The sequence below is a fragment of the Arachis hypogaea genome, chromosome 13 (assembly GCF_003086295.3).
Source record: "Arachis hypogaea cultivar Tifrunner chromosome 13, arahy.Tifrunner.gnm2.J5K5, whole genome shotgun sequence".
Lineage (NCBI taxonomy): Eukaryota > Viridiplantae > Streptophyta > Magnoliopsida > Fabales > Fabaceae > Arachis > Arachis hypogaea.
In genome coordinates, this window is record NC_092048.1 from 14,333,153 (window position 1) to 14,403,293 (window position 70,141).

Sequence of the window (70,141 nt, forward strand, 5' to 3'; positions counted from 1 at the left end):
AGTATATCTAAATACCTAAACTTCCAAGTTACCATTTGGTAGATCATGTCTTCAGGGCTAAATTCAGTTTAATTTGAAATGATTCAACTTCAGAGTAGTAGTAGTACTACTTAGCATAATCAAGCAATAAAACTCAACACTTCTAAAGAGCATAAAAGTTTTTCAAAAAACCAAAAGTACAATAAATAAACACTTCCATGATGAAGCAAAATGAGCAAAAAAAATATTTATCTAAGACACGTCAATAAAATGAGGAATAAAAAATAATGCTGTTAGATAATTTTGAGTATTTTATTTAAGAAAACCATAAAGCATTTTATCTGTGATCCTAAGTGTTAATTGTAAAGTTATCTTTATTTTAACTATTAGATCAAATAAATATTTAGTGTTAATTGTACAGAGTTATCTTTATTTTAACCATAAAGCAACAATGTTAAGGATGATTTATTTAACTATTTAGTGTTAATTGTATAGTGTTATCTTTGTTTTAACCATACGAACAACCAAATCTGACTTCAAGCGCCTCATCCTCAACCTCACAGTTCTATTCTCATTCATTCTAGGTTTCTCGTTCCAATGAAAATCCATCGAAATCTACTGTGCTCCACTCCCCTTCGACCGAATTGAATTCTTCTCCTTGCAACTGGAGTTCAATCCCTTACTTTCCCTGCTGATTTCGAGCCATACACGTCAAGACTTGGTCGGATCCTGGCGGTGAACATGGGAGTAAACAGCAAAGCGGCAGAGAGAACCCCGGCGCGGCAGAGAGGGCAGTTTGTGTGGGAACGAAGCCAAGCATCGATGCAATCAACATAGAAGGTTTGTGAGCAAAGAGGCAAGGTTCGAACGTAATCATCGTCTTCGAATTCGAAGCGGCAAATGGCACAGTCGCGACGTGAAGATGAACGGCGAGAAGTGTCGTTGAGTTCACTAGTGTATCGGGCAACATAAAGGGAAAAAGGGATGGTTTTGATGGTGATGATGTTAGTGGTGGTGGTGGTTGGGGATGAGAGTGGCGGTGATGAAGGATTTGGGTGAGAATAGTAGTGTGGAGTAAAAAGAGAAGTTAGAATTAGATTATATTAGAGGGTATTTTGGAGATTTTAAATAATTTTTTAGGGTTCGGATAGTTTTGTTAGCAAAATTCCATCTTTCATGGGTAGAAATGGTAGTTTTGCTTATTCGTGGGTAGATTTATCAGCGTTCTGAACTTTCATGAGTAGAAATGGTAGTTTACTCATCTTAATTATATTGAGATAATTATATTGGTAAATATTGATACTAAAGTTATCTATTTATGCATCTTTATTTTATATCTATTTTCTCTTCCTTATTTATTTATTTTGCAACACGTTATCAGTACGAGGCTCTGATCAAATTTTAGGAAGACTCAGGTAACAAATTTTCATTATGTTGAAGCTCTCTCATCTTGAATTTAATGCTCTTGATATATCTGGAAACAATTACTTATCATGGATACTAGATGCTGAAATCCATCTTGATTTAATGGATCTTGGAGATACCATTAAGGCTGAAAATAATGCATTCCAGAAGGATAAAGACAAAGCCATGATCTTCCTTCGTTGTCATCTTGACGAAGGACTGAAAAATGAATATCTCACATTAAAAGATCCTGCAGATCTGTGGAAAAACCTTGAAGAAATGAATAATCATCAAAAGACAATGATACTTTCTCAAGCCTGATATGAATGGACGCACTTGCGTCTACAAGATTTTAAATCCATAAGTGAATATAATTCAGCAATATTTCGAATCACCTCACGAATGAAATTATGTGGGGAAAAGATAACTGATAATGATATGTTAGAGAAAACTTTCTCAACCTTCCATGCCTCGAATGTGCTCTACAGCAGCAGTATCGAGAAAAAGGATTTGAAAAATATTTTGAATTAATTTCTTGCCTTCATGTTACTGAACGCAACAATGAGTTGCTTTTAAAAAAATCATGAAACGCACCCACCTGGCGCCGCCCCATTTTCTGAAGCAAATGCGACAAATCATATACCCAGAAAAGGTAAATGGCAAGGTTTTGACAACAAAAAAACTTATGGAAGGAAGAGAAATTATGTTCACAAGAAAGGATCTCACCAGAAGTGGGATAAAGAAAAGAACAATGGAAAAATAAATCAACAGAGGATAAATATTTCCGTTGTGGTGGAAAGAGCCATTGGTCGCGTACCTGTCATACCCCAAGGCACCTAGTCGATCTTTATCAAGTATCTTTGAAAAAAGACGACAAAGGAAAGGAGACGAATTTTGTTTCAAATGATGCTGAAAATTTCACCACTCATTATGATGTATCTGCTTTCTTTGAGGATCCTGAAGGGAATATTGGCCATTTGATCAATGATGAAAAAGTTTAATATGTGGGTTTGTTAAGTATTCATATAAATAAATAATACAAGAAACTTCTTGTTAAGTTTTATTTTCTATGCCTTTGAATTTCAAGTATGATGTATATAAATAATGTTTAATAAAATATTTATGAATTTCAAAATTACTGAATGTGTCAAGATAATAATAAAATTTTTGGTATATACTATACTTCTTAGAAAAATATTTTCAATCAAGAAAATAATTTTACTGCGCAAATATTTCTACTCATTTTATTATTATTTGTCTTTGAAGAAAATAGTAAGGACATATAGTGAAGATGTTTGCCTTGTGGATAGCGCAAGTTCGCACACCATTCTCAAAAGTAATATATATTTTACCCATCTTGTGCCAAAAGAAGAATATATTAATACTATTATTGGCTCAGACAATGTGATAGAAGACTCCGAAAGAGCTATAATTTTGTTTCCTGGAGGAACAAAATTCATAATAAATAATGCACTATTGTCTACTAAGTCTCTAAGGAATTTATTGAGTTTTAAATATATTTGCCGAAATTGATATCATATTGAAACAATGAATGAGGAAAATCATGAGTACTTATATATCACAACTCATGATTCAAATAAAAGGGTTATATTAGAAAAGTTACCCTCACTTTCATCTGGGTTATATTATATTAAAATTAGTGCAATTGAATCACGTGCCATTGTAAACCAGAAGTTTACTAGCCCAAATAAATTCATAACTTGGCATGAACGATTGGGTCATCCGAAAACAACCATGATGCAGAGAATTATTGAAAACTTCTATGGACATTCACTAAAGAACCAAAAGATTTTTAAATATAGTGAATTTTATTGTACTGCATGTTCTCAAGGAAAGCTAATTTTATGGCTAAAGATTAGATTTGAGCCCCCTGAATTCCAAGAAAGGATTCAAGGCGATATATATAGACCTATTCATCCACCATGTAGATCTTTTAGATATTTTACGGTCCTAATAGACGCATCTTCAAGATGGTCACATGTGTGCTTATTGTCTTCTCGCAAGCGTCAGGTTATTCGATCAAAGTAATTCGTCTTGATAATGCTGGTGAATTTACTTCACAAGTCTTCGATACTTATTGTATGGCTAATGGAATAAACGTTGAACATCCAGTAGCTCATGTTCACATAGAAAATGGGTTAGCAGAATCACTTATTAAACGCTTCTAGCTAATTGCTAGACCTTTACTTATGAGAACAAATCTCCCAACCTCGGCTTAGGGACATGCTATTTTACATGCTGTAACACTTATTCATTTGAGGCCAACAAGTTACTATCAGTTCTCTCCTATGCAATTAGCTTTTGGCCAGCAGCCAAATGTTTCCCATTTAAGAATATTCGATTGTGCGATATATGTTCTTATTGCACCACCTTCTCGCACCAAAATGGGACCCCAAAGAAAATTGGGGATATATGTTGGATATGATTCTCCATCTATAGTGAGGTATCTTGAGATACAAATTGGAGATGTATTTAAATCCCGATTTATAGATTGTCATTTTGATGAATCAAAATTTTCAACATTAGAGGGAGAGAATAAGCTTCCTGAGAAGGAACTTAATTGGAATGCATCATCCTTGATACATTTAGATCCTCGATCAAGGCAATGTGAATTAGAAGTTCAAAAGATCATACATTTGTAAAGAATAGCAAATGAATTACCTGATGCATTTTCTTATACAAAGAGGATAACCAAATCCTATATACCAGATGAAAATGCCCCAATTCGAATAGATGTTCCAGTTGGACAAGTGGCTACTGAAACAAATTCACGCCAGAAGTGTGGTAGACCTATCGATTTCAAAGACAAAAATTCTCGAAAAAGAAAAGAGGTAAATACTATTCCTGTTGAAAAAGACATAGTAAAAATATCTGTAATTGTCCAAAATTCTGATATAGTTTTAACACTAGAAGATGTTTAGGTACCTGAAAATTGTGAAAATCACGAGATCTCGATAAATTATGTCTTTACAGGAGAAAAATGAAACCGAAATAAGATAATTATCAATGAAATATTTGCATATAATGTGGTATTAAATGTCATGCATGAAAGTAAGGATCTTGAGCCAAGAACAGTCAAAGAATATCGACAAAGGAATGATTGGCCAAAATGGGAAGAAGCTATGAAGGTTGAGTTAGACTCACTTGTAAAACGTGAAGTCTTTGGACCTGTAGTCCGTACACCAGAAGATGTAAAACCTGTTGGATACAGATGGGTATTTGTGAGAAAACGAAATGAGAAAAATGAAGTTGTACGCTACAAAGCTCGACTTGTGGCACAAGATTTTTCACAAAGGCCCGGTATAGATTATGAAGAAACATATTCCCCTGTAGTGGATGTAATAACATTGCATTATTTGGTCGATTTATTCGCATACCATAAACTACATATGCATGGATGTGGTAACAACCTATTTATACAGATCATTAGATCGTGATATTTATATAGAAGTCCCTGAAGGACTAAAGATGTCTAAACCATCCAATGAATATTCACAGGGGTTATACTTAGTTAAATTATAAAGATCTTTATATGGTCGAAAGCAATCTGGACAAATATGGTATAATCGTCTTATTGAGTATCTGACCAAAAACGGATTCAAGAATGATAATATCTGTCCATGTGTTTTCATAACAAAATCTGCATTTGGATTTATTATAATTACTGTGTACGATGATGATTTAAATATCATTAGAACCCCTGAAGAGATTTCAACAATTATAAAAGCTCTAAAAGAAGAGTTTGAGATGAAAGATTTTGAAAAGACTAAATTTTGTCTCAGCCTGCAGATTGAGCATACAAAAAATGGGATCTTTATTTATCAAACAACATACACAGAAAAGATTTTCAAGATATTTTATATGAATAAGTCACATCCATTAAGTACCCCAGTGAACGTAAGGTCTTTGGATGTGGAAAATGATCAATTACGTTCTAAAGAAGAAAATGAAGATATCCTTGGTCCTGAAGTACCATATCTTAGTGCCATTGGAGTGCTAATGTATCTTGCTAATAACACACGACCCGATATATCATTTGCTGTGAACTTACTAGCAAGGTATAGTTCTTCTCTAACTAGAAGACATTGGAGTTGAATCAAACAAATCTTTCGATATCTTCATGGAACAGTTGACATAGGATTGTTTTATCTATATAGATCCAGGTCACAACTAGTTGGCTTTGCAGATGCAGGATACTTGTCTGATCCACACAAAGGGAGATCTCAAACAGGATACCTGTTCACATATGGTGGTACAGCTATATCATGGAGGTCCACGAAATAGACGATTGCAGCAACATCCTCTAATCATGCTGAAATACTAGCGATACATGAAGCTAATCGCGAGTGTTTTTTGCTCAGGAGTTTGATCCAATATATTCTGTCATCATGTGGACTGATTGATCATAAGATAGCTCCAACTGTCCTGTTTGAAGATAATACAGCATGCATTGCTCAATTTAAGGGTGGATACATCAAAAGTGACAGAACAAAGCATATTTCTCCTAAATTCTTCTTCACTCATGATCTTCGAAATCAAGGGACAATTGATGTCCAACAGATTTTCTCAAGTGATAATCTGGTAGATTTATTTACAAAGTCACTTCCAAAATCCTCCTTTGAAATATTGGTACATCAGAGTAGGATGCGCAGATTTCGAGATGTTAAATGATGTCGATAAGAGGGAGAGACTGTACTCTTTTTCTCTTGGTCAGGTTTTTTTCCATTGGATTTTTCTTAACAAGGTTTTTAATGAGGCAGTCCCCATCACAAAGGATATTGTATCCTTCACTAATTTTTTTCCCATTAGATTTTCCTTTAATAAGGTTTTAACGAGGCATATTCCTAAATGGTCATCTAAGGGAGAGTATTGAAATAAGTATGATGATGTGGATGCCCATTTAATGGGCCGTTCACTCTTTCCAGGATGAGAATTCATTTTCTCAAAACAGATTGAAATTCATGAAACAAAAAGGCAATACTATTGTACGTATATAAATAGGCATGAACTGATGCCAAAGCTACATACAACCAAAACAATAAAATCACTCTCTCCTTCTTCATATACTATTCTCCTCTTTCTCTTTTTACAAATAAATTGCTACATATATTAGTAGATGTGTATATAAATCATCTCTATTATATTGAGATAATTATATTGGTGAATATTAATATTAAAGTTATCTATTTACGCTTCTTTATTTTATATCTATTTTCTCTTCCTTATTTATTTATTTTACAATAGATACAGATGTAATGAAAAAAGAAATGCAGAATAGTTCTGAAAAAAAAAAGGAAGAAGTTGAACTGCAACTTATGCTAGACAACACTACTGTCACAGATCCTACTACAAATCAACAAGCCAAAGACTATTACAAAAATAGGCTGATAGGTGATAGATTGGAGAAGCTCAATCCAAAGGAAATTATTAAAATGGTGGCAGAGGATTACGTTTTGGATAATGATGCGTGAGCATCTTTCCTATCTTTTCCTGGTGAATTTGCATTTGAATTGTTAAGTTTAATCAAGATTTAAATATTTTTTAGTCACTATGAATGATACTTTGAGTTGTGTGCAATTCTGTTTATTTCAGGTAGCATTTGGATGGATTTGATGGAGTTTTGTAGAAGAAGAGAAGAAAGTTAACGATGCTGTCAACCCTGACCTCCTTGCACTCCAACGGGAATAACTTGAGATACAGAGGTCCAATTGACGTGATTTAAGGTGGAAAGCTAACTTCCAGAGCTTTCCAACGATGTATAATAGTATACACTTCTTCTCCAACCTGTACGGCCATAGTGGCGCCTAACTTGGCTTTTTCCAAGTTAGGCCCGGAAAAAGAACCTGCGCTTGTAATGCTTGCTGCCAAGGCAGCGCCTAACTTGGGATTTTTCAAGTTAGGCGCCAAGAAGAAACAAAGCCACAAATACACACGATCATAGTGGCGCCTAACTTGGAATTTTCCAAGTTAGGCGCCAACCTTGATGAATGAAGTGGTCTCATTCGTCCTCCAAGCAGTCATTCGAAGATTTTTTATTAATTTGGATTAAAACTCTATTTTATTTACAAATAGGAAAAGATATTATTTAGTTTTAGAAAGTATATTTTACATTAATTAAGATTAGACATAAAAGGAAAAAGATTCAGCCCTTCGGGCTCGTCTCTTCTCTCTTACCTCATTCCGCACTTTACAATTTTTCAGAATCCTTTTTTTTTTCTCTCTGAGCCATGAGCAACTAAACATCCACTGTTAAGGTTAGGAGCTCTATTTATTGTATGGATTGATACTATTACTCTTCTATTTTAATTAATATTTTGATTTCAATTTCAATAATTGTTTTCGTTCTTCATCTTATGAATTTGGGTGGAACGGAAGTATGACCCTTATTCTAATTGAGTTCTTGTAAACCTTGGAAAAGTAATTTACTTGAACAACATCTTGAAAATAATTTCTCCTAAATTTCTAGTTATCTGGACTTAACGGGATACGTGACATATAATCCTCTTATATTTGGGTAATTAGGATTTCTGTGATATATAAACTAGAATTGAACTTAACCCTCTAATCGGAATTAAGTGACCAAGGAATTGGTGGTTGATGAAGGTTAGAGGAGACTAAAAAGGTCTAAGGAATTAGGGTTTAGTCACATATAGTTTGCCATGAATTGAATCTTGCATGATTAAAATAGTTGGTAAGAAAAGTAAATCCAAAAAATAAACATCTCCGAAACCTTAACTGTTTTTTCATATATATTTCACAAACCATTTACTGCTTGCTTTCTAATTCTCTGAATTTACTGTTTAATGTTATTGAACTCTCAAACACCATTTTCTGTTTGTCTGACTAAGAAAATCACTCAACCATTGTTGCTTGATCCATCAATTCTCGTGGGATCGACCCTCACTCACCTGAGATATTACTTGGTACGACCTGGTGCACTTGCCAGTTAGATAGACTTCGAATTTCGCACCAAGTTTTTGACGCCGTTGCCGGAGATTGACTGTGATTGACAACTACTCGTTGTATGATTGCTTAGATTAGATATTTTTTTTTAATTAATTTTTTTTAATATTATTAATTTTTATTGTCCATTTATTTTTCCTTTTTTTCCTCGTATGCGTACCTCCTTTCCTCGTTTTCCTTTTACCTTCCTTTTAATTTTCATTTGCTTTTATTCGTTTCTTAAAATTAATTGGTTTATCTTGTTTATTTTATTATTCTTTTATTTCTGTTGTCTTCTTTTTATTTTATTTTGCTTCATTCTACCTTCGTTGTCCCTTGCATTAATTTTATTTTTATTTTTTTCTTTTATTAGTTTTAATTGTTTTTTTTTGTTTTAATATTAGAATTTTGCATAAATTTTTTTTTTCTTATTTTTTGAAATTAAGTTTGGTGTCACCTAGTTATTTTTATTTTTATTTTTCTGTTTATTTTTTTTTATAAATTTCAAAATTTCCATTCCAATTTTGCTTATAATTTTTGAAAATTTACTACTTTAATTATTTAGTTTATTTATTTTATTTCTTTTACACAGGTTACCTCACTAGAAATTTTCTGCACTCTGACGTAGAGAATTTCACTTTTTCTTATTTTCTATTTGTTTATGAGTAGGAACAGAAACAAAGAACCTCTTCTAGATTTTGATCCTGAACCTGAGAGGACTTTGAGAAGGCGTTTGCAACAAGCTAGACTCTATAAATCTGGTGAAACTCTCAGTGATACCCTTGCAAAAGAAACTGAGGAGCTCACAATGGATCCTAACCACAACAATGCTGTTAATGTCAATGTGATAAATTCGAATGAGAATGAACAACCTAGAAGAGTGCTTGGCTCATACACTGCTCCTAACAGGAATCTTGTGAAGTCTGGGACTCCTCAGAAGAAAGGCATTTTGGAAGTGGAGACCTTGGATGCTATTCTTGCTCAGAACACGGTTATGTCTCAACAGATTAATATACATACTCAACACTTGAGTGGGATGCATGTTTCAGCTGTTAATGCTCAGAATGCCCCTCAAGAGGCTCCTTATGACATGAATGGTAGCTTTATGCAAGGTGAGAATTATGACTATGCTCAATTTCCTTCTGAACAGGTCAACTATATAGGGAATGCTCCTAGAAACCCCAATAATGATCCATATGCCAAGACCTATAATCAGGGTGGAAAAATCACCCAAATTTAGGGCGGAGAGAGCAACCTCAGAAGCCGCAGAATTTTAATAATAATTCTCAGGGCAGTTTTCAACAGAATAATTTTAATAACCACCAGTTTCAGTCATCTCAACAACAACCACCTCAGCAAGCAACCTCTCAACCACAGAAAAACACTGATCTGGAATCACTAATGGCAAGTTTTATGCAGGAAACCAGAGCATCAATCAAGAACTTGGAGATTCAGATGGGTCAATTAGTCACAAGTGTTGATGAAATTGATCAGAGGGTCACTAATAGCCTTCCTAGTAACACAATTCCAAATCCAAGAGAGGAGTGCAAGGCTATCATCTTGATAAGTGGACAAGTGGCAAGTATGGAAGCACAAGTTACTGAGGAGCCGGTTGAAAAAGAAGCTCCAGAGCAGACTGAAGACACAGTAGTACACGCCTCTCCTAGGCGTGCAGACAACCATTTTCCAGTCACTCTTGACACACATCCAATATTACCTAAAGCTCCTGAATACAAGCCTAAAATGCTATATCCTCAGAGACTTCAAAAGAAGACCAAGGACAAGCAGTTTTCAAAGTTCTTAGAAGTCTTTAGAAAGTTACAAATTAATATTCTTTTTGCTGGTATTTTGGAGCAAATGCCTCTCTATGTCAAGTTCATGAAGGAGTTGTTGTCAAAGAAGAAGCCTTTAAAGGGAGATGAGATAGTGGTCCTGACTAAGGAATGTAGTGCCATAATTCAGAATGACTTGCCAAGGAAGATTTCAGACCCAGGGAGCTTTCAAATTCCATGTACCATTGGGAGCACCACCTTTGAGAAAGCCCTATGTGATCTGGATGCAAGCATAAATCTAATGCCCTTGTCTGTGATGAAGAAATTGCAAATCCAAGAGGCACAACCCACAAGGGTAGCATTATAAATAGCAGACATATCTCTAAAGCCTGCATATGGATTAGTGAAGAATTCTTGGTCAAAGTGGATAAGTTCTTCCTCCTAGCAGATTTTGTGATTCTTGACACGGGGGAGGATGAGAATGCCTCTATAATCCAAGGAAGACCATTCCTAGCCACTGGGAGAGCTCTAATTGATGTGGAAGAAGGTGAATTAGTGCTTAGAGTGCATAATGAGCAACTGGTCTTTCATGTCTTCAAAAATATGCACTCATCAGGTGAAGAAGAGAAGTGCATGCAGACTGAGCTTACTAATCCAAACCTTCAAGAACCCCCTGATGATGCACAACAGAATCTGCAGCTCAAACCTCCTTTGGTGACAATCAACGAAATTTCCCCTGACATCAAACCTAAGTTTGGTGTCGGGAATGCATCATCCACCAAGGAGGAGGTTCTCAAAAAGAAGAAAGTACCCAGGGGATGGAGAAATAAAAGGAGTCCCACTGAAGACTTCTCCCCAGGAATGAAGGTGGTATTCACTGCATGCCCAATCCTGCCTCATACAATGAATAAGATCCTGTCTCTTGAGCATATAGAGTTGATCCATGAGAACACAGAAAAGAAGTTCACAGTGAGGGGTGAAGAGCTGAGCCCCTATAATCCTCCTTCTTAGAGGAGCTGACCGTCAAGCTAGTGACGGTAAAGAAACACTTGTCGGGAGGCAACCCGATATTTTCGTATCCTTAAGTTTGATTTTTACTTTGATTTTTTTTATTTATTTATTTAGTTTTGTTTGAGTTTCTACTGTTTTTCCTTTGTTTTATGCATATTTTGATCATGCTGAGTGATTAGAACAGAAATAGGTGCATTAAGACAAAGTTTCGGACACCCTGGAAGAGTTAGCTTCGGACTGGGTGGCGCCTAACTTGGCCAGCCCAAGTTAGGCACCACATCTCACGCCAATTTGGTGAAACATTCGAGAGGCTAGGCGCCTAACTTCACTTTCTTAAAGTTAGGCACCACATTGGTGTACAATTGAGGAATGGCTACTGGGTGGGTGGCGCCTAACTTGGGAATTCCAAAGTTAAGCGCCACTCATATATATTTCACAAACCATTTACTGCTTGCTTTCTAATTCTCTGAATTTACTCTTTAATGTTATTGTGAAGACCATGGAAACATCATTATGGAAACATCTAATCTGTGGGATTTGGCGGGTTTCAGCAGGGCGGGGCGGGCTTTCCCAGTGGGCCAGGCATTTTTTTGTCAAAGCTTTTTTTTTTTACAAATTTATTTAGTGTTATTGATTTACAAGAGGATAAAGATGATAATTGAAGATGTTCTAAGTTATATTTTGGATTCTATTTTATGTTTGATTGATTATAAACTTGAAGATGTTTAATTATATATTTTAGACAGTGTTTGTTTTGCGTTGGACAGTGTTGGTTTTATTATTTTATTTCAAAAAACTTAGTTTATAATTATGTTTATTACATATTTATGATTATAAAGAATTTAGTGTTTGTGAATTAGAAATTATAACTTTTTTATGTCTTTAAAAATTATAAATTTATTGAAATAATTGTGAAATTATATATATTATTTAATATTTAATGGTTTATAAAAAATTGGTGAGCTGTTAGGCAGGGTGAGGCAGGATGGGCTTCCCCATTTGCCACCCATAGTGTAGACCATGGAAACAAACGCTAATTGTGAAGTCTATGGAAAAAAGAATCTCCTTATAGATAATGGAAAGGTGAATCAATAGAAGGTGGAAGAAAAAAGAGAGCATTCGGGTTATGGATTTGGAAGAAGAATTTTTCTTTGTCCGTTTTTTCAGTTATGAAGAATATGCTTATGTCCTATTTGAAGGTTCTTAGATGATTTCAGACCATTATCTCCTTATCCAACGATGGAGGCCTTTGTTTATACCTCAAGAGCTACAAGTCAAGAAAGTTGCTGTGTGGATTAGAATTTCCAACCTGCTAGCAGAGCTCTATAATAAATATTTCTTATGGAAGGTTGGTGGAACTCTTAGTACTATGCTAAGGGTAGATAAGTTAACATCAATCTAAAGAGGTAAGTTTGCACGCATATGCATTGAGATTGATTTGAGGAACCAACTTATTCTGTTCTTCACAACCTTGGGAAAGGAATTTAGGTGGGAGTATGAGGACTTGCATCAAATTTGTTTCAGATGTAGTAGGTATGGCCATAAGTTTGATGTGTGCTCGGAGATTTTTAGAGAAGGAGTTGAAGGAAGTAAGAAGATGTCTCCAACTAAAGATAACCAATGCTGGGAAGGGAATAGTAGCTCCTCCACCCACGGCCAGCAATAACCAAAAGAAGGGGGAAGGTCGAAAAAGGAAGATACGATGATGGCAAAAAATTAGGAAATCATCATTAATGATCAACAATTGTCTCATAATTTGGAAAATCAACATCACATTAATGCACCTACCAACAAAGAAGCCGTTACTACAAAAGAGGAAAGCCCATTTGAGCTTTGGATACTGGTTAAAAAACCCCCAAAGAAGAAACAAGCAGAAATTTGTTGGGGAATAATCAACCTAAAAAAATATGCTAACTACCAGATATAAGATTATGAATTAACAGGAATTAATTGAGGAGGAGCAAATCATTAATACAGATAAGACCAAATCGGGCAGGAGAATGGAAAGGGAAACTAGCTAGAATGGTTACTTTTAGCAAAACAAAAATGCAAACCAAGGACGAAATCAGAAAGTGGGGCCAACCAAGAATTCCACCAGCAATACCACAATAAGGGAAAGCTATAAAATAACAGAAAAAGGAATACAAAAAACCTCATACAAATAATGCAAAACAGAATAATGTTGAACACATATTAACTCTGAATGAGAATATGAAGATTACGGCATCTACTAAGAAAAAAAAGTTGCTCATCAGAAATATTAGGATCAATTTAAAAGGGTTGGTAATCAGGTTTACCATAGCCATCAAAATGAATATCTCATCTCTACTAATAGCGCCCTTAACCCCCCCTCTCCCCCATCTAGTTCTCTAGTTTCTAAAATCATGGGAGGTAGAACTAGAGGTCAAAGTTTAGAACATGTCAAAAGATAAACCTCTTGAATCAAGCACTAATAGTCAAGTTGTCATGATGGAAAAAGTCAATTGTTTATCAGGAGAAACTCTTCCTAATGGGAGTGAGGGAGCTGCTACTCCAAAAAATAACCCTATGAAAGCTTGAGGACTTTTCTTTCGAGTTTAGGGAGTTATTCTTACTCTTGCTAGTTACTTTATTTTTAAAAATCATTTTTATGATGAATATTATCATTTGGAACTATAGAGGAGCTTCTTTAAAGGGGTTCAATTCTATTATTTATGATTTAAGATACAAATATAATCTCAAGTTTTGTATCTTGTTTGAAACTCACATCTCAGGAGCTAAGGTCGAAGGCATTGTTAAGCGTTTGGGCTTTGACTCGTGGTGCTTCAGTGAAGTGGAAGGATTTTGTGGTGGTATTTGGTGTCTGTGGATAAAAGAGTCTTGGAACATTAAACTTATCAATTGTCACAAACAATTTAATCATATGAAATGTCAATTGAGAGAACACTCGCTGGTGGAATCTTCCTACAATTTATGGCAGCCCTCATGTAAGAAGTAGGAGTGAGTTATGGACAAATTTGAAAAATATTTCTTCTTCTATTACTGGTCCCTGGTGCTTAGGAAATGATTTTAACTCAATCCTCTCCCTCAATAATACAGAGAATTTTTATAATCTCTCTAATGATACTAATAGATTCATTACTTGTATGAATAATTGTGGATTTCATGACCTAGGCTTTAAAGGGTCCCCTTTTACCTGGCAATGAAATAATACTAAAAGACGTCTTAATCGGTTTATTAGTAGTTATGCATTTGTCAATACTTTTTCAGATGTAGGAGTTAAGCATTTACTTAAACTTAAATATAATCATTTGCCCATTCTTCTTGATTATCATATTCATGCCAGAGAGGATAGGGAAAGGCCTTTCAGATTTTTAGCACCTTAGATTCTACATAAAAAAGATGATAATATGGTGAAAAGGTGTTGGAGCAATGATGTCAGTCTGGCTAGCAACATTAAAAGCTTTACTAACATTGTCAAACTTTGGAATAATGAGGTTTTTAGTCATATTTTCAGGAAAAAATAGTGCCTTATATCTAGACCTGAAGGAATCAGCAACATGTCCTTTGCCAATAACCCTTTTCTAAATAAGCTTCAAAAAGACCTTTGGAAAAATTATAAAGAAATAGCGATTCAAAAAGAGAGCTATTGGCAACAAATGTCAAGGTGCAACAGATTTGGTGACAAAAATACCAAGTATTTCATCAAAGGGCTAATGGCAAAAGGTGCAGAAATAAGGTTGCTGCTCTCAAGAATGATGTGGGAATTGGATAGATGATGTGGAACAACTTAAAAAATGGGGTGTTAATTTTTTCAAAAGTCTTTATTCTTTGGAAGGTAATTCGACTCCTTTTCCTATCACTAGGAACTTTCCTAGACTTCCTGACCAACAATATGCAAATATGGGTAGAGATATTTCTCCCAAAAAAAAATATGCAGTTTTTTATATGGAAAGTTGGAAGGCGGTAGAGAGTGATGGTCTCCCAGCAAAATTTCTCCAACATTCTTGGATGTCATTGCTTATTCCCTTATTGATTGGTTTGCTTTATCAACCTCAATCCCCTTACTTGATATTCGGTGTCCAAGAACAATACCTTCTGTAACCATAAAATGACATTTTTTCCAATTTAAAACAAGGTTTGATTCTTGACACTGTTTCAAGACAAGAGATAAATGCTTAAGGCAGGATTCAAAAGAATTTCCAAAAATAGAAAAATCATCCATAAATGCCTCAATGAACTTTTCAACCATGTCAGAAAAAATTGAAAGCATACACCTCTGAAAAATTGCTAGAGCATTACAAAGTCCAAATGGCATTCTCCTGTAGGCAAATACTCCAAAGGGGCATGTGAATGCTGTCTTCTCTTGATTTTGAGGGTCCACTGCAATTTGGTTATATCCAGAATATCCATCTAGAAAACAATAAAAAGCATAACCAGCTAACCTCTCAAGCATCTGATCAATGAAAGGCAGGGAGAAATGATCCTTCCTTGTAGCAGTGTTGAGCCTCCTGTAGTCTATACACATTCTCCAACCTGTGACTGTTCTTGTAGGAATAAGCTCATTCTTTTCATTCTTGATCACTGTCATCCCTCCTTTCTTGGGAACTACCTGCACAGGACTTACCCAAGGACTGTCAGAAATAGGGCAAATAATACCTGCTTCCCATAATTTCATTACCTCTTTTTGGACCACCTCTTTCATAGTTGGATTGAGTCTCCTTTGTGGTTGCACAACTGGTTTAGCATCATCTTCAAGGAGGATCTTGTGCATACACTTGGTTGGACTAATCCCCTTCAAATCACTAATGGTCCACCCAATAGCTGTTTTATGGCTCCTGAGCACTAAAATAAGCGCCTCTTCCTCTTCAGGCTTCAGGGAAGAGCTAATAATCACTGGATAGGAATTATTTTCACCCAAGAATACATATTTCGAGAAGGGGGCAAAGGTTTGAGCTCAAGCTTGGGGACTTCCTCCTCCTTTATTGGCGTGTTCATCAGCTTCTTTTGGGGTGGAGAATCATCAACTTCCACTAATTCATACTCCGAAATAGGATCCAGAATGTCATCAAGTACCTCAGTTTCCAGTACCTCTTGAACAAGTGGTTCAACAACATCAATTCTCATACACCTTTCAGAATCATTAGGGTGCTTGAGAGCTTTAAAAACATTAAGGACCACCTGTTCTTCATTGACCCTCAGGGTTAATTCACCCTTTTTCACATCAATCATATTTCTACCTGTAGCTAAAAAGGGTCTACCAAGAATAATAGAGAATTTTGCATCCTCTTCCATGTCTAAAATAACAAAATCAGCAGGAAAAATAAATGGTCTTACTTTTACAAGTAAATCCTCAACAACACCCACAGGTAATTTAATAGAAAGACCAGCAAGTTGAAGAGAAATACAAGTGGGTTTTACCTCCTCAATTTGAAGCTTTTTCATCACTGAAAGTGGCATGAGATTGATGCTAGCTCCAAGATCACATAAAGCTCTCTGAATGATGACATCTCCAATGGTGCAAGGAATCACAAAGCTCCCTGGATCTTGCATCTTCTCAGGAATGTTGTGTTGAATAATAGCACTGCATTCCTTGGTTAACACCACTGTTTCTTGTTCCTTCCAATTCCTCTTGTTAGTCAACAATTCTTTCATAAATTTAGCATAGAGAGGCATTTGCTCAAGAGCCTTTGCAAAAAGAATGTTGATCTGTAGCTTCTTGAAGACTTCTAAAAATTTAGAAAATTGCTTGTCTTTGGAAGCCTTCTGAAGCCTATGGGGATATGGCATTTTCGGCTTGTATTCAGGAGCCTTTGGCAATGTAGGATAAGTGTCAAGAGAGTCAGGAAACGGGTTGTCTGCACGCTTTGGAGGGGCGTGCTCCACTTCTTCCTTCTTCTCCTTTGGAGCTTTCTTTTCAACTAGCTATTCATTGGCCTTTGTCTCAGAGCCAGCTGTTTTACCACTTCTCAATTGAATAATCTTGCAATCTTCTCTTGGATTCACCACTGTATTACCTGGAAATGTACTTGCAGACCTCTCAGGTATTTGCTTGCTCAGTTGGCCCATTTGCACCTCTAAGTTTCTAATGGAGGCTCTGGTTTCCTGCATAAAACTCCTCATCATCTCCCAATTAGAATCTTCTTGGGATTTAGAGTTTGCCTGCTGAGGTGGTTGTTGTTGATGAGACTAAAATTGGCGGTTATTGTGATTGTTCTGTTGGAAGCCGCCCTGAAAATTATTGTTGAAATTCCGAGGTCTATGAGGTTGGTCCCTCCACCTAAAATTTGGGTGATTTCTCCACCCCTGATTGTATGTCTTAAAATATGGGTCATTGTTGGGATTTCTAGGACCACTCCCCATGTAATTTACCTGCTCAGAAGAAGATTGAGCATAATCATAATTATCATTTTGTACAAAATTACCTGTCATGTCATAAGAGACCTCTTGAGGTGGATTTTGGTTGTTGATAGCTGAGACTTGCATGCCACCCATCTGCTGAGTAAGTAAATTTATTTGCTGAGATATAAGCTTGTTCTGAGCAAGAATAGCATTAAGAGCTTCTACTTCCATAACACCCTTCTTCTGAGGAGCCTCAGAGTTCACATGATTCCTGTTAGATGAGTATAAATATTGGTTGCTAGTAACCAACTCAATAAGCTCAATAGTCTCCTCAGGTGTCTTCTTCTTGTGCAGTGAACCACCTGCAGAATTATCTAAGCACATTTTGGACATTTCACTCAAGCCTTCATAAAAGATATCTAGTTGGGTCCATTTGGAGAACATGTCCAGAGGGCATTGCCTAGTCAGTAGCTTGTACCTTTCCCAAACTTCATAAAGAGTTTCACCATCCTTCTTCCTGAAGGTCTGAACCTCCACCCTAGGCTTAGTCAGCTTCTTTGGTGGGAAAAATTTAGTAAGAAACTCAGTAACTACCTTGTCCCAAGTATCCAAACTCTCATTGGATTGGGAATCTAGCCATAGCTTTGCTCCATCCCTCAGAGAAAACGGGAAGAGCATGAGTTTGTACACCTCAGAGTTCACTCTATTTGTCTTCACAATATCACAAATCTGCAGAAAATTAGAGATAAATTGATTTGGATCTTCGTGGGGAAGACCATGATACTGGCAGTTTTGTTGCACCAGGGTGACCAATTGTGGCTTCAACTCAAAGTTGTTCGCAGCTATAAGAGGCACCACAATGCTTTTTCCATAAAGATATGCAATAGGAGCAGAGTAAGAGCCAAGCATTCTCCTTTGTTACTCATTCCCATTCGGATTTTCTACATTGGCATTAACAGCATTATTAGGATCCATAGTGGATTCTGCAGCCTTGCAAAGTATTGCTTGTTGCAAACGTCGCCTGAAAGTCCTTTCAGGTTCAGGATCAAAGTCTAAGAGGGGTTCTTTGTCTCTATTCCTGCGCATACACAGACAGAAGACAAGAAAAGATGGAACTATCTACATCAGAGTGCAGAGAATTTCCAGTGAGGTAACCTGTGTAAATAATTAAAATAAAAAATACTAAATAGAATAAATAAATAAATTTCGAACTTTGTAGGAAAAATTAGGACAGAAAAATTTGAAATTAACAAGAAAAATAAACAGGAAAATTTGAAATAAAAATAACTAGGGGACACCAAACTTAATTTCAGAAATTAAGGAAACATATTAGTGCTATTATTTTATTTTTTTTCGAAAATACTAACCCAAAATTTAAATAAAAATTAAAATTAAAACACCTAATCTAAGAAATCAAACAACTAATAGTTGTTAATCACTATCAATCCCCGGCAACGACGCCAAAAACTTGGTGCGGAATTTATAACCACAAACTAACCGGCAAGTGCACCGGGTCGTACCAAGTAATACCTCAGGTGAGTGAGGGTCGATCCCACGAGGATTGGTGGCCTAAGCAACAATGGTTGATTAATTTACTTAGTTAGACAAACAGAAAATAGTATTTTGGTATTCAAAAGTATTAAACAATAATTCAGAAATTTAATAAAGCAAGCAGTAAACAGGTTGTGAAATATGTATGGAGAAACAGTTAAGGTTTCAGAGTTATCTATTTTTCGGATTGACTTTTCTTATTAATTTATTTTAATCATGCAAGATTTAATTCATGGCAAACTATATGTGACTAGACCCTAATTTCTTAGACTTTTCTAGTCTCCTCTAACTTTCATCAACTGCCAATTCCTTGGTCAATTAATTCCAATTAGGGGGTGAAGTTTAATTTTAGTTATTATGCCACAAAAATCCTAATTATCTAAATATAAGAGGATTATATGTCACGTATCCTGTTAAGTCCAGATAATTAGAATTTAGGAGAAATTATTTTCAAACTATTGTTCAAGTAAAGAGCTTTTCCAAGTTATACAGGAACTCAATTAGAAAGAGGGTCATACTTCTGTTCCACCCAAATTCATAAGATAAAGAACAAAAACAATTCTTAAATTATAAATCAGTGCATGAATTAAAATAGAAAAACAATAGAATCAATCCATACAATAGACAGAGCTCCTAACCTTAACAGTGGAAGTTTAGTTGCTCATGGTTCAGAGAGAAAATAAGAATTCTGGTAAACTGTAAATTGGGCTGAGGTGGAATGAAAAGTGGAATAATGTTGGAAATCCCCAAAAGAGAAGTTTCTTTTCCTTTTTATATCTAATCCCAATTAATTTAAAATCTATTTTCTAAAACTAAAATAATATCTTTTCCTATTTTAAAATAAAAATAAAGTTTAAATTAGAATTAATTAAATAATCAGTGTTTTTTGCATTTTCTGCACGTGGCGCATGTCACGCGTACGCGTCGATGGTCTTCTTCGCGTGTCACGCGTACGCGTCAGGTACGCACACGCGTCGCTGAGCAAATCTCCAAATCACGCGCACGCGTCAGGTATGTGCACGTGTCGCTCCTCGCTGGTCATCTCCTTTAATTCTTGTGCTGATTCCATTTGTGCAAGCTTCCTCTCCATCCTCTAAGCCATTCCTGCCCTATATAGCCTTCTTCTCTTTTTCTGCGGAAGCTCCATCAAATCCAACCGAATGCTACCTAAAATAAACAAAATTACACAAGACTCAAAGTAGCATCCATAGTGGCTAAAAGATAATTAATTCTTAATTAAACTTAACAACTTAAATGTAAATTCACTAGGAAAAGATAGGAAAGATGCTCACGCATCATTGGGTGAAATCTATTTTTAGGGATCCTAGTAACATTGCTATGGTAAACTAGACTCTAATAGCTATAATTCCTAAAGTTCACTCCCTAGAAAATTTTGAAAATTCTAGACCTATTAGTTTATGTAATATTTGCGATGAAATTGTCACTAAGATTATTACTACTAGATTAAAAATTTATATGCCTAATCTTATTTCTAACACACAATCAAGCTTTGTTCTTGGTAGAATTAGTGCAGACAATATTTTAATAGCTCAAGAAGTGGTCTATGCAATGCGCAATAAGTCCATAGAAAGGGCTTATGACTATCAAAATAAATTTTGAAAAGGCTTATGACATATTAAATTGGGTCTTTGTTATGGATACGCTAAAAGACATCGGAGTCCCTGAGAATATTATTGAAGTGATAGGATGTTGTATCTCTACTCCTATGATGAATCTTTAAGATGCATTTTCTATGATGATTTTGAGATTCCTCCTCTAGCAAATCTTCCGTTAATCATGTGTATGTGTCGTTCAGGAATTTGAGGTGGATGTTCTTGCCGTTCTCCTTCTTCATCTCTTTTTCTTTTTTCTTTGGTCGTCCGACCTCTCTACTAAGTACCTGTCTAACCGACCTTCTCTGCCTAGCTTTTTTATGATATTCTTTAAATCATAACAATCATTGATAGAATGTCAATAAATCTTGTGATATCCGCAGTATTCTGTCCGACTTCCTGCCCTTTTTGTGTTTGATTGGGCGATGAGGTGGAAGTTTCTTAGTGTGGCATATCTCCCTTAAAACATCTACAATAGAGACTCGAAGTGGAGTATAATTATGATACCTTCGAGATTTTTTCGAGTTGTATTCTTCTTTTTTCTTGGCTTCTTTCTCCTTTTTCCGAGATAGATAGGACAGGTTGGGCCTTGAAAGAGGCTCTCTTAGTTGGGAATTTTCTTTCATATTGATGAATTTTTTCGTCCGTTCTTGTACTTCGTACAAGGAAGCTGGGTGTCGCTTCGATATGGATTGAGAGAATGACCCCTTTTTAAAGTCGTTAACTAACCCCATTATTACTGCTTCAGTAGGTAAGTTTTGTATTTCTAAGCATGCTGTGTTGAATCTTTCCATGTAACCCCTGAGTGGCTCTCTGACTTCTTGTTTAACCCCTAGCAAGCTTAGAGCATGCTTCACTTTATCCTTCTGAACTGAGAATCTAGTAAGAAACTTCCTTGTCAGGTCATCAAAACAAGTTACTGACTTGGGAGATAAGTTATCGAACCACTTCATCACGGCTTTGGTCAAAGTTGTCGAGAATGCTTTGCAATGAGTTGCGTTGGAGGCATCAGCTAGGTACATCCAACTTTTGAAGTTACTGAGATGGTGTCTTGAGTTGGTCGTTTTGTCATAAAGATTCATGTCGGGTGTTTTAAAATTTCTTAGTACTCTGGTCCACATGATCTCCTCAACAAACGGATCTTCACCTCCTAGAGAAATTTTCTCCCGATCTGCTCGATTGCTCCATCTTCGGAGGTCAGCCTCCAATCTTAAGAGCTTTCCTTCCAACTCTTTTCGTCGTCGTACCTCCTTTGGCAGTTCTCGTTTTGCTTCCCATTGTCGTTCTGCTTCCAGCTCGAGTTGCTCGAATCGTCCACGATGGCCATGGACTAAGCCTAATATCTCTCATGGATAAGGAGGTTCTTCATCTTCAGGTGAATGGACCTTTGATTGGATCCGTCGTGGCTGGGGGTTCCCCGATATTCCTTCTTCGTGGGGAACATGCAATCTTTCCCGAGGTGGAGGTATTGTGAGCGTGAGGTCATCATCACGGTGGAGTTCCAGTTCTAACTCAGATGCTTAATTATGACCATCATCGTATTGATTGTCTGCCATTATCAAAGGTTGAGCTCTAGTTCCCTGGCAACGGTGCCAATGTTCCAAGAGTTACCTGAAATGGTTATTTGGGCCCGAACGTGAGGTCCAAACTCCTTGTGAGGTAGCATCCAATTTGTTCTTGTGCCGAGGTGCTGCCGTCCGAGTTCCTCATGATGAGGTAGGGATGGTACCTGCAAGAGACTCTGATACTTAAGTTAGCAAGGGTTTTAGGCAATTTTTTAGTAAATTAGAACATTAATATGCTTGAGGGGTGTCAATGTATTTATAGTAGGGTCGATAACCACCTTTTGGAGTAGTTCCACCTTTGTTGGTGGATAACTGTTCCTTTTATATTGGAAGTTTGTTAAAATCTATCTTTTAGCGGATATAGATATAGTTGTTGAGATTCGAGGAGGCAGTTACTTATTTGGATAAATAAATTGAACCTTTTGTCGTGTCCGACGTCTTAAGAGGTTGGGTAAGTTGGGAGAGGCTATATTTTTTTATGGACCTTTTATCCTTATTGGATCTGGCTTTATTTCTAGAATAGGGTATGAACAACACTTGACATATTTAATTAAACGCTGAATAAATATATTTATGAAAATCTATTAATTTAATCCATTTTCTCAATTATATAAACCATCAAAGTAATATAACCTAATGATACTAAATTGATAAATTTTCATAAATGTATTTGTTCAGTGTCTAAGTAAATATACTAGCTAAGTGTCATGTATGATGTGAATTAACGTTCCATATCACCAATCGTTTACGAAAACTACTAATTAAGTAACTGATGAACGAAAATGATTAATTTATAATCTTTTAAGGACTAATTTGATTGAAAAAATCTTTTAAAGATGAATTTAAAGAATGAGTCATCTTTTAAAAACTAATTTGACTATTAATCTTTAGAGGAAGACTCACATGCAGTTATTTTTATATGAAGTTGATAACTAAAAACTGTTAGATAATAATTTAGTCAAAGTTGTCAAATCATCTAACAGTTCTTAAATATCAATTTCACAGGCACGTGAGTTTCCACCTAATCTTTTAACATATTTCACTAAAAAGTGGTTCAATGAATCAATGAAGCTCGATCTTCGTATCAAAAATAAATAAGCATATATTTCAATTTAGATTTTATAATTATTTTTATAAAAAAATATTTTATTTTAACTATTGAATAATAGATTATAAAATTTAATTTTTATATATTATAAAAATATTATTTTTATTTAAAGTGTGATTATTTAAATAAAGATCATCACAAACATTTTCGTTAGAGTAGTTGGCAAATAAATAATGATAAAAATTCAGGGGCAAATTTACGTGAAATTAAGGATTTTCACCATAAATAATTCCTCATTACAACGCCAATAACCAAGAAGAATATCCTTTCAATTAACAATTTTCACCATGCATATGCATAAAGCATCATCACATACCACTTCTCTACAGCATGCACGAAATTGAAAACAACTAAAAGAGATCAAACATCAACTACCACAAAAGAAAATAAATCAAAAGAAAGAACGATGAATCAATGAATTGAATCATGCATCTCATCAAGCCGACGATAACTTGGCATTATTCCCGACACTGAACCTGCTGCCACGACGGGCGTATTGTGCACGGTGGCATCCGTCGAGGACGGCGGTGAGATTGTAGGGGCTGACATCATCAGCGAGCCACTGGTCAACGTAGAAGAAGGTCTGAGAGCATGATTTATGGGGGCCAGTGGTAGTAACCTCAACATAGTCGCAATACCAACCATGGTGGGAGCCAGAGCCGTCAGAGGTGAGGTTGAGGCGGCAGACCGGGGTGTCTATGCATGGGCCTCGGCCGGTGAAGGCGTCAAGATTGCCGCGCTCCAGGTAGTTATAGCCTTGGCCCATGATCCCCCAGGCCCGGAGGTTCGGGACCCGAACCTCGCGGGCCTTTACGTCACTGAGGGTGACAGTTATGTTTGCGTCTGTTCCTCCCTTTATGATGGATCCGGTTTTCACGTACATCGTGTACACACACTCCTGCTTATACGTACATACATACATACATGCATGTTGATTAGATGGATCGGAACATCAATAAGATTGTTCGTGAAGAGAGTAAAATTAAATTAAAGTATATGAATAGATAAATTTAGAAGAGAGGTGTATATGTGTGAAATTGAATACTTACATTGGAATCGCCACGGGCATCTGCAGAAAGGAAGAGAGATAGAAGAAGAAAAGAGAGGTATTGTTTCCTCATGGTCTTGTGTTAATTAGCTGTATTCAGCGACTGATCACTCTGCTTTTATGTTATTTTCTTTTTGATAGATTCAGATCGGAAAAGATGGACCATTTATAGCAATTATATACAGGGGAGACACGTTTACCATTCTACACAATAAGCACTATATTAAATTATCAATCATATATTCTCCTTTTCTTTCTTTTAAATATTAATATTATATATTTTTTAGAGGCTAATTTTTTTTATATAAAAGAAATATTTGTATTTTTGTTGAAAATAGGATTATATATGGAAAAGTATAGGGGCTAGCAACTTTATTAAATTCTGGTCAGCATGTAACCAGTAAAAAAAAGTAAATAATTCCACATTATTGGATGAAATCTCACACCATTAAAAACATAATTGATGGATATTTGATGGCTACAAATTACAAAAGTTGCTGGCCTCTAACACTCCTCTTTGGTGTAATTAGAGATGGGTGAATTTCGCAGGTGGAGAGTCAATACGGTTGGACACATTTTCTACACATTCACAATTCTGTAACTTCAAATATCAATATACAACCATAGCACCATCTTTATCTCATATTAAAAATAAGAGGAATGCTAGGAGGCCAGCAATTTTTGTAAATTGTAGCCATCAAATAGCCATCAATGATGGTTTTAATGGTGTGAGATTGGTGTGAGATTTCATTCAATGGCTCACTTTTTTTTGCTGGTTACATGCTGACCAAAATTTAATAAAGTTGCTGGCCCCTAGACTTTTCCTAAAAATAATCTGCATTTTTTAGAAGCTACCATTTATATTTTTTTAAAAAAATATTTTTCACATGATAAATAAAGGGGATTTCTATGGTGACTAAGGCATTAGTGGTTAAAGGTGACCAAAGATTAACCCACAAATAAGAGATTGACACGTGGAATGATTGATTATAATGAGAATCATTTTAAAAATATGTTTTTGTGAATTACATTAAACCAAGGAGCCATAGTTTTCACAAATTTTCAAAAAAAAATTTGTGAGCCTTCGATAATGTAGACCAAAAATGGGAAAAGCTAAATGATAAGAAAAAAAACAAGAAAAATATATATACACCGAAAAAAAAGGATAAATAAAAAACTGTGCAGTTGATAAAAATGAGAAACCAAGTAAAAAAATTAAAAAATAAGAAACTATGACATTAATTTAAAGTTTATAAAAAAATCTTATTATTTTTTGTTATTTTTAAATTTACGTAATTGAATTCTAAACCAACAAATTGAATAAAACCTCATTTAATTGTATTATATTTTGATTTTTTTAATTTTTTATTATATATTTATTAATAATTATTAATTATTTCTTTAAATAGATAATATAAGAAGGAACTAAGTTGAAAAATTAAAATCAAAATTTGTCATATTATGAAGTTTTAAGTTTATTTTTTTCTATTCAAATATTTATATTGATAATTTGGTTTCTATTATATATTAGTTATATCTCTTAATTATTTTTTTATAATTAAAATTTGTAATTGAGTATATTTTATTTTTTTAATTTAATTTTTTGATTGATTATTTTTTAAATAGATGTATACGACAAAAATAAGAGATAAGAGAGGGATATTTATTTCGATAAATATTTTTAAAATTATTTATTTTGGTAATTATTACATTTATTTAATTTATAAAAATAAGAAATCCCACAAAAATGTGGCCATTATCATTCTTTTCACTCATCATTTTTACCTAGGTTTAATTATTCTATTGGTCCCTATAATTTTATCAAATTTATAATTAAATTTTCATATATATTTTTTTCAATTAGATTTTTACATTGCTTTTAGTTTTGCAATTAGGTCATTGTCAATGTAAAAAATGTTAGAATTAACAGAATATTTTTTCACAAACTAAGATACCCATAGTATATCTTTGACCACATTTTTTCCAAAAAAATATTTCATTAATTTTAATATTTTAACGCGAAAATGACCTAATTACAAAATTAAAATTAGTATAAGAATTTAATTAAAAAATAATATAAAAATTTAATTACAAATTTAATAAAACTAAAAAAATTCAACAGACTATATAATTAAATATTTTATATATTTAAATTTTTATATTCATAACTAAATAATTAATTAATTTTTACTATATTTAGATTATATTGGTTGATTTTTTTATAAATAAAATATATAATTTATTAAGAATTTTACTATTATTGACCATGTTAACTACTCTGGTCTTTTCTTTCCAAATCTACCACGCATAACCTTTCAATTGGATATTCATCCTTGGCCACCTTAGTCACTGTTTCATTATGGCTACCACAGACGTCCCCATAAATAAATTGTTTTTACTTTTTTAAATAATTTTTTAAAAAAAGATAACTCAAAAAAAATATTTTATAAGTTCATCTAAACAATCCTTTAATAATAATAGTTATTTATGGCATATTTTTTTGTAAGGGATATTAGCAATTTCTAAAGAAGAATTTAATTTTTATATAATATGAGTATAAGGTAGTTTTATTTTTACTTTTTACATATACATGTAATACATCCAATTATTTAACGTTAGATTAATAAATATAACAACTTTTTACATTATCCGCATAAATGATTCATACATTAGAAGACAGTATAAACATTTTATACTATAAATACATCAAAATTAAATTATAAAATCCGCTAGTCCTATATTTGGTGGTGATCTTTCGTATTACTCAACTTGAATGTCATATAACTATCAAGCTATAAGTCCAAATCTAATCAGCATTTCACTACAAAAACGTACATAATAGCTTAACAAGCTCAACATTAAAGAAGTAATTCGCGTTTAAAAACCATATAACATGACACATTTTGATCTGTCATTTAACACTTTCAATTTCCAATGCATAAAGAGCACAAGCGACTAAGCAAAATCATCTACAAGTTTCGCCGCACATTTTAAGTGTGATTTACAAACAAGTGAGTAGTGACTTCTATTTGACTATCATTCTCTCTAGGTTAATTTTTGTTGGAAAATCTCATTTCTTCTATTACTGCTGACTCGAGTGGCCCTAATTGTAACTCTTGTTATCTTAATGAAATCTATGATTTTTTTTTTAAATAGAAGTTGGGGGGAACGTAACGATAAGCATTGGCTGCCATATATTTCATTATAGAGTGACGTAGAGTTAGCTATATATGTACAAAGACAGTAACCAAACCACACAAACGTGGCTGTAATTTACATGACATGTACACTTGGCAACAACAACAAGGTATAATTTACATGACATGTACACTTGGCAACAACAGCAAGGTTTATACGCAATCTGAATACATGCGCAACAAACCAACAAAACAAGATAAAAGGACCGAGTGTTTCTGCATTGGATCCAATGGGAAATCAACAATGGAGTATATTCCCCAGTTATACTTGAATGTGCTGCTACCATCTGGAAAAAAAAAAGAATATAAGAATGAAAGAAAAAAGCCATGTTATGATACTAAGGAAAACAAATAAAAATCAGTTACCTTAGTCAATTGTTGCTGGAGCTACCAAGATCAAAGTCCATTGTGTAATCATACTCAATAGTTGGAATTACAGAGGCCATAAACTTCAAGAATAAGAACAGGTACCTACACAAATACATTACTTATATTTAGTTATGCACTCCAAGGAAAAAAAAATGTGATTATACTAAGTCAGGCATTGCTAAGAGGGACCAGATCCAGAAGCGCCGTACCAAGTTCCAGTTGAAAGCTTACACAACTCACGAATTTGAATAAAAACAAGTCATTATTTATGGGAATTCAAGTCGTGTGGAGTGGTTGAAGTAAAATTAACAGGCATAAGCATACATGTTGGAATTCAATATGGCATCTCAAGCATAAAGTTGCCCCTATCTCGAGGAACATAATATAATTAACCACGGAAACTAGGAAAGGGGTAAATGATTATTGAACAACAAACAGATGCATGCTTGAGTATATGCTACAAACAATCTTTAGGCAGATTCCATAATCAAATATTCCATCACCTGAAAGCCACTAATTACATATCCGATAAATAAAAAATTGTGAAGCTAATGAGGAAACAATATTTGTATGGATGTTGTAAACAATTACAGACAATGTTGCTTTAGATTTATTAAAAGAAAAATCCAGTTTATATCACCATGTGGAAGATTTTAATTACGTTTCTATGAAAGCAATAATATCTTGGACAGAAAGGATTTACTTGTCAACTTCTGGCTCAACCCCACGTGACATCAACACATCAATGATTTTCTTCATCACTGCTCCATGTCGACATGGATGAATAGATGCATGCTTACCAGGCAAGTGAGGGTGGTCCTCAATTGTTACCTGTATATATTTCATGTTAGAACAATAACGTATTAACATAAGTTTGGCAAACTATAAATTGATAAATAGAGGGGTAAAAAACATAGGACGTATTAAGCTTAATAGTTTTACCCGTTTTGCTTCATCCAACAATAAACATCGTATTGAATTCTGATAAAATATCATTCACATAAACAATTCATGTCATATCTCACCGTTTTGCGAGCATGGTCCTGACTAACATCTTCAAGGACAAGTTCTTGTTGCAAAAGCATCCTTGACTGCAAGATGGAAAGATGGGATCATAAACCAGTGAACTAAGTTTCCAAGGTATAAAAAAGAAAAAAGATTAAGGAACTGTTATCAACCCACCCCCTGAGCCCCCAGTTCGGGATATTCAGTTATTCACATCATTTATATCCACTACTTAAAATAAGCAAACATTAGTTGTCCTGGTAGGTTCACCGTAGGCTTATAGACCAGACAAAACTAAATGAATATATATAGTTAAAAAGAGATCTTGTGGAAAACAAACCTCATCATACCCGGTAAGCCATACTCGAGGTGTTTGATAATATTTATCATACCTGCAAACAAGTCAAATAGAACTTTTCAAATTATTGTCTAAAGACTGTTTGTTTCAAATACAAAATAGGTAGTCCTTTCTATGACAGAAAGAACAAGATACAACAAAGAAAATAGGAGGAGTACAAATATGTCAGGAATAAATATCTTCCAATAGTTTGTTTTGTGTGATATGTCAGGAAAAGATACACAGTCTTCTCTGATATCACGAGTAGCAGTTTGTTCAGGAACAAAATGGCAATCAAAAAAAGTTATACTGAAAGTTTGAAACTCATCTTACGTGATACTGACGTCATAAGTTCGGGTTCGTAGAATATTATCATCATCAGGTTCATGAGCCACTAGATATGTAGACTGAAGTGTAAACAATGACAAATCACATTTCTTAAATTAGTACTAAACAAGTAAACAATGAAAGTATATAGTTCATAAAAAATAAGTAAACTAGTGGAAAATTATTTGAAATATTATATTACTATTACAAATTATGCAAATAAAAAATAAAAAGTATTAAAATGAAAAATTGAGTTAGAGCTCACATTCAGGTTGTTATTGCCTACAGCCTACCTAACATTTTAATTCCAACAAATATTGCAAGGACAGACCAGCCTAAAAAGACTCGCAACAAGCATAATATGAGAATACATCTACATATGACAGACGATACATATTTCTGTTCTCTTTCATGAGATTCAATAAACCTTCACTTTTCACTCCAAATACAGATGTATAACAGTTAGGAAACAACAATCTAGCTTCCTAGAAAGTGATACCCAACTTACAGGATCTGTAACAATGTTATCAGTTTCTTCAAACTCAGCCATATCCGGAATATCGTCTTCCTCATCACCTCCCATGTAGGATGAAATTTGCTTAATAGGTCCCTTTTTGCTGATTTCTAGGCTTTCCATGGAAGGTAAATCCTCTTCCTCGTCGGATTTGGTTTCTTGAAAGAAAGAAATAAAAAGTAATAATAAAGGTGTAAGGTATGAGCATCAGCGAATGGGATTAGAACCAAATCACAATATACTCATATAGAATAGAAGCTCTTGTTTTGCTACTCCCACAAGTTTGGGAGTTATGCTAGTCCTGTATAAAAAAGTATTATAAACAGATACATTATTCATGCTCACAACCATAGGACGGATCTTATTTCAATTTCAGTTGTAATTATTTCAATTCTGGTTAGTAGCTTGAAATTTTATTTGAAATTTTGGAGATTTCAATATGTTGCAAATAAATCCTTAGGTCTTTCTTGGGTGGAGGTGAGCTAGCCACACTGGACTCAAGGGAAAAACAGTTGCTGAGACCTTAATACCTGTCTACCTGGACATTTGCTGGTATCCCACTCACAAGTGAGAAGAACTTAATTCAAATATGGAAATCCCGTCAAGGTTTTTTTTTTTTTTTTTGTTGTGGTGGGTTGGGGGGGAGGGGAGCAGTTTCAAGGTGGAAAACAGATTATTAAAGGATTTGATTGGCCAACTCAATATATGTTTATGTCAGTATGTCAATGGAGCAACTTGATCATTCACTCTCTTTTTCGTCAAAAGGAGGAGCAGAATTGGGGAATTCAACAAAACACAGAAACAACATCTGGTCACAACAATGAGCACAGATCGAAGCATAGATAATGAGGGAGGAAAAAATTTGTAAGAGTCTGTTTTAGGGAAAGAAAGGTGGAAGTTTATGATTAAATGGGGGTTGTGGCACACCCAGAAGCTCGAGATGAGAGTCTGACATTGACACCGATCTGCGATGCTGTTGCCTCACCACTTGCATTTAATGAACATAATACTAACTTACTTTGGGAAAAGCCTATATTTGTAAAAAGCAAATACTACGAAACCATTATTGCACTAAGATTGTGGGGGTTATTTTAGGTAGTGGACTAACCTAACCCCAAGCTTGTACGGCAATGTAACACAACCCTAGAATAATGCCCCCAACAACATACATACCTTTAGGTTTTCCATGAGTTGCTAGCCATCCATCATTTTCTTCATCATCAAGTAGAACTTCTCCTCCAGCCGCTTCGTATTCTTCTTCAACAGATGCAGCTCTCCGCAAACAAGGCACTGTCAAGTGTTAAGCAACCTCATAAACCAGCATTAATGAGGACAGCCATAGTTACTTGTTTAAGACCACAATAACAAATTCAGGAGAACCTCAGGGAAATACAGGTATCATAATTTTCTAGCTTTAAGGACAGAAAGAACAACATAACACAGTTCAAACTAGACTGAAGATAACAAGAACAAAGAAGATGTATGACATACAAATACATCCCAAGCTCGACTCTTACCATTCCTAGTAATTAAGAATTGTTTATCCGCTGGCAAATATGACTTCCTTTTGCTTGGCTCACCTGATTCCCTATTATGCAATGGGAAAACAGAACATTAACAATTAATGAGGGCACAAAAAGAAGGACATCTTAATTTTGAGCTTTAGCAATTGCCATAACACAAATGAATGAAAATTTTCAATGCTTGCTAGTACTTAATATATGTACATGATTCAAATCATCCCCGAAAGTCCCATATGACCCCAAACCCTTTGTTACAAGGACCGAAGCTATATAACTTGATCGAAATCCTTCTGAGAGGTAAAATTTTGAGGCTTGAAAGCAGATTTAAAAAAATATATATTTTGGAAATAACAAATAGCTATTAGAGGAACGAAAACATCGTGTAACAGGGACCCTAACTAAGAAAGATGAAATCTTTGGGATGAAAAAAAAAAAAGAAAGGGGGAAAATTTACCAGGACCAAGTGGGGCATTTGGCAACGAGATTGTCGCCGGCAATGACGAACTCGGAGACACTGAGAACTCCTTTCTCTTTGAAGGCTGAGACGGTTCGAGCGCTCGTGATCCTCTCTACTGTGCCCTTGAAAGCTTCGTGAATCTTCTGAGACAAAACCATCCTCTTCTCTTATGAAGAAGTTGAATGCAGAAATGCAGACTTAGATTGCAGACTGCAGAGGAGGAAGAGGAATTGGATTATACGAATGAGAGAAAAAGTTTTGGACTTCCTCTCTCAGTTTTTTTCCCTTTTTTTTTTTCCTTTTTCGTTTTTTGCTTGTAAACACGGTCACCTTGTCAATAAAAACAATAACTATTGGGGTTTGTGGATTTGCATTTTAAGGTTGAGAGAACCGGACCAATCAACGAACCGGTATAGCAACTGGTTCAATGATTCAGAAGTTCAACCGAAATTCAACCAGAATTCAACCGATTTAATTAAATATGAAATAAAATTATTAAAAATTTAATATATACTTTTAAATATTTAAATTTAATATTTTTTAAATTGATAAAATTTAAAATTTTATAATTTTATATAATAAATTATCCATTAAAAATTCAGAAACAATTTTAAAAATCAACATTTATAACTAACAAAAATCAAAATGCATATAATACCACTAATAGTTATTCCAATTTCATAAAAATAGTAATAAAAATATAACAACAGCATAAACAATGCATTGAAACACTGCACCATAACACTATCAACTTAAAATCAGAAAAATCAATATAATAAATTATCCATTAAAAATTCAGAAACAATTTTAAAAATCAACATTTATAACTAACAAAAATCAAAATGCATATAATACCACTAATAGTTATTCCAATTTCATAAAAATAGTAATAAAAATATAACAACAGCATAAACAATGCATTGAAACACTGCACCATAACACTATCAACTTAAAATCAGAAAAATCAATAACCCAGTATCAACAACATAGAAAAAAAAAATCAATCTTACAATTTCAAGAAATCACTGAAAAAGATTAAATAAACAAAGACCAATCAAAATATTCAAAACTCAAAACGGGCTAAGAAATCCAATTAACCAACTTGAAACAACAAAAACCTGAAAAGAGAATCTGAAATTCCAATATCCATAAAATTAATTCAGAATCCGATGTCCATACAATTAACTCAGAATCCATACAATTAACGCAAGTGAGATCATTCATCTCTCGTGATTGAAGGAATGCAACTTGAACTCCTTGCAATGGCTCATTTCTTTAGTCCATTTTATTCTTCTTCAGCATAGCTTTCATGACTTCAGCTTGGAACAAAACAGGAAAAGCAATAGCATACTTGATGAACCTAAGCGTTCATGTAATAGAAAAGAACAAAAGCAATACCATACTTCCAATCAAGTATTCAACAAAAGCCTTCCAATCAAATATTCAACAACACAAACCCAGAATCCAAAAATAGAAAACTCAGCATCAAAAGTCAGGAAATCCAAAAACAGACAAACTAAGCATATAAGCAAGATTCAGAATCATATAAGCAACAACCCAACTCAAAACAGAAAAATCCAAACTCAGCATCCAAACTAAATTCAGGTTCTGAACTCAAATCTGCCCTAAATTATTATTATTGAACTTATATAGCAAAATTCAAAATTCAAAATTCAGAATTCTAACATTGAATTTACATTAAATTTATTCAAAATTACAGAACCTTTAATCCATATCCATATAATTAACAAAATAAAAAAAAAATTGAAAAGCAGAACAAGAACTCAGAAGAAAAACTGAAAAAACTCTGCATCTGAAGCTCTAAACTGAAATCTGCCCTAAATTCCTCACTGAATAAAAAATCAATGGAAAACAAAAACCAAAAACCCATGAACTCAATAACATCAGCAAGTCAGCAACCCAGTTCATACCGTTTTGTCACCAAACGTCCAAACCAAATAAACAAAATTCATTGAAAAACAAAGATGTTATGTTAGAGTACTCACCGCGGAAGAGCACAGAAGGCCAGACGACGACGACCAGATGCCCGACGACGACCAGACAACGCCGACGACCAGGATGACAAGCCGACGACCAGACAACGCCGACGACCAGACGCTTCGGAGTTCAGAGATCAAGACAACGACGCCGTTGATAACTGCCTCGCCGCGACGGTGACGCTTCGATCCGGCGTTTGTTGGAGGTGACGGTGGCGTTTGTTGGAGCCTTGGAGGTGACTGTCTTCGAAGAGGAAATTAGGGTTGGGACTTGGGACTCTTCGAAGAGGAGAAGGGGGCTCACTCAGCAGCGTTCAATTTCATTCAGGAACAGCCCCTTTTTCTTTTTCTTTTTTTTTTGTTAAAAGGCGTCAAAACGACGCCGTTTGGTGGCTGGGTGGGAAAACCAACGCTTAATAAAATCCGGCCAATTCGGCCGGTTTGACAGTTAACCACCGGTTCGACCGGTTTTTCACTGGTTTTATTTCCTTATTTGTATATAATAATAATAATAATAATAATAATAATAATGGTTCAACAATTTGAGAATTAACCAAAATTAAAGCTATATTCTTTTATCTATTTCAATTCATAACAAAATTTAATTTTTATTTATATAAGTGTTCTAACAAAATCCTTTAAATAAAGCATGTAACTCAATTTAATTTTCGTTCTTTGTTTTGGTTTTTTTTTTTTTTTTTTGAAATTTTGTTAGCACATGCCTGTCAATAATATAATAAAATTTTTTTATAAATATATTATATATACATTAAAACTTTATTAAGTATTTCAGAATATCTGTTAATGATATTTTTTTAGAAGTATAAATAGTATAAATAATATTTAAAATTAGACAAAATTATACTTATTTTAAGTCAGTATTGCATCCAACTCTATTTATGGTTTAACCTTGATTAAATAGTCAAATAAAATATTTTAACATTAACTAAAATTGACCCAAAATATTATGAATTAAAAAGATTGAAAGAACTTATTTAATACATTAATTCACATTCTCATTTTTCATTGTCATTGTCATTTATCACTACTTATAAAAGTATGGTAATTATTATTAAAGTTATTGAGCCTATTTTTCCTACAACGACAATTTATGATTGTAATATTTTTTTTCAAAAGTTGTTAAACTATAAATTAACTTTTCTTTACTATATCAATAATTTCTCACGAAAACTTTTATTAATTTTTTATAATTTTAAAATGATAAATACAAATTTATTTAACTTCCTATTTTTATAACATTAGAGAAACATTAAAAAATTCATTAGTTATAATATAATTACTAAAAGTTTCTTTGTTCCACCGGATATTATTGAAGAAAATTATTTTCTACCTAGTGATAACAATTTGATAAGCAAATTAAAAGGGAGTGACCTTATTTATTTAAAAACGGCATTATATTTTTTCTAAATATATAATAATATTATTATTAAATAATATTTATCATTTAATGCTGAAAGTCAAAGTCCTCAGTATTGAACGCAATAAATATATAGCAATAATAAGAAACAAAATAAAATAAAATAAAATAGCAAAAACCATAATTGGCGCGATATATAGTAGTAACCATGACGTTAATGCATGATGCATTCCATTCAATTTGTTCTCTCTTCATTCACCGCGCAACAATGGAGGCCACCCCAACAAACCTCATCCTCTTCCTTCTACCATCCATTCTTTTCATCTCACGTGCTCCTCATGTGACACCAGCCACCCCATGCCCCCCATGCGGCAACACCACCGTCCCATTCCCGCTAAGCACCACCCCAACCTGTGGTGATTCCGCCTACAAAATCCGTTGCACCACCAACACCCTCGTCTTCGACACGCTCAACAACTCCTACCCGATCGAGTCCATAAACCCTAAGTCCCAGCGTCTCGTGATTCGTCCCGCACCGCTCGTGCCGAACACGTGCATCACCACCGACAAGATTCACCAAGGGATCCAACTCAACAACACTCTCCCTTTCAACATCACAAGCTCCAACACCATTGTTTACCTCAATTGCACCCAAGCGCTTCTTATGTCGCCGCTTAACTGCTCCTCCTCCAGCCTCTGCCATACCTACATCAACGCCACCGCCTCCGCCTCCGTTTGTAATAACGGACTGCTTTGTTGCACGTTCCGTACCGGCGGGTCCACTACCTCCTACCAGATTCGGGTTAGGGATGTTGGTTGCAGTGCCTATTCGAGTTTTGTGAACTTAAACCCGGATCTTCCGGTGAACCGGTGGCCCCAACCCGGTTTGGAGATCCAGTGGTTGTTGCCCAGGGAAACGGTTTGCACATCGCAGAAGGATTGTGATTCTGCCACGTCGGCGTGTGGACTAGATCCTAGCTCTGGGAGTGGGATCAAGAGGTGCTTTTGCATCAATGATCTTGTGTGGGATCCCATTGATGGGGTCTGCACGAAAAGTAAGTTGAACTGGTATAGAATTGTTGTTTTTTGTTTTTGATTTGTTCTTCTTTTTTCGAATTATTTCTCATGTGGAAAAAATATTTTCGTTGGTGTTGACTTGTGCAGAGACTACTTCTCACGATCCGAATGGCAATGGCAGAAATAGATCAGAACAAGTAGCAGCACATATTGTATAACTAAACGGGAAATTCTTCACGTGATATGTTAATAATTAAAAATCGTTATATGAATAATTAAAGATTATGTAATAATATTTTTATTTTTAATTTTATATTAAAATAATTATATGTGACTCTTTCCTGTTATTAAAAGTAGAGAATCAGTTCCACACTCTAATGTGAGAACAGATCAGAGTCTATTTTCCATTCTTTTTTAAAAGGGGAGTGTTAGGAAACAATGAAAATTTTGAACAATATGAATAACTACCAATCAAATAAAAATACACTATACTCTAATTTAATGTTATTAATTAAATTTATTCTTTTAACCCTATTAATTCCTATTGTTTACACATTATTCAAAAATTTTGTTAGTTACATGAACTTTTCCTTTTTAAAATGTGATAGGGCTCAAAGTGTTTGAGCTAATAGCTATCTTGAGAATAATAAGATTAGATAATGATGTTTTACTAGTGGATTAATAATCATCTTTAACTATCTTCCGTCAAAATTAGTGAAAGAAAACTTCATTTTCTTTTATTGAGCTTTGGTGAATTTGGCGTCACGGTAACTAACAAATTTTTAACATTCAAAATGTTCGATCAGATTATAAGGTTGCTTTTAATTTTAGAAAACTTGTGCATGATTTTTACAAGTTTAGACATCTTCATCGTACTCAAAACGTGATCTTGTTTAGGTTATATTAAATTATTCTTTCACTTTAGTCCATAACAACAATAAAAAAGTTTCGTTATATTAAATTATTTTTTCACTTTAGTCCATAACAATAATAAAAAAGTCTCGTGACCTATAAATTCAGCTCAATAGAATATATAAATTCAATTACAATTTTAGTCTTTATTATTTTATTTTGTGCTTGTTTGAGCGTCATTATTTTGATAAAAAAAATATCTTTTTTTAATAAAAAAATCTTTTTTTTATTTTTTAGTGTGTTTGACAAATTTCTAGTAGTAAAAGTAAAAACACTAAAAAAATAAAAAAATAAAAACATCTTTTTTGAGAAGCTGTAATTTACATTTTTTTAAAAGATCTTTTTTATTTAAAAAAGATGTTTTTCATGTAATAAATAAACAAAAAAGTATTTTTATATTATTATACTCAAACATAATTGATAGATAAAAAAATGTTTTTGCATGAAATACCCAAACATAAAATTACTTCTACATCTTTTAAAAAAAGATAACTCAAAAAAAGATTTTTTTTCTAAAAACTCACCCAAACAAGCCTTTTATATTTATGTTATCTTCTTATTTTATCTTATCTTTATCTTTTATCTTTTTTTTGAACAATGCTCTATATATATTTAGTTTTACCTTCATAATACAATTCAATTCAATCAATCAACAATCAATAGCACTCATTTTTTATTGTATCTGACTATCTGTGCTCTCAACTAGGATCATATAGCACACCAAGCTAGGTTAAAAGTAAGTATCTGAGGCAGCCATGGTTACCGCAGATCCTCCAACGAGACTTGAGGGAAAGTATACAGCAATAGCAGTGTGTTGGCTTCTTGGAAATGGATGTCTTTTCGCATGGAACAGTATGCTCACAATAACAGATTACTACTCTATCTTGTTTCCGAGATACCACCCCTCAAGAGTTCTTACTCTTGTATACCAGCCATTTGCAGTTGGAACGATTGCAACACTTGCCTACAACGAAGAAAGAATAAACACAAGATTTCGGAACCTATTTGGATACATTCTTTTCTTCGTAGCCACTCTTTTGGTGTTAGTTATAGATTTAGCAACATCTGGTAAAGGAGGAATTGGAACTTTCATTGGTATATGTGCAGTAAGTGGTGCATTTGGAATAGCAGATGCTCATGTCCAAGGTGGAATGGTGGGAGACCTTTCATATATGCATCCTGAATTGCTTCAGTCTTTCCTTGCTGGTGGAGCAGCATCAGGTGCATTAACTTCTGCTTTGAGGTTAGTTACAAAAGCTGCATTTGAGAACTCCAAAGATGGTCTTCGCAAAGGAGCACTTCTGTTCTTTGCCATAACAACATTCTTTGAGCTTCTTTGTGTCCTTCTCTATGCATTTGTGTTTCCCAAAGTACCAATTGTGAAGTATTATCGATCAAAAGCAGCATCAGAAGGAGCAAAAACTGTTTCAGCTGATCTTGCAGCCGCTGGCATCCAGACCTCATCTGACAATGAAGATGTAAAGAAACAAGAGCGCAAAGGAAAGAAGCAATTGTTAATGGAGAACATTGATTATGCAATTGATTTGTTCCTCATATATTCTCTAACACTCTCTATCTTCCCTGGATTCTTGTCAGAAGACACTGGAAAACATAGTTTGGGCGATTGGTATGCTCTTGTTTTGATTGCCATGTACAATGCGTGTGACTTAATCGGAAGATACATTCCCCTAGTGAAATGCATTAAAATGGAGTCTCGAAAGTTGCTCACGACAACAATAGTTAGTCGTATCTTACTTATACCGGCATTTTATTTCACTGCAAAGTATGGTGACCAAGGTTGGATGATGTTGTTGACATCTTTCTTGGGATTATCCAATGGTTATCTCACTGTCTGTGTTCTTACTAGTGCACCCAAAGGTTACAAGGGACCAGAGCAAAATGCCTTGGGAAACATATTGGTGTCGTTTCTTCTTGCAGGCATTTTTGCTGGCGTAACACTTGATTGGTTGTGGTTAATAGGTAAAGGCTGGTGAGATTTTCACTAAGCCAACTAGGGGAATTGTCAAGCCATTATTAATTTATTAAATAGGACTCATTTTTTATATTTTTTTAGCATTAGACATGATTAAGATTGTTTTTTTTTTATTATTTTAGAGTTAGATAGAGTAAATATTTATGTATAGTTATCTAGTAATTTTTAATTGAATTTATGTATTCTATTGAATTGAATTTGTGAATCACAAAATTTCTTTATTGTTGTCATGGATTAAGGTGGAAGAGTAGTTTAATAGACTACTCTTTATACAGACATGGTAAAAGTTAATTGCGACGCTATCATCTTCTAGAACCTTAATTTTACCGGTTTTGGTGGTGTGTTTCGAACAAAAATGATTCTTGGATAAAGAATTGTTGTGACTCTCTTTTAATTTGAAATATTTTTTAGAATGAATTCTTTACTATTTGAAGGGGATTTGTTCTTGTTTGAGAGAGTATATGCAAGTCGGTCATTATTAAAATCGACTCCATAGATATTTCTTTATTGTTTTAATTTGATTCTCAGCAGCCATTTTGTTAGGACGGTGATTTGGCAATGAAGATCAGAGAACTGTTAAGTCTTAATTGGGCGGTTCAATTTTCTGTTAGCGAAGAGAGAAATGTGAGATGGAGCAGAATTCATCGAGTGGTTGGAGCCTTGATTGGAGTTGCGCGATGTTCTTTGCATTGCTGTGACCTTGTTTTGCTCTTTTGTTACTAAATTTTTTGTTGTTGTTTCTGAGTCTGCGTTTCTTGTTTTTCAGTATGGTAAAAATTTTACTTTTAAAAATAATTTATAAAAGCTAATTTTTAAAAGATAATTTTTTAAAAATGAAAACATATGTGTTTAATAAATTAAATTAAAAATAATTTTTAATAAGCATAAATAATAACAAGAACTAATTTTTAAAATTTAAAAATATTATAATAAATATTAATATAAGAATTGAATTTTAAATATTAATTAATATATAAAATTATATTAAATATTTTAATTTTGATAAATACAAGTCAATTTTTAAAAAAGTTTCTCATAAATACTTTAAAAAAAAGACAAATATATTTTCAAAAAATTTTACCAAATCAAACTTTACAAAGTTGATAATGTCCAATGTGATTGAAGTCACAATTCGTATTGAGATTTCCATGCAACAATTGACACATTCTGTCTAAGAATAACAAAAAAGCCCATTAACAAGAAAAATGTGGCATCACTCATTTGAATATTTGAGATTGCTTATTACGTGCTAATAAGTAATTTTGTTGAATCTTTTACTGCAGTTTTTTTTTACTATTTTGAATAATAAAAATTAATTTCAAAAATAGGTTTATTAATTATTTATTTATTTCAAACACTGTATCAAACAAATTCAGTCCAGCAAAAGATCCAGAATTAGCCCACATCACCGTAATAATTCATCTCCACAAAACATCAAACAAAAACAAATGTTGCATTGGAATGATTTGGAATGATGCAGCATTCTTTAATGAAGAGTTCCTTACCATTCAGGTTAATTAGCATAAATGTTGCTCTTTTATGAAATGTTGTAACTTCTTGTTAATTAGCATAAGATTGGGCCTTCCTTGTTTTTACTATTCAGGTTTGAGGGGTCCAATTACAAATGCCACCTACCTCCTTTCTAATCCCACAGTTTCCATTTCTCAAGAGTTAGTAACTGCAACCTCAAAACACCCACTACTTTCAACTGCATACATTAGAGAAAAAAGAGAGAAAAAATGACAAAGAAAAGCTCAGTGCTGCATTCAAAACTCCAAGAACTCTCATCCATACTGGATGATCTGTTGCTGCATGCCCCTGATCAGACACAGTCCCATGAATCTCTCTCCAAAGACATAAAGAACAAGATTGCTTTCATTCGGAAATTGTTATCTGCTGAAGTTGCTTCCAATTCTCAATCACCATTGTCATCAAGTCCCCACCATCTGCACCACATTTCCGAGAGACTTGCCTCCTTGGAGAAAGCCTTTCATGCATGGAACACTCATCAGACACTGTCCCCTGAAGACATCAACATCGACAATGATTCTACCTGCTCTTGCTCCAATGACGACGGAGAAGAAGAAGAAGAAGAAGAAGAAGAAGAAGAAGAGGTTTTTCATGATGATGTTGGCGACACTGACAAGGATATGGTGGAATTTCATGATGAGAGGGAGATAACAAAGGTTGGATTTGATAGGATCGCATCTTTTGCTAATTATGAAGATGCTAAGGAATTTTTTGAAGGTTTTTCTGGGTTGAGGGTTGAGAGAAAAGAATTGGGAAGTAAGGAAGAAACAAGAAGAGGAGGCAATAGTGCATGTTATGCAAAAGCTTATGGGTTTGTGTTAGGGATGTTCTTGATGGGATTCATCATTCTTATTTTCTGTGGCTGTTTTGATCCTTCTGTGGAGCAACATGGTTTTGCAGCCCTTCCAACTTAGCCAACTTCAATGGTATTCACATGAATTCTGTTGCATATAACTTACTTTTAGGATCTACTAGACTTGTCTTCTAATCAATGATTTTGTAATTTGGATTATCTTTTAAACTTTGCTAGCACGGAACATGTCACAGAACTCAGAAGCACAACTGGCATCAGTTTAATAAACTTATTAAATTGAAACAACTAATCAACCATATAATAGCCCTTGGATTGTGACTAAAATTTAAACTTAACTGTATTAACATCATGTTAAAGTCATTTTGAAATTCTTTTATGCTGCATTGCAATTTATATTATAGTTATTTCATTTTGATGCCTATTTTTGATGTAACGTGCTGCATTTTGTTTAATCATAGTGTACGAGGTTGTTTCTACCCTGGACTAAAAGGGTGTTGGCTATAAAATTTTATTTGTTTTTTCAATTTGACTCTGTCAAAAGTAGGAAGGAGCAATAGTTAATTTATTTGGGTTGAAAATTTTCTACACCATCAAAATATCTTTTGATAGCTTTTTTTTCTCCCACCATAATTTTTGTTGTGTCTTAAGATTTATAAATAGGTAGTTTCTATTATGCTTAAGAATTAAGATCATGGTATTTATGATAATTATAATTGAGTTATAATTTAAAAGTGTCATTAAAATTTTATAACTCAGAAATAACAAAATATATATACTTTTTTTCTATTTCGTTCAAGGAGATGCGATGAATAAAAAACATTGAACTTATTCAGGTTTTCACGTCATGAAAACTTATCTAATTCTACCTACTTTGACATGTATGTGCCATGTCTGTAGTAGAAATGGCAAAACTCCTCGGAAAATCCTCGCGGTTATTGGTTCAAATGGAAATTTGAAGACGAAAACTTTTTCTTGCAGGAATGGAAATGGGAGAAGAAATTTTTCCGGTACAATTGTGGGGCTCCTGGTGGATCCTCACACCATCTTTTAAGAAAGATCTTTTTTCAAAGACATGTTAATTTACTTTTTAAATGCTTGATGGATATATGCGCACACTAATGAGAAGGGGGAATATTACCATCATAATCTTTTTAAGTTATTTACATCTCTTTCAAATTTAGTTGAACTCAGATTTAAAATGAGAAGAATATAATAACAAAATAAAACCTGAATCTTGCTTTGAAGATATAAAAAATAGTATCACTAATAAAGTAATAATGCATAATATAGGGGTGCACCATAATTCAGATCACATTAAAATGATTCCCTTTATTTGCAATATCAATTTATTTCCAATTAGTACTAATTTAAAATATTAAAAAGATATTGATTAACTTAATTTATTTTTTTTTTTATACTAAAGATAGGATACTCGAACCCGCAACTTCTTAATTGAGTATGGGGAGACTATGCCATTTGAGCTATTACAAATTGGCTTAACTTAATTTATTATGATTGCTTATTAATTTAATATTCATAAAACTTTGATGACCTTTGGTGTTGTGAACTGATATTAATTTAGCTTTTTCCAATTAACTCAAACCAACACAAATCATCAAATACACATTCACAGAAGAATAAGATGAACTAAGAAGTGATAGTGATTCAAGAATTTTGTTAAAATAATGAATTGGATTACCTGCTCTTCTGTTTTTAAAAGCAGGAAAAAAAATCAAATAGATAAGTAAAGAACTTAACTTTTTGATGCGCCCATGTGGATATCTTTTTAGGTAAACCATAAAAAATGCACTCGAATAATTTTCTCGCCGAAAAAAATGTACTCGAATTTTGTTATTAACAAAAATACCCTCAAATAATTTAAACGTGATAAAAATTCCCATCATCAAAATGTATAACAGCTTCAACCTGCAATAGTAGCGCAAAAACTAAAGAGGTTGAAGACAGCCCTGAGTTATCCCTTGCGGAATACTGTTTTTCTTCTCATAGTGGCCAACAAGAGTCCCTCAATTATAAGTTCTACCATCTGAGTACCAATTATAAACTATGCGGCCATAACTGTCATATACATATCTGGTCAATAGATCCCCTCATCCTATCCTCATAAATCATTCTTGATGCGATCTTCTCGGCCTAAATGCAAAATTTATTGTTAGAAATAAAATCAAAACAAAGATGGACGGATTGAACTTGAAAAAAAGTGCACGAACAACATAGGAAAATTCAAATAAAAAATTAACAGCTTAAAAATGTATGACTGTTGAAACTAAATGCTATACCAGTATACCTTGTGAGGTGGGATCCCAAAAGCGTGCCTACCTCATCAAAGCTACAAAAGCATACAAACAGCTTAAAAGGCATATAACCCATAATAATTTCAAATTAATCTAACCAAATGAAGCAATAAACTGGAGATGGAAATTTCATAAACCTCGTATTGGTATACAGTTTGCTTGCACTCAGAAGGTTATGTTCAATCATAGCATAGTCCACCACAGTGAAATTATCTGGAAGAAGAGCTTTCTGTGGAAAAGAAAAATAAAAAACTGAGACACAAAGATACCTCAACTTACCAAAATAAGATACAAAATGCAAGCCTATATTAACCTGATGTGGTTCAATTCTTCTGAAAATGCATCAGTTTCAGGCTTTCTAAGAATTCTCTCCAAAATACACCTGATATAAATGGATTCACATTATGCAATCAGCAAGGAAAGCCACAAATGATGTTGTTGCTGTTTTTTCTGTGTGTGTGTGTGTGTGTGTGTGTGTGTGTGAGAGAGAGAGAGAGAGAGAGAGAGAGAGAGAGAGAGAGCTTCTGTCGTATTGGATGGATATTTAACTTTGAACACCGCTCATCCTAATCAAAGTACACAAACATTAATATAATAACATTTGACATTGTGAACAGAACTTTCACAATTGTACAGTCATTAATGAATAATGATTGAATCAAATACCTAGTACAATGTTGCAAGAAAATGTTAACATTGCGGTCCTGCAGTTGCCAATAATGTGCATGTAACAGCAACAGATAAAGCTTGCTCAAGGCTTCCTCATTGATCTCCCTACAATAAAGAATACACCAAGTGCATACGTAGAAAGACACAAGGATATCAATAAAATCAGACAAAAAAGACTGAATGCAACATACGTACTCATCTCCTATTTGTCTTTTCTCAATTTGAGATATATCATAATATCACAAAGCTGCTTCCAAGAATTTCCTCTTCAAATCTAAGATCCTTGCTTAGCATACTGAGAGGTAAAAAAAAATTGGAAAATAGAGAAACAGATTTGTCAAGACTCATTGAATTCATGGATCATTAAGCTAAGTCATCTTTCACAGCCATAAGTTTTCAAACCTTATACTGCAAATTCAGTGCTTCATGCTGAGTGCTGACTATTGCTAACCAAAAATGATGCTTTATTAATAAAAGCTTCAGCATGGACAGCATCATCATCCTGCCAAAAAAGGGTAGATTTTAATTGAAGACTTTGCTTTGCAAAAATAAATAAATAAATGATTTTCCATCAGTAACAAAGAGAAAAAGTGTAGTTAGAAAGGACGAAACATCCCTATACTTACAGAAGTTAAAATAATAATGTTCATATATATGCAAACAAAGAACTGGAATTGCAATAGACAGTATATAACGCTAAAAATTATAGATAATATAGTATTGAATACTTGTGCTCTTCCATGATTTGTTATGACTATCCTATATGGCATTTCTTTTTAAAAAAGAAAAAATTGATAAAAGAAGGTTATAACTAAGACAGAGAAAAATAATACAAGATTGGAGGACAAGAGATCCTCCTAACAAGAGCCAAAACAAACAAAAGAAAAGAAAAAGTCAAACACGGTCTTAGAAACAGAACCATCTAATATGGATTTCCTTGCAAAAAATATAAAATTATAAAATTAGTAAGGAAGGAGTGTGTTTCTTATTTGGTGCTGAAACAGAAACACATTATTTCACACAAGCAAATAAACTTGGTGACCAGAAATTTTCTAAGACCGCATTCCTGATGATTGACATAATAATGAACTACCATAGTAATAATTACGTTGTTGAATGCATATCCAAACAAGTGACTCTAGAAGCAAAAGAGTGAGTTTCCTCTTCTCCTTCCCATCATCTCAGGACAAGTTATACGATTGTTCAGAATAGCACAAAACGTGAGTAAAAAATCCTCTTTATCCAGTAAGTATTTTTGGTTTGCAGAATTTACCTATCAAACAAGATACTTATGGAAAAAAGTAAAAATCGATTGCTAGCAAAGAGGGGATTACAGAAGCATGTTTCCTGCAAGATAAAGCTTTCCATAAACAACAGTTATACACTACTATTAAGTAAGTAGGATACAATTTAAAGTCTCCAATTGCAGAATGCGTAAATTTAAACCTGCTCTTCAAAGGACACAACGCGAGGCTGAATCTGTGCAAGGGTGTAATGTGCAATTTCTTTCTGGGTCTCTGGCTGTAATCTTCCCAACTCGAGCAAAAGTTTGTAACAGCTGCCGCGACACTACTAATGGGACATCATCCAATGACACTACAAAACCAAAAACATCAAGATTATCAAGAGCTTGAAATTGAGGAAAGCAAATAAATCCCTAGATTAACAAAAGAAAAAAAAGAAGTTATGGGACAAGGAAAAGAAACTGAACCGTGGTCAATAAATCTCCTAGCCTGAACAATGTCACTGGAAGAAATAACAGCAGAAAGGATGTGCTTTTGTACTGCATTCCCCTCAATCTTTTGCCTCTGGTCTGTAATGGCAGAAGCATTCCCAAAAGCACTCTCCATCACTGTTTCATCATCATCAACAACAACTATCAAGATCTATAAAACCCTAAAACCAAACAAGTTAACGATAAAAGTTAAGATTAGGAATATAAATGTTCCGTTTTTTATTCAACAGTTGTACATGCCATAGGGCATATCATCATTCATTAACCCATCAAATCAACCAAACACTGCAAACAAAAAAATAAAAAATAAAAATAATAACAGTTCAGCAGAAAGCATAAGGGAAAACAAAAACTTAAACGAAGTGAGAATAGTAATGGACTAATGGGAAGTGACGTTATCAATTTTATTTTTGTTAGTGACCGATAATGGAAGGGTTCAAATTTTTAGCTCTATATTTCGACCAATATGGAAACGGAATCCACCACTGTCAGGTCTCCACCCTCACTCTTCTTCTTCACTATAAACTAAGGTAAAAGTTCACCTTCAAGTTCAACTTATCAAATATCATAACTAAAATAAAATCAAAATGCACATAACTTAAATTGATGATAAGAAAAACGAAAAAGAGCAAAACAAGGCCTATTCTAATTAATGATAAACCACACATTGCGCATGTTCATGGGAGTTTCTTGGATTGCACAGGAGGAATGGCATGAACACAACCAACAAAATTTGAAAATAGAACAGCCATAGCTGACATTCAAATACAACAGCCAACAAAACCACATAAAATTAGCAAACAACGTCACAACATTAAAATCAAATTTATGAAGCAAAATAGAATTTTAACATATAAAAATAAATTATGAGAGAGCAATGAATCTTACCAGGGACGAGGGAGAAGCGGCAGGAGAGGTGAGAGACGACGACGAAGAGTAGAAAGACGCCGGCGAAGAGGCAGCAGAGACGCGGGTGGCAGAGACGCTGGTGGCAGCACACGGAGTAGCGATGCAGGAGGAGAAATGGATAACGGAGGCGACGCCGGAGGCGAGATCTAAACGGCGTCGTTTAAGCGGATAATTTTTTTTTTTTTCAGAAAATAGAAATTGTTTTTTCTTCCTCTAATGCCAGCTCTTTTAGTGGGCTGGCTATACTGGGATGGCCCAATTTTTCATTAGACCATTTTAGCTACAAGCCCAAACTAGAAGTTAGTATTTAGCTTCCAGCCTTCTTTTTTTCCAGACCAAAAACCGCCTTCCTTTTCTCTTTTTTGGGGAAAACTTCCAGCCTGCCTGACAAAAGAAATAGAAAAATAAATGTTAGCCAACCAATTATAAATTTATAACCATATGGATTTTATTCCCCCATGTGTATAGGGTTGGACATGGATTGGATAATATCCACATTTTTGGGGTAATTATCCGCATCTGATCCGAATTTTGCGGATATTATCCAATCCGTAGAGCCATCGGATCGGATCGGATCCAATTCGCATTATAGTAGGATCGGATTGTAGATTCGGCAGTGATATTCGCAGATTCGATCCGCAAATCCGCATATCCGCACATCACATATAAATAGCATATTTTAAGAAAGTAAACTCTAATGTGATATGAATTTTAGTGTGTTATTTTATGAATTTATGAAATTTTTTATGTTATACTTCAACTTAGAATAATTAAACTTAAATCTTGGATTATTATTTTATTTTTGTTATTCAAGAGAACTATTATTGATAATATTTTAGGAATAAATAGGCTTAAACAGATAAAAATTAAATTTTTTGGATATTTTTTTGTAAAAACAGCCAAACAGAATCTTAAAATAGTTTTTTTGAATTATGCGGATATACCCGATATCCGATCCGATCTGATCCGCAAGTATGCGGATCGGATCTAGCCTAAAAAAATATAGATATCCTATCCGATCCGATCCGTGTGCAGCCCTACGTGTGTACGCAGTAATAGAGTTCATATTAACCACAAATTAGCTTTTGATTTGTAAAGTTGTGAATATCATAAAATCTAAGTTAAAGGCAGATTAATTTCTACTAATATTCTAATTGCTCATGAGTGTATACATTACTTGAAGAATAAAAAAAGAAGACTCAAAGAATTAGATATGAGTAAGACATATGATAGGATGGAATGACACTTTCTTTGGTTTATATTAGAAAAGTTTAGTTTTAACTCCCGGTGGATCACGTGGATTCAAGAATTAGTGACAACAGTTTCTTATTCTGTCATTGTAGAAGGACAACCCTATGGTTTCTTCAAACCAAATAGAAGTATTCAACAAGGAGACCTTTTATCTCCCTATCTTTTTTTTTTCTGTGCAGAAGGTCTCTCCTTCTTGCTACACAAGACAGAATAAAACAGACTAATTCAGGGTCTTTAGATACATAGGTGATATCCCAAGGTCAACCACCTCTTCTTTACTGATGATTCTATTTTATTCTGAAGGCTAATCCTGAAGCATGTTCAAATATCCTGCATTTAATGAATTCTTATAAAAGCATAAGTGACCAGAGAGTAAAACTTAATAAATCTGCTGTATTCTTTAGCCACAATACTCCCTTCACTACTCGTACACTACTGGCTAACTCTATGAATATTAATCATGTTGGGGTCTAGGATAGATACCTTGGTTTGCCTTCTACAGTCTCTAAATTGAAAAAGGCTTCTTTTAGCATGATCAAAGAGAAGGTTCAGAAAAGAATCCAAGGGTGGAAGCGCAATCTTCTATCGTCGGGTGGTAGACAGGTATTGCTTAAAGCAGTGGGAGAAGCTATTCCTATTTATACATTGTCTTATTTCAAGTTGCCTGATGGTTTAATTTCAGAAATTCACTTTCTACTTTCTCAGTTCTGGTGGGGACAAAAAGATTCTGAAAGGCAGATGGCTTGGATTAGTTGAGACACTATGACTCGCCCACAAAGAGAAGGAGACATTGGATTTAAAGATCTCAGAATCTAAAATCTGGCACTTTTAGACAAACAGTTTTTGCGACTCGTAACACATCCTACTTCCCTATTTTCCAAAATTCTAAGAGGTAAATACTTTAGCAATGATAATGCTATAACTGCAGAAATTGGAGTCTTACCTTCTTGGGGATGGAAGAGCATACTGGAAGGACGAAAGATTGTTGAAAAAGATCTTAACTAGACTGTGGGTACTAGAGAGAATATCCGAACCTTTGAGGATCCTTGGCTGCCTCCTCCATATCCTTTAATGATTTCTGACATGTCAAACAGACAGGCTATTTCTGAGTTGGTTCCAAGAGTTAAAGACCTAATTACTAAAAATGTGAATCGGAATCAGAATTTGATTCAAAAATTATTTCTCCAAGACGTTACAAACAGGATTTTGTTAGTTAAAATTCAGTAGAGTAGGGACAAATTGTAATGAAATTTGAACAAATTCAAGCAATATGATACGGTTTCAAGTTACAAAATTGGCTATTTATTTCACCATCCACCTCTGGAGCTTTGCCTTAATTATATGCAGCAGAAAAAGACGTGGATTGATTTATAGAAGTTGAACTTGTCTTACAAAATTAAGTTATTTATCTGGAAAGCTCTCCATGGTCGACTTCTGGTACTTGCTCAAATTCACCAACGCATCCCATCTATATCGCCAATATGCCCCTGCTGTCATGAAACAACAGAAACAATCGCTCATTGTTTGATCGATTGCTCTAGAATCAAAGAAGTATGGTCTCAGAGTTATCTTCGTGACTGTCTTCCCCCTCAGAGCCCTAACGACTTTTGGACATGTGGAATGCATCAACAGAGATGCTTAACCCGTTGAAGAATGCTGACCGTAATCCTCAACTGCTTGCCATCATTTGCTAGAACTGCTGGAAAGCTCGCAACCAGTTAATTTTTTAAGGTTTTACTTCAATGACGTCTGCCATTCTAGCAAACTCTGTCAAGTTGCTCTGTGAACTCCAAAGAACTCCCAGTTTAGATCGTCATCTCTATGAGGCAATCTCTTAGTTTCATTGAATTTGATTTATCATTCTTTCTTCTTTAAGATTTTTCTTCATTTTTCGACCATACACCATTGGATAAATACCTTCAGTGTATTATTTTGGGAAATCTCCACCTTTTATTATGTTGTCCTATTTTTGGACATCTTTATATTTTATTTTTTAATAATTAATAAAATATAACCTATTATCTTTGAAAAAAATTTTTAGATGAGTCAAGTGATCATTTTTCTTGTTTATTTAAATAAGTATCGAATTATTTGAGTCTCCTCTTATATATGCGTTAATCTATTGACATTTTTTTTAATCAAGTGGGGGGCCAAAAGCTCAAGAAACAACAAACAGTCACACTAGAATAATCCTAGGAAATTTAACACCCATTCTATCAGCAAGGAGATGAAGATGTAGCAAGGGAGGAGGATGCTCGAAGCAGTGATAGCCAACCTCCTGCTCTTGACTGTGTTTAGCAAGTACATCCGCACAAAAGTTGACTTCTTTGAAGATATGCTTAACCTTAACCTTGTTCAATTTTACCATAAGCTCTTTGATTGTTCTGATGAGGGTGGAGCTACCATGTCTATTCATCGCCTTCTTTTGGAGCAGCAAAAGAGCACGCACATTTCGAGTCTATCACCAAATCTTGGATCCCCATTTTGGTTGCAGGCTTGATCCAACATAAAAGCCCCAAATTTATGTTATTGTGATGGTGCATACACCTATATTCATGCTAAAACCCGCGACGGTGTCACCATACCAATCTCGAATAATTTCACCACATGCTCCTCGATTTCCTGGCTGAATGATTGATCTATCTACATTGAGTTTAAACCAGCCTAGTTCTGGTGGCTCCCAGCCAACTAAAACTTCTCTGGTAGGTTTTAGCCTTCTTGTACTTTTTTCTGTAATAGTGAGCACAAAGTTGTAGTTCTCAGCAAGGTTAGTAATCAAGTGTTGAAGTTGATTGTTTTGCACATTCTCATTCTTGAAAATGAAATTATTTCTATATTTTCAGGCAATATCGCAAGTGGTAATGAAAATAATGGGCCATGGAGTCCCATTTTGTTTGTGGGAGACCAGAAACAGGTTCAATTTTACCCGATTCTGGAAAGATTATGAGAACAATGTCTCCTATGTATCAATGTTCACGATGCTAGTCCACATTGGCCAGATGTAGTGACAATCTTGGAGGGTGTGGAGCAACGTCTCTTCTTCACCATGACATCTGGGGCAATTGTCATCTACTATAAATCCTCTTCATCTTCTATTACTATTTGTAAGCAAAGCTGTGATAGGAACCAATTAAAAGTTCTTAGTCATTGAGAAATTTTAATTTTCCAGAGCTTTTTATAGAAATTGTTGCTTCTTGTATTGTCTCTGAAATATGCATCATAAGCAGGCTTAATAGAGAATTTCTCACTTGTTGTTGGGTACCATCCTAATGTGTCTTTCCTTATAGTAGGATTGGGAGTCTTGAGAATGCGTAAATGATCCATGACTTCCTCAGGGAACATTTGAGCAATAGCGTCCAAGTCCCAACTTCCCTCAGAGTTAACATACACACTGACCGCTACTTGAAATACCATTCTAAGTATTAGAATTGCATGCCTTCTTGCGAACATTCGGGATGTTATTATCTCCATATCCATATATGGCGCGCATAATCTTACCCACAAAGCGTCTCTATTGTGAACTAAACCCTAAGAAAGTTTTATAAGGAATAGCTAATTCATTTTATGTGCGATTCAAATCCCCAATCCTAACTCAGAAGGTGGATTTTCCTCTCTTCTTCACTGCTACCCTAGAAAAATCACGACAAAATTTATCTATCTTATTGCAAGTAGTCACCGAAAGTTTCATTGTCTGCATACAATAACTGGGGATAATGGTAAGCATTAACTGGACCAAGGTGCATCTTTCCGCCAAAAAAAGGGTCTACTTGTTTCAACTTGTGAGTTTTGCCTGGATCCTATCTATAATAAACTGGAAGTGTTGTTGATTGCACTTCTCGTCTCGTGAATAAAGGAAACACCTAAGTATCTTCTTAGATTAGCCATAAGAGGTACTTCTTAGAAAAGCAGATGATGTTGTTTTTTATTTTTGTCGTATCTAAATGGTAATATCTTTGTTTTTTTTTAATTAGGAATGAAACTCAAATTTGAAATCTCCAGATAAAGATGGAAAGATTATGTTATTTAAGTTATAGTTTGTTGGTATGATAATATCTTTGTTTATTTTATTATAAGTTGAATAAATAATACTATATAAAAATTATCCAATGTTCTAGGCAAAAGTAACAGAACACGGTATTCAGGATACAAAAAGGTAGGCGGCTGAATTTTGTCATGTAGTAAAGGATGAAATGGCAAAAATGACCCTATATCTCTTAATCAATTGACGAAAATGACCAGCTCTAAGCTGTTGGTGATTTCCTGTTTTGTTGAAGTCATTTGTGCAATGAAGGATGGAGGGCGTGGGCCTGAGCCATTTAGTTGTGGTCCGGAGTTATTGTTGGAGGTCCAAGGGTTGTATTAGACAGAAGAGGAGGCTGGAAAACTAGTGTCAGTAGTGTGACAAAGACTCTAAGAAGGAGCTGGCGGTGGTGGCGTGGGCTATTGCCGCAACACGACGGAGGTGTGCGTCAGCCCGGAGTTATTGTTGGAGGTAGAAGGGTTGTAATCGGCAGGGGAGGAGGCAGGAAAAGTGGTGTCAATATTGTGAAAAAGCATCTGAGAAAGAGTTGTGGGTGGAGTCGTCGTTTGCCGCAACACGACGGAGGTGCGCGTCGTCCGTGGCGTAAGAAGTGCCAGGTAAGTGATAAAATAAGCCAGAATGTTGTTGTTGCTTCCACAAAATGTGAGAAATTTGGTATTGATAATTATCGTTGATTTTTGTTGGAGTTTGGATTGTATCCCGTGAATTGGAGTGATTTCGACTCCATAGCTTGTAGCAAGCTTGCTGTTGTCGGTATCAATATGTATATGTTTATGAGTATAGAGTACTTAGTAGTAAACATCACAATATAAGTGGTCCAGCATAAATGTCGTATTCGGCCATAAATTATTATACATAAGCAAATAAAAAGATTAATATTGTCATATTCAAGTTGTATATGAGAGATATAAACAAATAAAAGTGGGATGAACACAAAATGATTTGAAATGCTGTATAGTGACATTCCAATTACAATTCTATATATGCACTGCCTCTCCCTCTCTCTCATTTTCTTTATTATTGTGTTTTTGGAAAGTTGTAGCAAATTTGTTTATACTCACGAAAATGAATATTCAAAAACTCTACATTGCTATTGTTTAATTGTGGATAAGTTTGGGTAGTTAGAACTTGAATACTTTAGTTTGAAGTTATAATGGTATGCGTCTTTTATTGGCTGTGGATTTTGTATGAGGAATTAGAAATAGTTATGTCACTAAAATACAGTTGATATATGATTTAGGAATATCATAAGGATTTCACTAGAGAGACAATAAAATATGTATACAATGGCTACAATAGACTTTTTTATTAGTCCCAATTAAAATTAAAGCAAAATTTTTTAAAAAAATTCTCACATAATAAATAAAAAAATATTTTTATATTATTATATTTAAATATAATTAATAAATAATTTTTTTTACATGAGATACTTAAATATAAATTACTTTTATCTTTTTATAAAATCTTTTAAATAAAAATAAGTAGATAACTTCAAAAAAAAAATCTTTTTTATAAGCTCATCCAATTAGATCCATACAATATGTGATGGAATTGGCTCAATTTAATTTTATTATTTAATTTAATTTAAATTGATCGAAAAATTTAATATATCATAAATAAGAATTTAATTAAAAATTAATTATTTTTCAATTAATATTAACTAAGATTTTAAAATTATTATTTTATTTTATATCAATTATTTTCTTAAATTTTAAACTCTAGATTTAGTTTTAAATCTTAATTCTTCAAAAAGAAAATAGGATTCAAAAGATAACTTTAACGATAAAAAAAGATTAATTATATTAACTAATTAAAAATTAATTATATATACACATATTATAAAGAAATATTAAGTTTGATAATAAAATAATAATAGAATTAATATATATATATTTTTTATTTAAATAATTTATAGTGTATATTTAACATAATTAATTAATAAAATCAAGATTTATGTTTAACAAATTAAAAAATCAACTAATAAAATTAAAAGATATTTTATTTAGTTAATAAACTTGTGAGTGTTATCCAATCTGAAAATTGATTTAAAATTGTAAAAATCTAAATCAAATCACAGGGATTATATTTAAATTTAAACACCCTCTTAAACAGTCACCAAAAAAACACCCTCTTAAACCGAAAACCCCAGTCTCTTGGCGCCATCTCCACCGCCCTCTTCAGACGCAGTGTCTCTTTCAATCTTCGCAGTCTTCATCTCTTCAGGTTCGGCTCTAAGTTCTAACACTGTAACCATGTGGATCAGTTTCCTGTGATTGTAACCCTAATTTGAGTCTTCATATCTTTAACTTCTTGTTCATGGACACATTGCTGATTTGTCTGTTTCTTCTTTCTAACACTGAATGGATCAGTATACAATTGCTTACTGCTTTATATATATATATATATATATATATATATATATATATATATATATATATAGAGAGAGAGAGAGAGAGAGAGAGAGAGAGAGAGAGAGAGAGAGAGAGAGAGAGAGATTTTACTAATTATATTTATTGGCAGTTATGCAAAAATCTTTAGACTTTGCTTTAGCTCAAATCTTTAGAGTTTCCATCCTTGATCTTATTTGTTCTGTATGTGTTTTTCGCATCCAAATTAGCAGTGTTTGTGCAGATGGTGATCAATAATGATTTTTGTGGGTTCTGCTTTGTTAATTAGTGTTGCAAAACAAAGGAAAGAAAACAAATTTGTAAATTATTTTCTTAGAGAAAAAATCTCTATATGATGACCATTTACGATATATCTACATTGACAGTATTTAGTTCTTGTTCTGTTTGATAACTCCACCAGGAAAAAAACTCTCATGAGCCATATTCATTAACATGAAAAGTGGTATTTTTTACTACCATAATTTGACATAGTTTGAGTTATTCTTTTTTGATATTCTTCTACTTGCTTTGAAGGACACAATAATGGATGAAAAAATGGACGAGATATCCGGTTTACCAGAAACCTTACTTCATGACATTCTCTCAAGACTACCAAAGAAAGATGCTATCAAGACTAGTGTTTTGTCTAAGACATGGAGAGAAATATTCGATACCTTTCCCATTTTGTCTATTTGTGACCGAGAATCTATTAGGAGGTCTTCCAAGAGGAAGAAAGATCAACAAATTAAGACATTCCTTGATTATGGCAAGCAAAGATTGCTGAGGTTCAGTGAACAAGGCTTAGCAATCAAAGAATTCAAGCTCAAGCTTAGTTTAACCTGCTATGACCTTCAGCTTATATACCCTGATGTTGATCAGTGGCTTAAGTTAGCTAGTGAATGTGATGTCCAGACCCTAAAGCTTTGCCTGCCTACTTTAAAAAAGGATGATCCGTGCCTATGTTATATCTTGCATCCAGGTGTCATTGAAGCAAGATCACTTAATAAGTTAGTGCTGAAGGGGAGAATCAGATTTGACAAAGAATTCCTGAATCCTTCAGTCAAGTTTTCCTCACTGTGTGTATTATCCTTGAGCTATGTCCTTTTTGATGACGAAGGTGCTATCGAGCATGTTATTTCTCATTGTCCTTTAATTGAGCATATAACCTCGAAGTGGTGTTATGTATACAACCCCCAAGGTGCCGGAGATATGCAAATTTCTCTTATGAAATCAGTAAGCATGCATGGTCTACAAAAGCTCAAGGGAGTTGATATTCAGGGAGTACAAAATGTCTATATTGATGCTCCAAATATTGAGAAAATATATTATGGTGCTGACAGTTATGAGCCCTCCAAGATGAATTTTGATAGTTGTGGAAATTTGAGAGCTTTGACCTTAATGAATATGAAGATTGAATTTCTTTTTACAGATATATGGTTTCTTCATCTATCTTCCAAATTTCCTTTCCTTGAGAGTTTGGAATTGGTTGAATGCTCCATGTATGAGAACATTAATATTTCAAGTTCTCAACTCAAGGCTTTGGTGTTATCTAATTGCTCTACCATGGATAAGCTTGAAATTGACACTCCAAATCTATTATCATTTCGATACTATTATGCTGGTGATGACTTACCTTCCATATCTTTTCTAAGCTGTTCTAATCGACTGGATGTAAATGTTCGGTTCAATATGATTCATCCACGTCTTTACCAGTTGGGGAAATATGTCAAACAGTTTAAACCACAAAAGTTATTGACATCACTCTCCCTCTCCATCCGTCCTTGCATCCCTTCTGATGAGAGTTTTTATGATCATGAATATTATGTAAGTATAAATTGCTACTTATATTCTGTTAGTCTACCTATTTTTTTAATATGGTATTTATATGCCTTGGATTATGCAGTTTTGGGAAGACCCATATTCATTGCCACCTACATTGCCTGTGCCAAGCATCAAAAACTTGGTCATACGCTCTGTTCGGGAAGATAAATCTAAGTATTCACTTCTTGTGAATCGCTTGTTCTATGGTTGGTGCCCAGAAACTATTTCATTGAGCTTGAACCCGTCTCATTGCACCAAAGCATTCATTGAGGTACAACATTGTCTCCCAAGTTTCTACTTATTTCCTCCCTGTGCTTTTCATCAGTTCAGAGTGTTATCTGTGGAGCTTCCAACTCTTATTTGTTATTTCTTTAAACAACAGTTTTTCTACTGGTGGCTACTCGAAACCAAAAAGGCAAAGGGCAAGTTTTGCTCCTATTGTTATCCCAAGTCTAAGTGTTGGTTTCATGGCTTGAAGGATGTCAAGGTCACAAGCTCAGTCAAGAATGATGTGAATGTTGTTGATTTTGTTCATCTCAAATCTCTCTTATGTGGATTGTCAAGTTCTGATAATGCAAATATTAGTTTTAGATTAAAGTAGTATTTATCTTTTTTTTAGTTAGTAACTCATTTACATTTCTTTCTTTAATGTTTTATCTTCCATAGAGGAGGAAGTTTTGAATGTGTGAAGGTTTCTATAATAACAAACTCAATTTTGTTTTTAAATATAATTTTATATTTTGCTATTATGTGCTTACTTACTTATATTCATAGAGAGCATTAAAAAGCATTTGCTCAATGGAGAAAATAATCATTTCTCATGAGTTTTAAGTTCTCTTGTATGAGTAAAAAGTTATGAACGGCTTGCTGCATTCATACTCATAATAATAAATGTAAAATTTATTATGTTCATCATTTTCACTTCTAACTCGAAAAGTGAGACTGAAAATGTATGGAATAATACAACAGGACGAGGAGGATTGGAATCATTTGTAAGGATCATTAGGGAAGGTGGCGGATAAAAGGGATTATGGGATAAATAAACATGAAGGATAATCCCTATCAAATTCTTTAGTATAAAATTCATAAAAATTCATGTCAAAAACAAAGTTTATTTGGGCATTGCTTATTTGACATTGAATTGGTTCATGCATGTTGCCGTTTCCTCTCAACTTCGTGTAAGAATCTTAAGATGCATCGAAAACAAAATGTAGTTATGTCAAAAGGAAAAAAAAACATAAGAAAGGTGTGAATCTCACTGGTCCGCGAGAGATGAGAGAGGAGTGAGACAGAGGGTGAAAAACACAAGGTGGGTTAGAACTAGAGATATGCAAAAAAATTTAGGATTTGGAATTGAGACGAGTACCAACGGTTGGAAAATGAGTTTTTTTTCATTTTTGTTGATAATTTTTCTGAAGACATTTCGAAGAATAAATTATTCTATCTATTTAATTGATATGGACGTATTAATGACATCTATTTATCACGAAAACAAAAAGGTAGTAATATGTATGTTTTTGCGTTTTCTAAAGGCTATAGTAAAAATGAATCATATGAGGTTGAGAGGGAAGACTGTGTACGTGGGAGAAGCGAAGTATAGACGAACAACTGAGACAAAAGTTTGAAAGACAGCACAGGAAGGATGTGATAGTCGGAACAAGACAAATTCTCAACCTCAGGGAGAAGATAACTAAAAGCAGGTAGAGAAACTAACAAGACACCCAAAAGAACCAAATCCACATGGAAATGGGTGGACAAAGAAAGTGAAAGTATCGGTGGTGAAAGAGAATCTGGATTGGCTACAGAGAAGTCTGGTCGGCGATACGACGAAGGCAATCGATTTTAGTTCTTTGAAAAAGATGATTACAAAAAACCTGCCTCAAGTTGTCCAAGTACGGAGACTGTGAGCGTATAAAGCTGCTATTTTGACTTTTGATTCTATATTGAATGCGGAAGAAGCATATACGTTTAAAATGCATAGTCTCTTGCAATTCTTCCATAGTATATGGAGATGGGATGAGACGGAGCGAAGTGAAACTCGAAGAGTGTGGTTAGAATGCTACGGGGTTCCGTTACATGCATGGTCAGCAGATACCTTTAGTATGTTAGAAGGTCAATGAGAAAATAGTCGGTTGTGACAAAGTGACAGAATCGTGCATGTCTTTTAGTGTTGGACGAGTGCAAATTGATACTTGTATCATGGATGTGATTAATGAATGGGTCCATATTACAATAGGTATCAGTGGATTCGATGTGCTAGTGAAAGAAGTGGGACGGGAGGCTTTTGAATTGAATTGTTATGAAGAAGCTAATGGATAAAGTTACTATAGTTGAGAACAATGAAGAACAGTTGCGAAAAGGAAGTGTGCGAGTACGAGCTTAAGGAGTGCACGAACTATAAAATCGGCAATTTTCAATGACTAGACAGCCGATGTGGTGATGGGGGAGCTGAGGGAAGACAAAGAAGATAAGGGCAGATTGGTAATTCCTAAAATTATTTTGAATGAGTGGATTAATGATCATTCAAAACAAAATAAGGTAAAAACGGTAACATATCGACCAATTTATGAAGGAATTGAAGGGAGAGCGGATTGTGTGGGATGTGATTATATTAATTATGAAACTGATTCTAAAAATTACATGCGTTTATGAAGGTAACTTTAATGGGTTGGAAAGGAGGGTTAAAAGGAATAAGAAAAAGGTTTTTTGTAGGCTTGGTGCTAGGCCCAACCATTCAAGGATGTCCAAAAAAGATAGGAAATGATCCTTGAATTCGGTTTCCTCAATCAACTAGTTCCGTGATGTTAGGTTGGGTCTAGAATTCGGGTCAGGCTTGATGAAAATGGAGCACGATTTTTACAATAAAGATGGACATGCTAGGGAAGGGTCTACGATAAGTGTGCAGGAAACTGCATTTGTGAAACTTGCGCTGGAGATCAGCGCGGAGATGACCGAGAGAAATCGAATCGATGTTGAAGGAGGAAAGTTAAAGGCTGGCCACGGAAGAAGTGGCTCAACATGGCAAGGGAGATGCGCAACCCTAACGCCACCTATGTTAGGTCGTGAGATTGAGGAAGAGTTGGTGGCGGAGAACCAAGTTGTTACTCTCTTGGCGGTGACATTGAATGGAGAGACTGGTGGGTTGAGTGTGTATGTTGATGATGATGGTGCGGAAGACGTTAATGAAGGAACGGGTGATAAGGATGACATTGTGAATGATAATGGCATGAGTTCCGGCACAAAGGGAACAACATTGACAAAGGGACAAGGAGAGCTATCGGAACACGATGAAGAAGTAGCTAGGAAGAGGGTTGTTGATGATGGTGGTTCGGATAAGAATGAAGAAAGTAAAGAAAACAGAGATACTATTTTGGAGGAGAAGATGCTTGAAAATAGAAAAACTTGGGAACTCGCGTTGGAATCAGGTGCAATTTAATACAATAAAGAAGATGATATTATAGCTATTCTCTAAGCATAAAATAAAAAAATTACTCAAAAAAGAAGATTGGCAAAATAAAAAGAGAAAGCAAGACGCTGCAGGCCCAAAAATAAAAAAAAGTGTGTAATAATTTTTTAAAATAATTTTGTTCTTGGAATGTTAGGGGGTTAATGAGTGATGAAAAATTGAGCATGGTCAAAAACTTCAAGATAAAATTTAAGGTGGATACTACAATGAAGATTTTATAATTGTCTTCATGTGAATATATTTCTTTTTGACCTTTGGATGATGGATTGTATGGTTAGATTTTGATATTTATAAAAGTGTTGTTTTTGTTTAAAGTGTGGCTAAATAAATAAACTACACTTTTAAACAAAGCATCTTCATGAAAAGATATTTTTGCCATCTTCATTTGAGTAGTTGACAAAATTTAAATCAATATGTTAGGCTTGTTTGAGACTAAGGGGTAGGTAGTGACAAAGTTTGATGTAATAAGAAATCGGGGAGTGATGTTGCGGGATGAGAATATATTGAGTTGAAGGATGTCTCAAGTAGTTTACTGTTAATTTGGGATGAAATAATGTTTAAAATGAGTGCTTTGGTTGTGTGTTGAGGGGGTTTTTTGAAAAATAATTTCAATTATGCTTTCTTTGATGTATGAGACTCATACAAGAGAAGAAAAATTTAGTGTGTGGGAGAAATTGAGTTATATTGCAGGAGATTTTAACGACATTGTGCAGATAGAAGGTACAAAGAATGTTGTTAGATTAACAGAGTTTTAGTAAGAATTGAATACAAGAAGACATGTGACTGGTGGACTTTCGCTTAGCGATCTTGTAATCGGATTATCAGAATTTTAGTAAGATTGGAGTGGTTAAAAATATTTTTATGAGTACAAAATCTGGAGTACACTATAGAAAATAGGAGCCCAAAAAAAGTTGATGAATTTTTTCGCAATTTTTTTTTTATTTTTCTATTTGTATGTTGTTGTTCTTGCTCTCTTTATTGTATTGAACTCTCTTGTTAAAAAAAATTAAAACTCCCAAAAAGATTAAACAATGTTTAATAGTGATATGAATTTTGGGGAGTATAGCAATTTACTAATAAACTTGTTAGACAAATAATAGAATACAGATAATAACAACCTGTATTAAATATACTCTTTTGGGGGCACATTGTCTTCATAAATAAAGGTAACTCAATGAAAGTAGCATTAGTCCCTCTCATATTGGCAATCCACCCAGAAATTGTTTATGAAATTTAAAAGACTCTTGTGGTTTATATTCTGGAACTGTATGTCGCTGTGCCAATATAATTAATTAATATAAAAATAAAGAGTCACAAAAAAAATTAATATAAAAATAAAAAAAATAAAAGTAATTTAATATATAATAAAGTGTCATTTTTTTATTTTTTTAATTTTTACTGTTGTAATTATTTTTTGATATATCTTTCGATACATTAAATTTAAAAAGTATCCAGATATATCTTGTATATCTAGTTATGTATAAAAAAAGTGGTGATAACTATATAATAAAAAATCGATTGAAGGAAATAATGTACAAATATTTAGAAACGTAGTACTCTTGTCGTATCCTTGAATAAACCTGCAACAATTAGAAAATAAAGTAACTAAATAAGTCATTTTTCGGTCAAGATTAATAATTTATGCTGAAAATGTTAAAATCTCAGTAGAATAATAACAAAATAAAAATATTTAATAATAAAAAAATTAGTTAAAAATAATTAAAATTTATTTTATTTAATATTTATTAAATTTAGCAACAATTAATTTTTTATTACATATATCATAATTATTTGACAAAATAAAATTTTATCCTTTATGTTTAACATATTAAAAAATAATTAATAAAATGCAAAAATAATTTACTTAATCAATAAATTGATCAGCGTTATCTTAACTGAAAATTGACTAAAATTGCAAAAATATAAATTAAATTGATAACTTCCGTATAAGATCATAATTTAAATAATTTTTTAGTTAAGATAAGATATTATTAAGATCGAATCAATTTTCCGTTAGGGATCATATTTAAATTTAAACATCCCCTCTCTCTCTTTCCCTTAAACTCAGCACTGCCACTCTGTTCGCGTCATCTCCCTCTTCTTTCAATCTTCGGTGACTGAAATCTGCGTTCCAGGTTCAGTTCTAAGTTCTAACACTCTAGCGGTTATTAGTATTGTTAATTAACTAATACTGCCATTAAATTAGCTGTGATTATGTATCGTTTTCTAGCACTGAATATATGGAACTTATTGATCAGTATACAATTGCTTAGTGCTTAACAGTAATTTTATTAATTCTAATATTTATTGGCACTTCTGCAAATAACGAAAGGTTTCTTTTAAACAATCTGAAATATTGGACAGAGAACGTAACTTTAGAGTTTAGAGTTTTCAAATTTTGACTTTGCTTTATCTTAAATCTTTAAAGTTTCAATTTTTCAAATATCATGCCTAAATGTGTAGAATGTTAAGAACAATTGTAGGTTGTGGATTACTAGAATTTCTTTTTAATGTTCCCTAGACTCACTATTCGGTAATAAAGTAAAAAAGTTTAGGTGATGGCAGCAAAAGCAAATAATGTATAGTACTATATAGTATATACTATAGTAAAATTACCACATCATTGATCTTATTTATTCTGTATGTGTTTTTGCATCCAAATTAGTAGTGTTCGGATCGATGGTGGTCAATGATGATTCTTGTGGGTTCTGCTTTGTTAATTACTGTTGCGCGAAGGGAAAAGAACAAATTTTAGAAATTATTTTTTTGATTATCATAATTTGAGATGATTGAGTTATTCTTTTTCTGATATTCTTCTACTTGCTTTGAAGGACACAATAATGGATGAAAAAATGGACCAGATATCCAGTTTACCAGAAACCATACTTCATGACATTCTCTCAAGACTGCTAAAGAAAGATGCTATCAAGACTAGTGTTTTGTCTAAGACATGGAGAGAAATATTTTATACCTTTCCCATTTTGTCTATTTGTGACCGAGAATCTATTAGGAGGTCTTCCAAGTAGAAAAAAGATCAACAAATTAAGACATTCCTTGATTATGGCAAGCAAAGATGGGTGAGGTTCAGTGACCAAGTGAAGGATTACCATGCGTTCATAACACCCAACGGAAGAAAAAAAAAATAATCCTTAAAGATTTATTTTGTGCTTAAACTTTATTTCAATAATATATAGATCAAATCTAAATACCTTTAGACGTTTTAGTAAAATCACTTTCTCCTTCGATGGTACGAAGGCGCTAGCGTATCTACACTGAAATCAACCTTTGCAGTCAACTCCTTGACCAATGGACATCTGATCTAAATTGAGAAACCTCTTGCAACTATTTGCATGCCATAAAATTCTTCTCCAAGAATTAGGCTCACATACATTTATGTGTGTAGAGGCAAAGGAATAAAACTCTTGTTATTCTCTCACCTTTTATTTCCTCTACTCTTGGCATACATATATATAGTATGAGATTTGTTACTGATTTTAAATTTAATTCTCAATTTAAATTTAAATCATATCTTTAAATTCCAAATCTGAATCCTTTAAATTTTATGAATCATATCATAACAATTTAAAACATAATCGATTTGGATCTCATCCAAATTTATAATTCAAATTCAGAAATAGAATAACTAATTATTCTCAAATCTCATTTAATATTCTCAATTATCATATTATTATTATATTCTTGGTACTAGCAAAGAATATAATAATATTCTATTTGAATTAATATAATTATTTATTTGATCAAATCAAAATAATAAATTAAATAATTCTATAACAAAGATTAGAACACTCGTTAGTGTGTGACCCCATAGGTTCAATACTAAGCGGGTAGTAAATTAGTCATACTAAACTTACTAATCAAGGTTAGCGTCTAGCAACACTCCTCAACAATTCGATAGTATGAAGTAATATATTTTTACTAAGAACCTCAGAAGAACAAAGTATAATTCCTTCCATCTTTCCAACTCTTGGTTAACCCTTAGAGTATGGTTTAATTGTCAAACTCTAACTTGTTACCATTATTATAATGAACTGTGAATGACTTAAGAAACTCATTTCTTCATTCATTCAATCCCCTTAACCAAGATTTTATTCATCTCAGTCATTATAATCATAGAGCTCAAATTCTTTACCAAGAGTTGATGGATTCCTTATTGACTAATCATTAATTCTACAAGTATTTAAATCATACCAAATATCCATTCAACTAGAACCCTAGGGTATTAGGTGTCCGGAATCAAAGTATAATAAATATATTGTTAATTACTATGACATTCGCAAGTCAAAGGAAACTCTATTATTATGTTCATCTTGAGAATATCCTATTAACAAATATACGGTAATTATAACCATTAGGAATTCTCAAAGTGAGTCCGTTCAATGGTCATATCTCTATATGCACCATCTATATATATAATTTAATAAATGAGATCTATTAATCTTCATCCAATGAAGACCATTATATATATATATATATATATATATATATATATATATATATATATATATATATATATATATATTGATCTTTCCGAATTATTAATGTCCTTTTTAATAATCCTATGACCAAGAACAATTTAGATTAAATTATAAAAGATTTATCTCTCAATATTGTGATCACTATCACAATGATAAATCTCTAAATTTAATCAAGGACGTTATTATATTAACATTTTAATATAATAACAATAACAAATTATTTGACACGTGATTGATTGGATTGTGGTCATACTACTTATTCCCAACAATCTTCCACTTGCACGAGAGCCAATCATGATAGATTGGATCTTGGGCATACTATTATCACAATAATCTCCCACTTGCACTAGATCCAATCAATCATGTGTATAATTTTTCAATGCACATTTGTGTTTATCAAAACTCTTTTGACCTTAAACACCTTTGCTCTTGAGCATGTTTGCTTGACCTTTTGTAAAATACACCTAGTGCATAATAAATATCACGTTTTCTCAAAACATGAAATCTCCCACTACAATAGTGTATAATTTTATTTTAAGGACTATCCTTATTGAACATGATTATAAAAAATCTAAGTAACCATTAGATCTATCTTTATAGAATTGTATCATTATACAAATAGGCTACTTTTTCGAAAAGTTAGTTTGACGATCAAACTTTTTATACTTTCAAGAGAAAGTATATCCTCTATTGAGTGGTATACAATTCTAATAAAAATAATTGTACTCCCACTCTTTTTTTAAGATGGAATCCCTTTTCTAAAAAGGAGTTTAACCTCTTATCACAGATACTTTGTTATAAGAAGAGTGATAAAAATAATCTTATTATTTACTTAGGATAACCAATAAATCTCATTTATTGGACCTAATATCAATTTTATTGTTATGCAATCTCTTAATACATATAAGACATCTCCAAACTCTAATGTTCTTGAGTTTGAGTTTATGCCTTTTCCATATCTCATATGAAAAAAATTGATTTAGCGAGAAATTTGTTAATTTAGCAACATTTCTAAAACATAGTCCAAATATTTAAAAAACAGTGATCCTCAGCTAAATCAAATTTCATGTTTTTTTAAACATGATGGAGTACATATAGTACTAGTATTTGTGCATTGAGAGAATCTCACCCTCTATTTGAATAGAATATCAATTAGATGTTAGAGATTTTACTTTAAGCTCTTATAATAAAAATACTCAATATCTTTATTATTGGTCAAACCAACCCTTAAGAGCAATTTTGATTCGCATCCTCAATACTCATATAGGATTTTTCAAAAAAGACCACAAACCTTAATCATATTAGGGCCAATTATAAATTGTTTGTAACAAAATAAATCTCCAAAAATGCTTGCAAGAACAATTCTCGCAAAAGCCATTTGCCTAATGGCATTTCAACTTCTAAAGTTGTTTAATTCAAAATATATTGCCCAATACTTCCACTAGTTCAAATAAAATCTTTGATAGTCATACTATCTTGCTTTGGGCATCATACATCTTCTCAAGATATTTAATAATAAATAGTAAGTTGTCTTTGAAATTGAAACTCATGGTTGTCAAAACAACCCATATTGTAGTAAAGCAATATTTCAAATTCTTCACAACTTCTAACTATTCCATAACCAAATTTATTAGACAATATTATTGAAGAGAGAACTTTTGCGTGGTCTAGAAATTCGCAGAATAAATCTTCGTTGCAGGTATAGCTTCTAAACCAACAAAAATCCTTTCTTAAAAACGTTTTGATTGTCACAAGTAACAAACCCCTTTTAAAATTGATAACCGAAATATTCAAACCTCGGGTCGTCTTCTCGAGGAATTGCAGGGAGGTATGTTCTTATTATTGGTTATAAGTTTTGTAAATTGGAGGTTTTGAAAGTAAGAAACAGGTAATTTAAATGAAAACTAAAATAAATAAATAACTGTAAAATAAACTCTTGGCAAGGTATGAGAATTTGAAATTTCTATCCTAGTTATCCTTACAGATGTGATGAGAATTGGGTTTTAATCCCACTTAGTTAAATTAAGTGGACTAATTAGCTTGATCCTCAAGTCCTAGTCAATCCCTGTGGGAAGACTAGCTTTAGAGCGATCTAGATCAATTAGTAATCTGCCAATTTCAACCATTGCTGAGTTTGACAACTCAAGTGTCACCAATTACTTAACCAGAGCCAAAAGGGAAGAGAATCTACTTGAATGAAAATAATTTGGATAAATCGAAAGCAGTCATAGCATAAATAAAACAATCTTATAACTGAAATACCTCAAATTATATTAAATAGAATATTCAAATCTAATATGAAAAAGTTCATAAATTAAATTGGAAAAATAAATAAAAGAAACATTGAACCTGTGATGAAGAAGAAATAATCATAAATCCTAAAACTAAATCCTAAGAGAGAGAGGAGAGAACCTCTCTCTCTAAAAACTACATCTAAATCCTAAAATTGTGAATAATGGTAGCGTGATGATGAATGGATGCATTCTCCCACTTTATAGCCTCTAATCTGTGTTTTCTGGGCTGAAAACTGGGTCAAAAACAGCCCAAAAATCGCCTTCAGTGATTTCTGTTACGTTCAGGTCGCGGTAAAGTGACGCGGAGGCGTCGTCCACGCGTTCGCGTCGCCTAGCGTCAGAGCAGCTATGGCAAATTATATATCAAATCGAAGCTCCGGACGTTAGCTTTTCAACGCAACTGAAACCACATCATTTGGACCTCTGTAGCTCAAGTTATTACCGTTTGAGTGCAAAGAGGTCAGGCTGGATAGCTTAGCAATTTCTTCAACTTCTTGTATTCCTTCCACTTTTGCATGCTTCCTTTCCATCCTCCAAGCCATTCCTGTCCTGTAATCTCTGAAATCACTTAACGCACATATCAAGGTATCGAATGGTAATAAGAGAAGATTAATATTAGCAAATATAAGTCCAAAGAAGCATGTTTTCAATCATAGCACAAAATCAGGAAGGAAAACGTAAAACATGCGATTTCTATGAATAAGTGTATGAAAGATTGATAAAATCCAATCAATTGAGCACAAGATAAACCATAAAATAGTGGTTTATCAACCTCCCCACACTTAAACATTAGCATGTCCTCATGCTAAGCTCAAGAGAACTAAAAGAGTGAAGGGGAATGGTAGAATGTATGAAATGCAACTTATCTATATGAATGCAGCTACATGCAAAATGTTTCTACCTACTTGGTTAAAAGTAAATAAGCTTTTCAAGACAAACATGAATCATATTTCACTAATTCAAATTATACAATAAAAGATAAGTGAACTTGTAAGAAGATAGCTCATGAAAGCCGGGAACATAGAATTAAGCATTGAACCCTCACTGGTAGTGTATATGCACTCTAATCTCTCAAATGTATATGGTAATTCACTCTACTCTTCTCTAATCATGCTTTCTAAACTTTTTTCTTCATCTAACCAATCAACAAGTATTTAATGTACCAATGTAAACATCATGAGGTCTTTTTAGGGTTGTAATAGGGCGGAGGTAAAGGTAAGGATATATATATATAAGGCTAAGTGAGCTAACAAAGTGAATCCTTTATTAGTCTAAGATCTCACCTAACATATACATACTTTATACAATTTTAAAATACTTTACCTAGCTACCCAAATTTTTTCCACTTTTGTATTACATGCTCATGTATCAAACTTATTTTTGAATTTTGTCCCATGTGCATTGATTCTTTTTATTTTGCATTTGGGGTAATATTATTTTTCTTCTCTTTTCTTTTTTTTTTTGTATCCCCTTATTTAATTACTTAATATTTTTTTTCAATGCACATGGTAATTTAATTATTTTGATTTCACATGAGCATGCTTCCCAAATTTTTAAATAACTTATTCAATTTAATTCCCTACTTTTTCATATCATCCCATGTTTCCATAAAATTTTTCACATTTAAATTATACACAATATCTATCTTAAGCTAACCAAGGATTCAACTTGTGATTTTTATTTTGTTTTTCTGCTTAAGGTTAGTAATGTGGTTATGAAATAGAAGGAGGTTAAAAAGTTCAAAGTGGCTAACAAGGGTGATGTAAAAGGTAGGCTTATTTGGGATAAGTGAGCTAATAACAAATAATGGCCTCAATCATATGCAAGCATGTAAATACACTAAATAATGGACATATAGAATGGAATAAAGCAAAGATTGCAATTATAGAGAAGAAAACACACAAGAATAAAAATTGATGGTTAAATAATGTAACCATGTAAATAAGCTCAAAATCTCACAGGTTGTGTGTTCTTTGTCTCTAAAACCATGTTCCAAATACAACTTCAAACAAATTTAACACATAAAAAATTTTAACAATTTTTTTAATTTAAATTAGTAAAATTTTTCAAAAATAGGGTCTTAAAAAGAAACTTATTATTTTTCAACTAAGTAGTACTTAAATGCAAACAATCAAACAAACATGCAATTAAACATGCAAATGCAATAATAAATAAACAAAGAAAATAAAACAATGATGTTGAAAAGAAGAAAATAGTTAACCCATGGAGATCGGTATCGACCTCCCTACACTTAAAGATTGCACCGTCCTCGGTGCATGCTGAGATGTGCAGGTGGACGGGTTGTTCCAACTGATGCTTTTCTTTAAGAATTGTGCAGATGGACTTGTTTGTCTCCCCTTTTAGAAGTTTCTTCCTTTTTCCGTCTTCAGTGGCCAGCCTGAAAGAAGAAAAAAAGAAGAACAGTAACCCAGAAACAAAGATAAATAAAATATGGTTGGGTTAATGCCAAATAATGAGGGTCTCAATTACATGGTAGTTACAACATGCAAGTGAGAAAACAGTAGAAGTACATGGCAAATCAAGAGTGCAAGAAAATTGCAACAATAGGGAAGAGAGTATGGGTAAGAAGAGATAATATAAATTCATGTCAATGCAAAAGTAATACAGGTATAAAAGATTGGCATTGATTTAAATAATATTACCTAACCAGAATAAAACAAGTCACTAAACACCCAAAATAGTTCAAGAGAAGATGCAACAGTTAAATAAGAAAATTTTAACACCAAAGAAAAAATTATTTAATTTAGAAAAGAAAATAAAAATATGCACAAAATTTTAACACCATAGATTAAGGTGTGGAGCTCTGCTGTTCCTCATGAATTAATGTAAAGTACTATTGTTTTTCTATTCAACTCAAGCCTATTTCTTCTCCAATATATTCATTTGCACTTTAACTTGATGAATGTGATGATCCGTGACACTCATCATAATTCTCACCTATGAACGCGTGCCTGACAACCACTTCCGTTCTACATGCAAACAAGCTTGAATGTGTATCTCTTGGGTTTCTAATCTAAGATTGGAACCTTCGTG

General features: G+C 33.6%; 5 protein-coding genes, 1 long non-coding RNA gene and 2 pseudogenes across 9 annotated transcripts; 4 read left to right on the forward strand and 4 right to left on the reverse strand.

Annotated features, from left to right (window-relative positions):
* Positions 1–23,470: 23,470 nt before the first annotated feature.
* On the reverse strand, positions 23,471–24,469 carry LOC112735767 (PLAT domain-containing protein 3). Its single transcript, XM_025785273.3, has 2 exons — positions 24,337–24,469; positions 23,471–24,185 (listed from the first exon to the last, which is right to left on the reverse strand). Exons 1-2 carry the CDS (start codon positions 24,406–24,408, stop codon positions 23,724–23,726), a joined length of 534 nt encoding a protein of 177 aa, XP_025641058.1. The 5' UTR covers positions 24,409–24,469; the 3' UTR covers positions 23,471–23,723.
* Positions 24,470–27,506: 3,037 nt separating this feature from the next.
* On the reverse strand, positions 27,507–34,445 carry LOC112737384 (autophagy-related protein 3). 3 transcript variants are annotated; one of them, XM_025787269.2, is made up of 12 exons: positions 34,071–34,442; positions 33,264–33,377; positions 32,062–32,274; positions 31,602–31,672; positions 31,258–31,374; positions 30,079–30,242; positions 29,577–29,650; positions 29,247–29,298; positions 28,927–28,992; positions 28,605–28,732; positions 27,899–28,003; positions 27,507–27,819 (listed from the first exon to the last, which is right to left on the reverse strand). In XM_025787269.2, the coding sequence occupies exons 3-11, from the start codon at positions 32,220–32,222 to the stop codon at positions 27,904–27,906; spliced, it is 933 nt and encodes a 310-aa protein (XP_025643054.1). In that variant the 5' UTR covers positions 32,223–32,274; positions 33,264–33,377; positions 34,071–34,442; the 3' UTR covers positions 27,507–27,819; positions 27,899–27,903. The 3 variants fall into 3 exon arrangements, with proteins under 3 accessions (XP_025643054.1, XP_072067376.1, XP_025643053.1); XM_072211275.1 differs by having other exon boundaries at positions 33,264–33,383; positions 34,071–34,417; XM_025787268.2 differs by lacking the exon at positions 33,264–33,377 and having other exon boundaries at positions 34,071–34,445.
* Positions 34,446–35,603: 1,158 nt separating this feature from the next.
* LOC112735768 (wall-associated receptor kinase-like 20) lies at positions 35,604–36,780 on the forward strand. The gene is made up of 2 exons (XM_025785274.3): positions 35,604–36,494; positions 36,604–36,780. Exons 1-2 carry the CDS (start codon positions 35,648–35,650, stop codon positions 36,672–36,674), a joined length of 918 nt encoding a protein of 305 aa, XP_025641059.1. The 5' UTR covers positions 35,604–35,647; the 3' UTR covers positions 36,675–36,780.
* Positions 36,781–38,212: 1,432 nt separating this feature from the next.
* LOC112735769 (equilibrative nucleotide transporter 3) lies at positions 38,213–39,704 on the forward strand. Its single transcript, XM_025785276.3, is given in 2 exon segments — positions 38,213–38,251; positions 38,253–39,704. Coding segments are annotated over 2 exon segments (1,149 nt in total). The 3' UTR covers positions 39,363–39,704.
* A 3,932-nt stretch (positions 39,705–43,636) lies between these two features.
* LOC112732731 (COP9 signalosome complex subunit 4-like) lies at positions 43,637–45,456 on the reverse strand (annotated as a pseudogene).
* A 670-nt stretch (positions 45,457–46,126) lies between these two features.
* LOC140173061 (COP9 signalosome complex subunit 4-like) lies at positions 46,127–47,513 on the reverse strand (annotated as a pseudogene).
* A 3,204-nt stretch (positions 47,514–50,717) lies between these two features.
* LOC140177864 (uncharacterized) lies at positions 50,718–51,843 on the forward strand. Its single transcript, XR_011869391.1, has 2 exons — positions 50,718–51,283; positions 51,425–51,843. It is a non-coding gene; the product is annotated as an uncharacterized lncRNA (long non-coding RNA).
* Positions 51,844–52,797: 954 nt separating this feature from the next.
* LOC112737385 (putative F-box/FBD/LRR-repeat protein At1g66290) lies at positions 52,798–57,575 on the forward strand. 2 transcript variants are annotated; one of them, XM_072211276.1, is made up of 4 exons: positions 52,798–53,219; positions 55,545–56,834; positions 56,914–57,102; positions 57,214–57,575. In XM_072211276.1, exons 2-4 carry the CDS (start codon positions 55,554–55,556, stop codon positions 57,430–57,432), a joined length of 1,689 nt encoding a protein of 562 aa, XP_072067377.1. In that variant the 5' UTR covers positions 52,798–53,219; positions 55,545–55,553; the 3' UTR covers positions 57,433–57,575. The 2 variants fall into 2 exon arrangements, with proteins under 2 accessions (XP_072067377.1, XP_029147296.1); XM_029291463.2 differs by having other exon boundaries at positions 52,880–54,846.
* The last annotated feature ends 12,566 nt before the right edge of the window (positions 57,576–70,141 follow it).

Excerpts from the sequence above, each read along its gene's own strand:
- LOC112735767 (XM_025785273.3), bottom strand. The coding sequence starts at position 24,408 with ATGAGGAAACAATACCTCTCTTTTCTTCTTCTATCTCTCTTCCTTTCT. Across the intron at positions 24,186-24,336 it reads ATGCCCGTGGCGATTCCAAT|GAGTGTGTGTACACGATGTA; the intron begins GTAAGTATTCAA and ends ACGTATAAGCAG.
- LOC112737384 (XM_025787268.2), bottom strand. The coding sequence starts at position 32,222 with ATGGTTTTGTCTCAGAAGATTCACGAAGCTTTCAAGGGCACAGTAGAG. Across the intron at positions 29,651-30,078 it reads ATAACATTGTTACAGATCCT|TCTACATATCTAGTGGCTCA; the intron begins GTAAGTTGGGTA and ends TTTACACTTCAG. Across the intron at positions 29,299-29,576 it reads ACTTATGACGTCAGTATCAC|GTATGATAAATATTATCAAA; the intron begins GTAAGATGAGTT and ends ACTTGTTTGCAG.
- LOC112735768 (XM_025785274.3), top strand. The coding sequence starts at position 35,648 with ATGACGTTAATGCATGATGCATTCCATTCAATTTGTTCTCTCTTCATT. Across the intron at positions 36,495-36,603 it reads TGATGGGGTCTGCACGAAAA|AGACTACTTCTCACGATCCG; the intron begins GTAAGTTGAACT and ends TGACTTGTGCAG.
- LOC112737385 (XM_072211276.1), top strand. The coding sequence starts at position 55,554 with ATGGATGAAAAAATGGACGAGATATCCGGTTTACCAGAAACCTTACTT. Across the intron at positions 56,835-56,913 it reads TTTATGATCATGAATATTAT|TTTTGGGAAGACCCATATTC; the intron begins GTAAGTATAAAT and ends TGGATTATGCAG. Across the intron at positions 57,103-57,213 it reads GCACCAAAGCATTCATTGAG|TTTTTCTACTGGTGGCTACT; the intron begins GTACAACATTGT and ends TTTAAACAACAG.